General features: G+C 46.9%; 1 long non-coding RNA gene across 1 annotated transcript; it reads right to left on the bottom strand.

Moving 5' to 3' along the window:
- Positions 1-24,092: 24,092 nt before the first annotated feature.
- Positions 24,093-33,407, bottom strand: LOC139052394 (uncharacterized). The gene is made up of 3 exons (XR_011509888.1): positions 33,205-33,407; positions 31,848-31,968; positions 24,093-24,394 (listed from the first exon to the last, which is right to left on the bottom strand). It is a non-coding gene; the product is annotated as an uncharacterized lncRNA (long non-coding RNA).
- Between the last annotated feature and the right edge of the window lie 18,299 nt (positions 33,408-51,706).

Below are 51,706 nucleotides of genomic sequence, written 5' to 3' on the forward strand. Positions count from 1 at the left end.
CAATGATGAGCTTCCATTTCCGGCCATTCTGCCTTTTTACCCTTGTTCAGGACCTTTTTGCCCTTTGTGGAGCTTGTATTTATTGAAGTTATCTGCGAGTCACAAATCATTATTTTGCTGACAGTGAAGTGCCATCCTGGTACATGGTTATCATTCTTGACTGACAGGGCAATAGCCGACAATTTAAACGTGGCAGTATAATTTTTAAATTTTCTTATCATTCATTGTGTTCGGCAGCTGATAACAGCAACAGCGGTAGTGTGCCAGTAGCTGAGCCAATGATGAAGGGTGAAGAAAATGAAAAATGAAATGTAGCTCCTGTAGAAACCTTTCATATTTAAAAGCAGTTTCCTCCACTCTTATTAAATACATTTTGATTTGAACACCTCTACTTCAGTTGTGTCGGTGGGCCTGCACCGCTACCAATGCCAGTTGATTAGCTCGAAATAAGAACAGCGTGAGGAACTGGGACACACTCAGTGCTGACTTCCAACCTGTTTGTGCTTGTCTCTCGTGCAGTTCTCTTTTTTAAACATGAACTACCAACATCTACCCTTCATAGCCAGGATTGGCTTCCTAGTGGAGCAGGAACATGCTCACACTTTTCTTTTCAGCTATGTGAATGTTTCATCTTCAACTTTTAGAACATTGAAATGATGTTATCTTTCGTAACTGCATATACTCTATTCCATACATAGCAGTCAACATTGTGGAGGCTAGAAAGACTTCTTGCAGTGGCTTCGTTTGTACTTCGAGCTAGTTTGATGCTTTTTCACCACAATTGTGCACAACTGTTTTATATTTAGGCTCAGTATTGAATGAAACAAATTTTAATCCTTACAAACAAACGCACTGTGGTATACGGTGGCTAATCGTTGTTTTAGATCATTTTTGTTTTTGTTGTTCTTTTCAACTTTTTTTATTTTGAACCCGTCGAGCAGCCTCGCGTACATGCTAGTGCGAGCGAAGGATAGATGGAACGCACGGAGTGATAACCTTTCTTGACCGAACATCTTACGTAGCTGCTACGTATGGAATGGAATATTGAATTGAATTGAATTGATTTTCATATTGAATGGGGAAACTCCGAACTAAAAAGTGAAAGTGAATTCCCTTGACAGAGGTTCGGACCCCCTTTACAAGGCATACAGTAGGATAAACCAGTGACTAACATTTCAAACATAATATGAAAACAAGAAGCGTTAAAAACAAAACAGCATACATTTCAATATCGAAATTTCAGGCACGGACTACTATTTCACATATTCTCTGTAGGAAAAAAGACATCAAATACAGAAAATACAGAAAATTACAGAGTTGTATGCATGAAATGAAATGTCCATAATGAAATGCATATTTGTTTTCAGACAAACATCCACGCAGAACAGATGATATGATGAAGGCGTAATAAAAACGAAGCGCAGTGCGTTTTTGCTAACAGTTGTGGCATCAATCTCTCGTTCATGAAGAAAATTTAGAAGTACAGGTATGCTCTGTTGGAGCATTTGTTCTCCATATTTAGTTCGACAAAACGGGACTTTCCAATACTCTTAAGTGCGTGTGTTGTATGTAGGTTTCCTAGTCTTCAAGTGCGATAACGACGTAATGATGTCTTCCCTAGTATTCATGCTCTTTTTGCATCGTACGGCCATATTATATGAATATAGATTACGAACAGGCACTACATTAAACCGATTGAAAAAATGTTCTGTATGTGCATTGAAGGGCACTCCAGCTATGTGTCTAAGGGCTTTTTTCTTAAGTACACACAATTGCTGTAAATTTGATGACGTAGTTTTGCCCCATACAAGAAAGCAGTAGTTTAAGGTGGGCAAAAATAACGCGTTGTAAATCAGTAATTTAATATTGGGTGGTAGAAAAAAACGTAATCTAGCCAAAATGCCCACAGTCCTCGAAAGTTTGGTAATAATGTGTTTAATATGCGTGTCCCAGGCCATATGCTTGAGGAAGTGTACAGCAAGTGTTCTGAAAGAGTCAACAACTTCTAAAGGCCTATTGTCAAGCATAAGATTTTCTGTGAGAACTACCGGCGACTGTTTAGGAGCAAAAATGATTGCTTTAGTTTTGTTCGCAATAATTTTTAACGAATTTATATTACTCCATGTTAGCAGGCCTTGGAGAAAATAATTGATGTTTAACTGAATTTTTTAAATTTTGGACCCGCGATATAGAAGAGACATGTCATCCCCGTAAATTCTGTAAGATAGTGTTTTGCTAATGTTAGTGTCATCACTAACATATAAATTAAATAAGAGCGGTCCAAGGATGCTTCCTTGTTGAACACCAGCATTAATCGATTTCAGAGGGGACATGCTGCCATTGATAGAAACGCACTGTTTCCGGTATTTAAAATATGATGTTAAAAGTTTTAAAGGAATTCCTCTTATTCCGCAAAGTTCAAGTTTTACTAATAATGTGTCATGGTTGAAGCTGTCGAATGCTTTTGAAAGATCTACACATATTCCAATAACAAACTGCTTTTCCTGCAATGCTTTTAGAATAATTTCTTTTTGTGTTAACAGAGCATGCTCGGTTGACCAACCTTTGCGAAAACCAAACTGACATTCACTCATCAAATTGAATTTATCTACTTAAGAAGAAATCCTATAATGTAACAGTTTCTCCAGCCCTTCAGTGAATAGCTGTAGAAGAGAAATCGGTCGGTAATTCGCGAGGTTCTTTTTATCTTCGCTTTTAAAAATTACAGTTACTTTTGGTATTTGCATTTCTTTGTGGAAAAGTTCTGGTTGAGAGGGCTAGATTGTAGATGTGGGCGAGTACCAGTGCAAATTAATCGGCTACGTATTTTACAGGTTTTATTTGCAAATTATCTATGTCCAGAGCTGCGCTGTTTCTAAGTGAACAAAGAGTTGCGAAAATTTCAGATTCGCTCGTCGGGTTTAGAAAAAGGCTCTATGGGTTTCCTTCAACCATATAGGTCGCATCAAAATTTTTGGAGCTTCTCCCTAGCTTCAGAAAAAAGTCATTAAAAGCTTGCGCCAGTTTAGTACCCTGTAATGATTGATCGTTTAATTTTCATTCGCTGATATTTTGATTTTCATTGGAACGATTCAACAGGTCATTAATTTTTTTCCACATGGCTTCAGCCTTATAACTGTTCTCTAGCGAAAAAATACTGTGCAGGTATGCGCGATTCGCATTACGCAGGAATGTATTGGTAGTGTTTCTTTGTTTTCTAAATAGTTCCCAGTCTTCAGGGCGGCGTGTGGTTAATAATTTGTTGAAAAGCTTATTCTTCTTCTTTATTAGTTAGAGGCAGTAATTAGTTATCCAAGGTTTACGTGATCGTGCTGACTTCCTAATAAGGATAAGCGGAAATAATTCGAAGTACGCTTTCTTAAACAGACACAGAAACAGAAGAAACAGAAGAAACGGAAAAATAGTGAACGTATGTGCCATTTGTGCCATCAATTTAGTGGCAAGCGCATAAAAAGCATAAACATAAGTGGTAAGGCAATCAGAGGTTGCACAACGCGGTGCGATGTTTCGCTACTGCTCCAAATCTGTCACATGCACTTCTTCTACATTATGTTGCAAAAAGAGCACATTTTGCAAAGGTGTACTTATTTCTATAACTCAAACTTCAAATCTGTTCTTCAAATAGCTCGCTGCACCATTGCTGATACTTTCTTAGCATGCTTAGGATCCCTATTCTTTTACCAGTCATGCATAACATGCATGTGCCGAATTGTGGAATGTGTTGGCACAACAGCAAAGCCGTGGGTTTCTTTGTGTGGTAGCAATGCAGATCAGTATGGATTTCTTTCTTTTGCAGGCGCATGTAATGTGGGGCTCCTGCGTCAAGTTTTGCCAGCAAATGACTTTCTGCAAGTGTCGCCGACAGAATTTTTTCCCTGTAGTTTTATCTATATTGCAATAAACAGCTCCTGAGCAAGATCTTTATTTTGCTTATGGTGCTATTTATTTTTCTCCAAGGACAGACTTCATCTGCTTTGTTGCAACGGAATTAAAATCCTGACAGATACAGTTATTGTGCAGCGAAGACTTTCACTGCCACGTTGTGCTACGCTGGAATGACTTGACATGAGCTGAGCTGCATTGGCTGAGTAGGAGATTCATGTCTAAGTAATAATTTGAAATCTCTATGAACTACAAAAACACAGATGTGTGCATTGTTGTCTGCCTCTACAAACTCTTGTCGTGATTCACAGAAAAATTGGTACTAATTGAAGCAATCCTTATAGTAAAATAACTCAGGAACTTCTTTTTGAATGGAACAACACACAGGTAGGACTGTGGAGCAAACAAAATTAAGTGTCAACTTCAAAAAAATTTATTGAAATAAGGTGAGAATAGGTTTTCATTTGCTATGTGTTCTGAGATGGTTGAACTGGACAGATACACAAGCTGGAATAGTTTGTATATATATTCACAGCTTGTTTCAATTTTCTTGGAAATTTGGAATTTTGAAATTTTGAATTTTGGAAGAAGCCGAGTAGGACAGTCTTGCGAACATCGGCTCCCACATTCTAAAATGTTTTCGGTCAGATGTTTGAAAGTTTCCGAGTGGATTTTGTTATCAACGGAAGCCTAAAGACGAGGGGACAACGCTGATACCAAGTTTTGGTCGGTGGGTGGGCTTTTCGCCTTATTACCAGTGTTTTTCGCCCGAACGCGCGTTCACTTCTTGCTCTCCTCATCGAGAAGCCTATCGGCGCCGGCGTGGTCGGGACTCCACGCCGACACCACTGCATTACCCTAGTGATCCAAAAATTCTGCAGCATGGAAATCGTCGTGGATGGGGAAACCATCACCGACGAAGAACTGAACGACGGCAGTTGGACCACTCTCGACACGCAGCGGCTATATGCCCGACGCAAGACTGACGCCGAGACGCAGCCAGCCGCCGAAGGAAACAAAGGGACGCCGAATGAAAAGCCAGCAGCGCACCGAGATATCGCGCTCGCCCGCCGTCGTTACCGATGAGAAGACCCCTACCGAAGCTCCCGGCCGAAGATTACAAGATCAAGTAAAACTCTTGCTTGGGCTAGTTGGTTCATGCTTGAAGTAGTAAAGGCAAGGCGCAGAAGACCAGGACTTGGGGAGAAGAACACAAACGACAGGACCGGTCCTGTCGTTTGTGTTCTTCTCCCCAAGTCCTGGTCTTCTGCGCCTTGCCTTTACTACTTCAAGCGATTACAAGATCATCATTCGCCCACAGTGCGCGATCAACCTGCTATCTTACGGCCCAGCCAAGATTCTGCGTACAGTGTGTTGCCGCCCAAGCTAACCTGGATGAAGCTGTGCAAGAAGATCAAGTCAGAGTACACCCTACCAGCAACACCGCGCTGATCAGCACCCCATCCAGGGTAAGAGCTGAAGCTTATTTTAACATCAACTGCCTTAATATTGAGCAACAGGAATGTGCCGTTTTGGCGTACGAGCCGACCCCAGAAAATTCAGTTAAAGGCGTTATCTATTACGCTTACTAGGATGAGACTGACGCCCACATATTCAAGGAAATATGCACGAGAAATCCAGGATTGGAAATCGCTGGAGCAAGAAGGATAGGATCCTCTCGTCATATTGGGGTGACATTTGCCGGACAAACATTGCCCAAGCACATACCTTTTTGGGCCTCAATCTTTAATGTGCATCCATTCCGCGAACGGATTGAAGCCTGCTTTAACTGTCGCCGGATTGGCCATCGCTCCGATGTCTGTCCGGACCCAAGACGACAACGACGTCACCATTGCGGCGACGAAGAACATGAGACGCCGCCACGGGCAATTGTGGCAGCGTGCAAACGCGTTCCATCATCTGCCGCGGCGGTCACCCTACCGGCGCTCCCAGCTGCGGCTATCGCTTCTATCCACCTGGGCAGCGCGGACAACCAGCCGGGGAAGGAAAAAGAGGAAGCGCGACCACGTCGACGACAGCAGGGCCACCGGCGAGTGCCGCACAAAACGCATCTGGCGTCGGCACAGAGAGCGGAACGAGCTACCGAGACGCCGTGCGGCACGGCCGCCCTTCCGTGCGCTTCGGTCAGCGCGAAGCTTCAACTAGTAGAAGTGGCAGCAGGCAGCGCAGCCGGAGCAACAGCCAGTCTCGCAGCCACTCCAACTCCAAACAACGCAGTGACCAGGCGGCATCGTGGAAAGTCGCCTGGTCAGCCAATCCCGAGCCCAACCCCACGCCCGCACGACCTCAACAGGATGCAAGCCAGGTGAGGGAGCTCGCTGAAAAGATTAGAGCACTGAGACAACAGCTAGAGGCAGCCAATGCCAAAATCAGGGCCCTATAGAAAGTAGGCAGCCAATTGGAGGCGCCTCTATGACGCCGGCTGCACGCGAAATAGTGGCCTGTGTTCGGAAAGGTGAACTTCAATCGATGGAGGCAGAACCGTCAAACAAACGGAAAGTGTTAGTGCGGGACACACCCAAGGAGTCCGAAGCCTCAAACCCCATGGAGAGAGTAGATAAGTTAGAAGGAGTAATTGCTCAGCTAGCTGAGACAGTCTCCAATCACATAAAGTCTACCGCATAATTTCAGCAGATGGTAGCCCACGAGCTTACCAGGATAGGCGCTGTGTATAGAGCCGAATGTACACAGGGCCTTACACAAAGCCCGGAACACGAACAACTTGCCACCACAGCGACCAAAGTGCTCAACACTAAGGGCTTCAAAATGACGTCAGGATTGCCGGTAAGGGCAGAACCGTACACCAAAAAAGATGGCTGAAACTATTAAGATTATACAGTGGAATTGCAGATCCTTTAAGCAAAAGCGTGCAGCACTGCAGTTCCAACTCGCTAGCTTTGATCCCAAGGTAGATGTTGCAGCCTTACAGGAAACAGGCACGCAAGTCAAAATTACTGGGTATACCACGTTCAATGGATTAACTGAAGCCGACAAGAAACCTTCTAGGGCAGTTGCGATACAACGCAACCTTACGGCAATGCAAATTGATCTGGAAGAAGACAAAATTTCTTACACGTTTCCACAACTACTGCCTAGGAAAAAGGAACACAGATGTGTATTCATCCTTAACTTGAACAGCTCCCCGAAAGATAAAAGCAACAGAGTTATTGCCCTTCTGAAGAAAGCATGTAATGCCGCAGAGAAGGAACAACTGGCTGTTGTAGGAGATTTTAACACTCCGCACACAGTCTGGGGATACCAAACTTGTACTAGGAAAGGCAATGCGCTATATTCAGTGACAAGTGACTTAGAACTTACACTCATCACTCACCCAGATAGGCCCACGCGTATCGGCAACAGGGTAAGCAGGAATACCACACCCGACTTATGTTTCGTCAAAAATGCCAATGGGGCTCTTTGGGATAACACCGAAACTAGTCTTGGGAGCGATCACTATCTCGTTGTTATCACTATCCCTTCCAAAGGGCATAAAAGGAAAATGAAGCTGATTCCACATACCAAATGGGAGGTATTCCTATACATAAGAAACCGCAAACAGCTCACCGATATAGCAGACCTCAGTGCGTGGACGAATGAGCTTATCCAGGATGTGGACAATGCCACAACCATGGCACCGATAGAATAGGAAGGCCCCGTGCCAGACTCAAAAATCCTAGGTCTATGGGAAAAGCATTAGTACCTTCAGCAGAGATGGCTGAAGAATAAGATCAACCGCATGCTGCGCCACGAACTCGCCGCCCTAGAGAAAGAGATTCAGGACTACTCTAGCGAGCTCAGCACTATGCAATGGAACCAATTATGCGACTACATGAATGGCCAGTTGAGCAAAAAGAACCCCTGGACCCTACTTAAACACATGCTAGATCCACAACACTCTAAAAGTGCTGCTCATAAGAGGATTCAGAAAATCGTACACAGTTTCCCGGGAACAGACTCTGAACTCGTAAACCTCTTGATCGGGCAATGTCTTAATACAGAACGGGAGCCGGGTGCATATATAGAGTACAGAGGAGACGAAAACACAACATTAGACGAAGACATCACCAAGGCCGAAGTACGCGCCGCTCTCAGCTGCCTACGCACGTCATCATCAGCCGGTAAAGATAAGATCACCAACAAAATGCTCAGGAATCTAAATGACCCTACCATAACAATGATCACCAAGCTTTTTAATCAGCACTGGCAAAACGGTACACTCCCGCAAGAGTGGAAGCACGCTAGCGTGGTCTTCATTCCTTAACCGGGAGATCACTCAGTCTAGAGAACCTCTGACCCATATCCCTTACCTTTTGTCTTGGTAAGGCTATGGAGCATGTGGTTCTCAATAGGTTGGTTGACTATGCCGAAACCAGCAACCTCTTCCCAGAGACAATGATCGGCTTTCGACCAAAACTGTGCACCCAGGACATACTGTGGCAAGTACAAAATGATATTCTTAACCCAGCGCATATACGCGCAACTCGAACAGTGTTAGTTAGCATTAGACATACACAAAGCGTTTGACAATGTCTCACATCGAGCCATTCTAGAAAATGTATCCAACACGCACGTAGGTAAGAGAACATATACCTATATTACCACATTCCTCAAGGGACGTATTGCCACCGTAAACATAGGCAATATTGAAAGCAAAACCATAGAGCTCGGCACTAGAGGTACCCCACAGGGAGCAGTACTTTCTCCTTTCCTCTTTAATACCACCATGAGTGGCTCATCCCGACAGCTCAAAGAGATTCCTCATATCAGGTACGCCATCTACGCCGATGACGTAACGATCTGGACGTGCACTGGGTTGGATGGAGAAATTTCAGAATCACTGCAGGCAGCGGCTGACGCAGTGCAGAAACACGCTCGCAAGAAACTACAAACACCCACACATACCCCCTTTTTTATGTATAGATACAATTCCTTGCCATGACGGATCATAGCCTCCTTCATTTTTGAAAAATAGAGGAGGCCGTGGACGGATTGACCAGTTCAAGTTGTCAACTTGTCAGTAACTGTTATAGGAATCACTGTAATAAACACAATTCCACGATCGGATTGTTTACTTTCATTTTTTATTGTAACACTGAGGACTACATAGAACATTATTTTGTATATGTGAGAGAAGTGTGTGGATATCACGAGCTTAAGCCAATGTGCGATACACAGACAAAGCAGCGGCTACAACATGAACTGCATTCAGGGCCACACAACACATACGTAATTAAAGGTCAAAATGTAGGGGGAAGCTTCAAAATACGCTCTGTAGCACTGCAAAGTATAACGTATACTGTATGTGTACAATAAGTGTTCAAAAAATGCATCAATGTCCCATTTGCCTTCAAGTTTATTATCAAGTTCAAGTTTATTGAAGTTTATTATGAGCATATCTACAACAGGAATCTACTGACACACCCGCAGTCAAGGTGGCTGTTCGAGGTGTGCTGGCTGCCTCACTTTAAGAAAAAGAAATTGGATGAATGTCGAAACCAGTGCCACTGCTTCTTGCCTCTGACCCGCACGTGCCTCCGCGGCATCTTTGTGAACAAGTGTGCTGGCGTGGCGAGGCGTAGGAGTCATCCGAGAGAAAGAGTATCGTTTACGTGGAGAAGTAGCTGTTCACGTTGCCTGTCGCTTTCCCTCAAATGTTTCCTTGGCGACTAGAGTGACACACCCGCAGTCAAGGTGGCTGTTCGAGGTGTGCTGGCTGCCTAAACGAAAGAAAAAGAAAGAAATTAGATGAATGTCGATACCTGTGCTATTGCTTCTTGCCTCTTACCTGCATTTGCCGCCACGGCCTCTTGGCTTGCGGAGTCTGTATGAGGCAGCTGCTGTGGCTAGGCGTAGGCACTGTCTAAGCAAAAAGAAAGGGCCGTTTCAATGGGAAATTATGGAAATAAATGCAGTTGTGTCTTCTTCTTGCACTGTTCTTGCCTAAAAGCTTTCAAAGATAGTGTCCAGAATACACCAGCACTTTGACTGCTCTTGCTTTTCACCTACAGGTGTTGCTGTGAGATCCTTAGTATGGCTGCATGCATCATTGTAACACTTGGTGAAAGTATTTGAAGAGGTAGCCAAAAATATAAGGAATCATCCTTATCTGCATGAATGCTTGCAATTTCTGAATGCAATGGTAACTATCACTATTAGTACAAGCCCCCCCCTCCCCCCACATCTATGCGGCAAGTGCCATAGCTCGAAATTCAATTTTTCCTTTAGTGTTTCACAAAGTGTCTGATATGTCCATTAGATGTGATCCGCTTCTTTTTGTTTATCCCAGTGTGGAGAGAGCATCATTTAATTGTTTTTTTGTTTTTGCGTGTCTTGTTTTTTGGTTTATTTCTGAATTGATCAAGCAGCAGTCTCATGATGCTAAAGTGACTTATGTAATGGCAATCAGCTTTTGTTTTGCAGAAAAACACGCATTTCCTGACCCTTTGTTTGACATCTCCTCGCTCGCATAATTTTGCAGAGTATTCTACCTATATTGACTAGCTTGACCTCCACTAAAGAGTCTTGCATTTTCAAATACGACTCTTTCCTTAAAATCATTCGAAACTTCTCATAATTCCTGTACATTGAGATTCTGATACTCTGCATTCACCATTTTCGCTTGTTTCTGGCTAGAAATATCTTCTTTAATTTAGAGCTTAAATTTTACCTTTGGAACACATGGAAGGGCTTGCCATTGCATATCTGCATGAAACATGTTTCATTAAACATTGACAAAATCCAATTGAAGATTGATGAATGCAGCTTGCAGTGTGATATGAATGAATGAGCCATAAAAGTAACCCATCTCACTTGGTAAATTAAACCACATATTAGTGTGATGTACAAGATACGTTACACTAACGGGGTGGGTTCTCTTGCTTATAGAGCAAAATGAGCGGTGCGTAAGAAAAAAAAAAAATTGCATACCCCTTGTACACACTGATTTAAGGAAAATGAGCTGGAGCTGTCTACATGATCTACTTATTTCACCTGCGAGTAAGGTCAACAAAAATGTGTCCCAGCTGCTTAGTGGTATTTGAGATTATGTCAGTATTGCATATGTGCTTGTTGTCTAAAGTAATTGAATTTCGAAAATGCTCGCAGGGATCTGATGTGCATGTTTGCAGTTTATGGATACAAGTTAAAGACTCAACATCAAGTGCAAGTGGACGGTCCCACAGGCCCGGAGTCGATCATGCAAATAGATTCGCTGCACAAATTTGTGACCAGGAAAGATATTCCACATAAAATGGCATGCAAGGAAGTGTTGAAAATATTGAAAGTTAATAAAACGCCTACGCTATTAATATGTGGGTTGATGCACTCGTTATGCAAAACGGAGGTGAGGCATGCAGACAGGACACAAGAGTAGAGTAATTACAAGCAAACAACACGAGCGCCGCCCACTTCTCTGCTCTTGTGTCCTGTCTGCACGCCTCACCTCTGTTCATTTTGCATAATAAATCCTTACCAACTAGCTCAGCTTTCTGTCGTTCTAAGTCTCGATGCATTTTGATTTCGTCCGCATTAGGCACTCACCTCTTGATTACTTCGTGGTACAGAAATACTCGGCATCAGGCTGTTTTTCTCCTGTGGCTTTTGTAGAAGCATGATTGTTCAAAGTACAAGAATTAAACAGATTCTTTGAGTTGCTTGTGGCTTCGCCAGTACGCTTCCCATGCGCTGATCCGCCTGTCCAGCAATTTCCTACTGAAGGGAAACCTGCAAATAAAAACACCGCTCCGCATGTAGAAAAATGCTCTACTGTGACGCTTCTCAAACGATTGTGATGCACCACAAGAGCTGCCTACTCGCGTGATGTAGTCAACGAGGAGATACATTCGTTTGCTTACATGCGAAGGTATATGCCAGAGCACTTCGAGGCTTCGGCGGCACATAAGGCACGAGTGTGCCACAGCGTCCGATGTCGACGCGCGATCGCATGTCAAAGCTAAACTGTACGAAACTACTACGCATCCAAAAAACAGATTCGAAACCGAAATTAGTGTCATCCTTTATTGCATGAATGCGTACACCATGATTTACGTAAGTCACGGATTTAGCGATCGCTTTCTGTAAACTTAATACTAACGCGCCACCTTCATAAAGCCATCAGGTATGCGTTTTTAGATGACAAAGCATAAGGTGGTCTGTACTTGTTTATAGCTCTTTCAACAGTAATTGCGCTGGCCCCATTTACCAGTAGCAACAGGGCGGCGCCCTAGAGGTTCCCACTTTTCCGGCCCAGCTTTTCCTCTAGAGTTGTTCTACTAACTCTATGCCCAAGTTAAGTTGCGCGCGTGATAAAACGCGCGCAAGCCGGGGGAGGGAGGCACTAGTTTAGCGCGCTTCCTCTCCTCTGGCCGTTGCTCAAGCCCGGTCTTGCGCCACCCTCGCTCTGTTTTGGAGATAATTTCCGATGGGTGCAAAGCTCAGATAGCGCAATTTCAAGTTTCGGAGACGCTTTAAAGGATGAGGCAGCAAAAGCGTTGGGTTCGCTCTGTTCGCGCCCTTCATCACGCCAACGCTGCGACAGCGAGTGTTCGCGTTCATTGAGTGAGATCTGTTCATGTGTGCACGTGTGCGCGTGACCCAGTGCTTGCTAATTTAAGGAGTAAACGAATGTTTACTGCAGTTTATTCAGCCGATGAAACTACGAACCTTGTTTCGTGCAATAGTTCGTGCAGTGGTTCATGCAGTATTGGGGTGAGACTGCTATATTTTTGTTCTTATAATTCTAGGGGGTTCCAAAGCAGTGTTGCGTGCGCTAGTATTTGTTTCTGGTCGCGGAACGCAACGCACTGCGGTAACGCAGTGGCTTTGGTGTTGCGCTGCTGAGCTCGAGGTGACGGGTCCAATCACAACCGCGGCAGACGCATTCCAACGGGGTCAGAATGCGAAAACGCGTGTATACCGTGCATTCCATACACAATTAATAACCCGAGCTGCTGAAAATAAATCTGCAGCTTTCCGTTACCGTGCGCCTCATAAGAAGATCTTGATTTTGGAACCGAAATCTGAAAAATTTAATTTCACGTCGCGGAATTATAGTTACAATCGACACTGTTGAGTGCGCCTACTGAACTTGTTATCTCGTTGCTGTGCTCTCTTTAGTAGCCACTGCTTTTTTTTTAGATTTACTTATGGTCCGAATCCAGTGTGACAAGTCCAGGTCTTCTTTAGCAAAGGAAACCAGATATCGCTTAAGCGTGTGAGGTATCAACAAACATGGTCAAGGAAAATCAATATATAGAGTTCTAATTGCAGAACAGGACAAGGATGAAAGAATGATACACCGCATTACAACCAGGACAGGAACCCGAAGGCCTGCCTAGAACAGAACACGGTATCTGGTATTTCTTCTCCTGCATTATAATCTTTCTCTCGCCAAACTCATCTCGAATATCACAGGAGTCGCGATCTTCCACGATGACTCTTCGCGTGCTATTGGGAGTCAAACGACCCATGCGCAAATGTTGACTCTTGTTTTGTGACTCTACTCGCGCAAAAGTGGTTCTACGGAAGAAAAAAGAGAGTCAAGTTGCCGTGACTCACTTTTTACTCTCTTTTTTCTTAGAGTGTGGGATCCAGCCACAGGGATGCTTTTCTTGCAGTTGACAGTTTTCTTAGAGATGCAAAAAGAATACCTTGCTGAATTTCTGAAATTATCAGTAATTTCTTTTATTTCATTTCCTTACGTTAACTTATTTTATCATAATCCTTAATGATATTTTTATTACATTTCTAAATTACAGTTCTATAGTCCCACGCTCCACTATTCCAGTCTAGTTTCGGCTTACTGCTAAGCGTATACGGAAAACCATCGGATTCTTGGCCAATCCCCCATAGTGGTTAGGCGCCACTCTTTAGGATACAGGACAAGACAAGGACCCCCGGGTGCTGAATACGCCGTCTCGGCGCATGGTAGGCAAAGAACGGCGAGCGAAGTATGACTTCAGCCACGAAACATGCACGATGGCGGACTTGAAGGTGGATGAAACTGTAAAGGAGCGATCTTGTAATTGACGTCGTTAACTTGAAGTAGGACTTCATAAGGCCCTGTGTAACGAGAAAAGCTTCTGAGCGAGGCCAACCCGACGACATGGGGACTAAAGGAGCACCCAAGCACCTGGGGCGAAGTGAACATCGCCATGACTTGTTCGTAAGGCACTTTTTGCATATGCTGGGAGGCTTAATAAATTTTCATTATGGCATTTTAGATGCCAAAACCACTTCCTGGAGGACTCCGTAGTGGAGGACTCCGGAAATTTGGACCACCTGGGGTTTTTTAACGTGCACCTAAATCTAAGTACACGAGAGTTTTCGCATTTCGCCTCCATCGAAATGAGGCCGCCGTGGCCGGAATTCGGTCCCGCGACCTCGTGCTCAGGAGCCTGACGCTATAGCCACTGAGCAACCACGGCGGGTGAATGCTGCGAGGCTAATAATCGATATCGGGTGACTTGACGTACCATATGAGCGCGATCGATGACTTCGCAAGCGTACTCAGCGGCAACGCGTGGCACAGAAGGTAGGATGGTGTCAAACGACAATGTGGGGTGGCGACCGTACAAAAGATTAAAGGGTGGATATCCTGCGGTGTCATGTGAGGACGAGTTATACGCGAATCTCACGTAGGCAAGCGTGGCGTTCCAGTCGCGCTGATCGTTGGAAACGTACATCGACAGCATATCTGTGAGTGTTCGATTGAGACGTTCCGTAAGACTGTTCGTTTGTTCGTTTGTGGGTGGTAGGCGGTAGACAGCTTGTGCTCAGTGGGGCAAGAGCGCAGGAGATCGTCCACAACTCGAGACAAGAATGAGCGGCCGCGGTTTCTAACTGTCGAGGTCCACCATGCTGGAGAATGACGTTGTAAAGGAGAAAATCGGCGACGTCAATTGCGCAACTATTCGGCAACGCGTTTGTTATTGAGTAGCGCGACGAGTAATTAGTAGCGACGGCGATCCGCCTATTCGCTCTAGTCGTCGTCGGAAAAGGGCCAAGCAGGTAAATGCCTACGCAAAAGAAAGGTTCGTAGGGAACTTCAATTGGATGGAGTCGTCCGACAGGTGGCAGGCGAGGTTCCTTCCGGCGCTGACGCCATTCGCAAGTTGCGACATAACGACGGACAGAGCAGTAGAGACCCGGTCAGAAGAACCGGCGTCATACGTGGTCGTATGCACGCAGAACTCGAAGCTGTTTCGCTGTCGCTTCATCGTGAAGTTGTTTCAGAACGACGGATAGCCGATGACGAAGAAGGACAAGGAGCAACTCAGGGCCGTCAGGGTTGATATTGCGGCGGTAGAGGATGCCGTCGTGCAGCAGGAACTAGCGGTATGTGCCGTCAGTGCTGCCAGATTTCACTTCGGCGATGATGGACTGTAAGGATTCGTCGCGTTGTTGTTGAGTGTGCATGTCGGTCATATAAGTCAAAGCCATCACAGTCAAAATCAAAGCAGATCACCGGATCATGCTCAGCAGGATCGGCGGGATCCACGGGGTGACGGGAGTCAATCAGCGTCCTTGTGCAGACGTCCACATTTATAGTTGACAATGAATTAAAACTCCTGGAGCCGCAAAGCACAACGACCAAGTCGTCCTGTGGGGTGCCGGAGGGAATACAGCCACCAGAGGGCGTGGTTGTCTGTAACGACCTAGGGTGCCTCGATGCCTGCCCGCCGCGCCGCCGTTCAGGGTGGTGACAGCCTTTGTACCGCTCCGCGCCGCCGTTCGGCAGACGCGCCGCCATATTGGTTCGACGTTGCTGCCCGCTGCTCGTGTCTCCCGTGCGGTCGACGAGTTGGTGAGGCGGCATTTTCGTGCTCTCGTGAGCAACCGACATTGAAAACATTTTCGCACACGCTCTTGCAGTGTAACAGTATTCTTATCGTCCAAAAACAAGAAAGGGGCTGGCAGATGGAATGGCACACTGTGGTATAAATTTTTTTAAACAGGGTTGAAGTACCTCAGACAGGCTGGCCAACGTTTCGATAGGTGGACCTATCTTCGTCAAAGGCGGCCTCGTCATCCTCGGCGTGTTAGTTTTAAAGGGTTAGTGCAGTGACGTCACGTGCGGGTGTTGTCGCTGGCGGCTGGTTTTAAAGAGAGAGATTACAAGAGGGAACAGGCGCTGTCGTCCGACGTCTGTGAGCCTCATTCTCAAGACGAAGGGACAAGAGCGTGAGAGTGGGCACGCGGAGAGGAAACAAAAGAAATAGAAGCAGAAAAAAGGGGAAAAAGGAAAAAAAAAGGAGCGGGGAGCCAGGGCCGTACCAAGACACAACAAAGGGGGGGGGGTGAAAGAAAAAGAAAGAGAAAAATGAAATCTTTAAGCAATACGGGGGCTTGGGAGCGTGTTGGGGATGCGAAAGGTTAGGAGTAATTCAGGGGGAGTCGTTGGCGGCATGTTTTTGAGGCATTAGAACGGCCGGTCAAGCAATAGGTCGAGTAATTTTGAAATAGTTAAGGTGGCGACGAGGAGTCTGCGGTGCAATGTGTGGGGAGACTGAAAGGCAGCGGCATGGTCTTTCAAGGGGCACTGCCCCACGCGCTTAACGTAGGTGTCGTTACGGCGGCATCCAGAAGGCGATACTCTGGGTTGAGGCGCCGAAAAAGGCATATTGACTTCGGAATGTGTTGTCGAGGGGGTTTCAAAAAAAAAGGACTAAAAAAGGGGGGCAGGGGGAAGGGGGGGGGCGAAATCGGTATAGCAAACAGGAGGGTGACGCGTGCAGAGGCGGGCACGGGCACGTGTACATGGAAGGAGGGGATCGTACACTTGGTATAGACGTAAAATCCTGAAAGAGTACATTAAATTGAGTAGTAGGCAGGAAATTTTTTTTCTTTTTTTTCTTTTCCCTCCTCCCTCCCCTTTTTTCCTCCGAAATGAAAGAGTAGGTGAGGTTAAGAATTAAAGTTGGCTGGTGGCCTAATGTGTTTTGTGTATTGGTTGATGATATGAGAGTTTCAGATTTAAGTTACAGCTTTTAAAGATTCTAAGTTGCCGCGTGCCAAATTAATTCCTGTCGGGTGTAGGCGATTAAACTTGTGTATGAGGTATGATTCCGTGTACTTCCTTTCGCGAGGGGAACGGAAATTTGTTTGTAGTATATAGAGCCTTGCTTTGTCAAACATATGTCCATGTTCATTAAAGTGGCTGGCTACTGCTTTGGGTAAATTGTGTTTTGTGTCCGCGCGGTGACCATTGAGTCTTGTATTGATTTGTTGTCCGGTCTCACCTATGTATTGTTTGCTACAAGCGGCGCATTCTAGACAGTAGACTACATTGCTTGATGTGCAGGTGAAAGCCGAAGTTACCTTGTGTGTGTAATTCGACGCTGTACTTTTTACTGTAGTAGTGGATTGAATGTGTTTGCATGTGGAGCACCTGGGGCGACCACAGGGATTGGTTCCCAACTTCTTCTTTTTCTGTAGTTTGGCGTGCACAAGAACATCTTTAAAATTAGTGTTGCGTCTATGTTACGGCTGGGACTCTGTGATATAAGGCCGTGAACTGCTGTTAAACGCAGCAAACGAAACATGTGCTTCAAAGTTTCGAGGGAGCCTACCAACACGTGAACAGATAAGCGTTGTGTAATTTCTCAAACGGTTTTGTCAAAAAATTTTCCACCGTCCAAACGAAATAATATTGCGACAGTGAAAACTCAATTAACATTCCGACTCGCCAATCGCCTCTCCTTGTAACACCGCAGCGCTCTGCCAACATGACTACTGTGCTTTTTTACAACAGAATATGAGCTCTGTATTTCAGCCCGAAAGCATAATTCCACACATGCCAGAAATTTTCAGCTTCCGATGCGATTGGTGAGAATCCTGCCCTCTGCAACGATAGCTCGGCGGGCGCGCGAGGCGCTTCTTCAAACCAATATGGCGGCGCCGCGGGGCTGTCACCACCCTGAACGGCGGCGCGGCGGGCAGGCATCGAGGCACCCTATAACGACCGAAAACGTGCGGCCGTACAAATATGGCCGGAACTTGGCGACAGCCCAAACTAAAGCCAAACGCTTCCGCTCAGTGGTGGAGTAATTCTTCTCAGGAGGTGAAAGCAGGCGGCTGGCGTAAGCTATCACGTGCTCGGTACCATTCTGCTGTTGGACGAGAACAGCGCCGATGCCGTGGCCGCTTGCGTGTGTGAAATTCGGTCGGTGTTGATAGATCAAAGTGGACAAGTTTTGGAGGGGCGGTCAGAAACCCGATGAGAGCGGCGAACGCGTGAGCTTCTTCGCGACCCCATGAGAACGGCGTGTTCTTCCTTAGAAGATCTGCCAAAAGGCCGAGCAACGTCCGCAAAAGTTTTGACGAAACGGCGAAAGTAAGAACATAGGCCGACGAAGCAGCGCGCGTCAGAAAGTGGCGCAGGGAAACTGCGAACGGCGCAAGCTTTTTCCGGATCTGGTTCTACACCGGATGCGTCGACAAGGTGTCCCAACACGATAATTTGACAGTGCTCAAATTCACATTTCGTGTAGTTAAGTTCAAGGCCGGGTTCTCGGAAGGCCGCAAGAATTGCAGTGAGTCGGGTAAGGGGGCTGCCGAAGGTGGGAGAAAAAACAATAACGTCGTCAAGATAACAGAGACGGTTTGTACATTTGTAGCCTCGCAGAACAGAGTCCATCATACGTTCAAATGTCACAGGAGCATTGCATAGGCGAAAGGGCATGACTTTGAACTGATATAAACCATCAGGTGCGATGAAGGCCGTCTTCTCGCGGTCCATTTTATCAACTGATATCTGCCAGTAGCCGGATCGAAGATTAATGGACGAGAAGTATTTAGCTCTGTGCAAGCAGTCCAAGGCGTCATCGATGTGTGGAATTGGGTAGACGTCTTTTAGGGTGATCTTGCTTAAATGGCGATAATCGACACAAGAACGCCAGGCACCACCTTTTTTTTCACAAGGACGACAGGCGAAACGCAAGGGCTGGCTGATGGTTCGATGATCCCTTTGCGGAGCATTTTGTCACTTCTGATTGGATGACTCTACGTTCAGCATGCGATACACGATAGGGACACCGACGAATAGGATTCTTGTCCCCAGCGTTGATACAGTGGTGAACAACAGATGTTTGGCCTAAAGGCCTGTCGCCGAAATCAAAGATGTCACGCTGCGATTCGAGGAGGAGACGTATGTCCGTGGCCTGTGCAGAGGTGAGGTAACGTGCAATCGTCTTCGCGAAGTCATCCCTTAGTGAACGAGAGCTGTGAGCTGCAATTGGCGCTAATCCGCGGCATTCAGACTTTCAATGTCAAATTCGGAAGTATTGGAAACGCTGGCCAAGAACATGCCGGCTGGAAGCACGTTATTTATTTATTTATTTATTTATGATAGCCTCATGGTTAACAGACATTACAGAGGGTAGTGGGACAAAATACAGAAAAACAATAAAATTTTAAGTGTAACAAGCGGCACAATGTTTCTAATTATGTGATAGCAGTTATGAACAGGCAAAATACATGCTACAAAAATACTACATATACACAAAGAAGCAGTCCAGTTTTTCTAATTATACAATAACAGCTTTAAAGAGGCAGTTACAGAGCATTGGTTAATGAAGTCGTAAATTTTTCATGGTCTGAAATTGTTACGGCCAATTGGGGAAGGCAATGGCAATCATTTGATGCGCGTGATATATATTGATGTGCGATATATATATATATATATATATATATATATATATATATATATATATGTATGGGACTGTAGGAATGAATGATTCTGTATTACACAACGGAATACCAACTTTGTGAGCATGATCCAGACGGTGCGACACGTAACGGGGAGGACGTATTAGTCAATCGCGCAGGTAGGGATGCTGATACAGTTTGTGAAAGAGGCTTTAGCGAAGCATCGCACCTCGAGAAGCAAGCGTAGGTAGTTTAAGGTTAGCTTTCATTACCGTGATGCTCGCAGTTCGATTGTAATTAGAGAGTATAAAACGGACCGAATCATTTTGCACCATTTCAAGCGAATGTACCAAATTATTATAGTCCGTATCCCAAACCGAAGCAGCATATTCTAACTTAGGGCGAATTAGTGTTTTATATAGCATTAGTTTGAGAGACGAAGGTGATTTTGCAAAATTACGACGAAGATATCCGAGCATGCAATTAGAGTTGCAGACAACATGAGAGCTGTTAGTATCCCATCTTAGATTGCTACTGATGTGAACTCCGAGGTACTTATATGAAGATACGCTGTCGAATAGTGGATTATTTAAGTAATAAATGGGTAAACTAGTAATCTTTCTAGACATTTGCATGAACTTGCATTTTTAATGTTTATTTCCATAAGCCATGTGTTACACCACTCAAAGACTACGTTAATGTCATCTTGAAGAGCGGCGTCATTTGGACTTGTCATTTCTCGGTAAATTATGCAATCATCGGCAAACAAATGAACGGCACAAGCTGAAATTTAGAAGCGGCAAAAGGATATATATATATATATATATATATATATATATATATATATATATATATATATATATATATATATATATATATATATATATATATATATATCTGTGTGTGTGTGTGTGTGTGTGTGTGTTCATGCGTGCTTGCGTGCGCGCGTGTGTGTGTGCGTGTGTGTGCTCCAGGAATCATATCTCAAAAATGACAAAATGGAGCAGACAAGGAAGAACTTACCTATGAGAGCTCTTTGCACCTTTGTGCCAATTTGTGTGAGACCTCTCGTGGAGTAGCCCCGTTCGGTGTCGCATTTCTCCGCCGCCAGGCCTGGCGCTTGCGGCGCGCGTTTGTCGCGAAATTTTTTGTTCGGTTCTTGTCGATATGCGCCTAAGTGTACTCTTGTTCAATGGGTAATAAAATACTTCAACGACATTTGCTCGCGAACCTATTTGTGAATAATTTCGCTGTTCCTATGGCATTGAGCAACCGCAGCTTTCTTTCCCCAGTGCCGCATACAAGGTGACGACGATGATCAGCTCGCCGAATATTGCTTCATGGCTTCTCAAAGAACCTTAATTACAGTGCACAAAAGTCTCAAACAAGTAATTTATTACTATACTTTGTTTATGCTTTGTTTACATCTGTATTCTGTGGCCACAGTGACCGAGCTAATATTTCTTTCTGCAACGAAACAGAATGAATGAAACCACGTTTATTCCACATTAGAATGCGCCGAGGGCGTTGCGGTGGAAAGGGAGGGGTATTATTGCAAAAGTGGAAGAGTGAGGCTGCCTCCGTTTCATTAATGAACGCCCTGAAAACAACTAAGTGGGCGCCGCATGACGCTTGTGACTGTCGTGGAGCCGATCGCCGGCCGCTGGTGCCGCAGTTTCCTGGAGGAACAAAAGCAGCGCTCTCCAGAGCTCGATGGCATGGTCCTGAGGCGTGGTATCTGGGCAGGCCCAAGTCCGAAGAGAAGGCCAGGGTCCCCGCTGTATGGTGCTCAGGGCACGAAGCCTAGGTGGGATGTAGAGGGGGCACTCCCAACACAGGTAGTTAAGATCAGCGTGACATTAACGTGGAACAGAACCCACTTACGGGTGGCGTTGGGCTACCCCTGCGGAAACGGTTCAACAAGTGAGCAGTAAGGAGGATGCCTGTCGGAATTTTCCGAAGCAAGACTGACTCTCGCCATGTGAATACCTTCGAGGGAAGCGACGATATAGAGAGTGGATTGCCCACTGCTGTGAGGTAGGCGGCACGTCGTTGTTTGATCGCATGCTTTTCTGCCATCGGATCTGCTACCTCAGGCGTGGTAACTAGGAGAGGATAAGCAGTATCGGAGGCTCTAGCTAACGCGGTGGAGAGATGAGCACATGCCAGTCTATGAGCCTTCTCGTTTCGGGAATACCACAGTGTGCTGGGACCCAGTGGATGGTAACGCCATGACCGCATTCGCGGAGCAGGCGTGCCTGGTGCAGGATCTTCTGCACTATGGGATCTCCGTAAAAAACATTAGCGCATGCCCGGTGGGCAGCGTCGCAGTGTGAGTACACATGATGGTGAACAGGGTCAGTTTGAGACGAAGTTGCGAGGGCCCACTCCAAATAATCTAGGATTGCCATTATCTCTGCGCGGGTGCTGTACATTGCTTTTGCCGATGTATGATAGCGTCAGTTCTGATTTTCATTTGTCTGGTCGTACCACGCAGTGGCATAACAGGTTTTGCTATCGCCATCTGCAGGAAATACAGCGTCCGTGTATACGAAGCGTTCAGTCAAGGGGAGGGAACTCGTAGCTTTAGCATGCCTCTTGGCATATGCAATATACACACACAATTCGCTGATTAGGGTCTATATTGAGAGGAAGTGGCCTGCCATTGGTGAGAGCCGTCATGTCCCATGGCGGCGTTTTGTTGGGCAAAATGGGCATTGTGTGGACATCATACCGAGGAGCATGAGTGTGTGTCGCCCGGCATTTGTGGCGCAAAGTCTCGTCTCTTTTCTATAGATGTGCATGTCGACGAGCTCGGACAGGTGGTTGAGTTTGCTACAACTTTTGAGCGCTTCGAGGCTTGCGCAGCTTGCAAGTCCAGTAACAATGCGTTTGGCTTCGTTAAGTAACCGGTCGAGGGCGTGCCTCTGTGTGCGGTTGACTGGATGATACGGCAGCCCGTACATAATACGGGAGACAAGAAAAGCTTGAGCGAACTGCCGCATTTCACGTTCGTGTACTCCACTGGTGCGGTTAGAGATTCTGCGTAAAGCGTGCAAGATTTGCTTGCTAGTCTTCGTAACGCGTTGGAAGCAAGTGTTCGCTGTGCAGTTCTCGTCTACGTGCATACCGAGTATTCGGATAGTAGATTTCCGTGTGATGGGTTGGTCACCGATGTACAGTTTAAAAGATTGCTTTTCCTCCTGTTTGCCAAAGGTAGATCGGCCACCATGAATGACGACAAACTCTGTTTTGTCTTGGGCAGTATGTAAATGCGTTTCCGTCACACAGGCGGGAATAATGCCGGGAGCTCTTTGTAAGACGCCCTGCTCCCCCATGGACCTTTGATGCGTCCACACGGTGACGTCGTCGGCGTCCACTGCGTGTTTCAGGCCCGCTACGTCGCCAAGGTGCTTTGGCAACAGGTGCATAGATATATTAAACAGGATCGGTGAAATAACCGAGCCCTGGGGGACGCCTACTTGGTTGGTTCATATGGCACTGGCGTCATGACCAATTTCGACTTGGTAGCTTCGCACTTCAAGGAAACCCGCTGCGATGTTGTACGCAAGCAAAGAGGTCACGTGTTTCGGTTTGGCCGTCAGGACCCTCTGGTCTCGTCGACGTAGGTCGAGGTCACGGTAATGGCACATGGTCTACGCAGACTACCGATTTTGCCTGCCCCTGAATGTGCCACTCCCCACGGACTCGAATCCTACATTGCAACAACTATGACACACTCTACCGTCCGGCAGTTTCCCTCGCAAGTCACCGGTGTTAGTTGAAGCCCCCAAAAATAATGGCTTCGCGCTGATGTTTCAGTGAACTCCCTCCTGCATTCAGATTTCAGGTCACGTAAGGAACGATATGCTCTTCAATACGCAGCACCTGCGCAGTCAACGTCCTAAAAGGTGATCTAATTAGGAAATCAAAAATCTCTGCCTACTTTAGGTGACTGTGTTCCGCCACATGCGACCTGCGTAGTCTTGCGGTTTTATTCAGTACAAGCATCACTAATGCAGCGGATCAGAACAGGATCTGCCTATGCGCCCGAATAGCAATTTAAAATGCGGCGTGCCGATTATTCACTCTGTAGTGTTTTGCGATTAATGCGATTTTCCCGTAATAGGAGCGTTATATTCCCTTAGTTGACGTCCAAGAGCTCTTTTTATCTTTTATTTTTCAGAATAAAGTAATTTTTTGCAACATCCGCTTAGGTAAATGTCCGCCAGCAGCTTTAAAACGTGATTCCGACGCGAAATTCTGATGCAGCGTGTGCAATGCTACTATCACCAGCTGCTTTGTACAGAAGGATCTGGGGGACGCACTCTCAATCTACTTTTCAAGCAGCCTTTACTGTTGTCCTTCTTCATCTTTCTGGCGGAAATAATATGCTGTTGTATTGCATCGTAATGTACTGTATTGTATTGCATTATTGGGCATGTAGTGTAGGGTATCTTATTTTACAGTATTGTAGTGTATTAGCATTATATTGAATTGTACTGTATTGCATAGCATACATTTGTATTCTAGTGTATTGTAGTCTATTTTTTATTGAAAACGCGCAATAATTCTTCACATATTTTTTATCGAAATTACACTCAAGTTCCAATACGTATCCACAAGAGAAGTTGGCAATGTGATTGGAAACTTGCAAACGAAGAGGACTCCTCGCAAAGCCGCAGCTTGTTCCACCTGTGTCTTGAGTCCATCTTGAGGCCAGCCACGATGCACTCAATTGCACACCACTTTTTTGCAGCAGTGAGGATAGACGCCAGTGCCTTGGACTATATCGCATCCGGAACCTACGCCCACGGCGCCACAGCTGCAGAGGAGGGAAAGATGTATTATTTAAGCCCATTGCAAGCCTGCTTCAGCTTCATGAAGGTGGCGCAAATGAGTACAAGTTATCATCTGCGGAACAACAAGAATGAATGCGTACACGTATTAGCGGGAAAGAGAGATGCAAATGAGAGAAAGGCAGGGAGGTTAACCAGACTTAAAACCTCCGGTTTGCTACCCTGAACTAGGGGAAGGGAAAGGGGAAGTAAACACGAAAAGAAGAGCGTGACAAAAATAAAAGCGTGAGAAAAAATATGAAAAGGGATGAAATGGGGTCATTATAGTCTTTCTAATAGGCCACTGTCACGTAGAAAAGTCAACAAAGCCTTGACCGACTTTTGCTGCGACGACAGTTCACGTCGGCATTCCATTAGCGGGAAAAGGAATTAACGAAAGCAAGGAAAGCATAGGATCACATATAGTTACAATATTTAAAACTGCTCTCAACAGAAAAGTCAGCTCTGCATCATGACACTGAACCCTTGGACAGACGAGCTATTAAAAATTATGAAAAAAAAATTCATCGAAGAATACGATATTCCCTAATGCAAAATTTGAGCGCAGCTCTATACATGTTTTCGTTGCGGGATATATTGAGGTAAAGGGTTTGAGAGAGTCATGGCGCAGAGTCGGCGATCGCCGAAAATCTTACCTGCGGGTCAAGTGCTTTTTTTATACATGACTCGTTGAAGGTTCCAGTGCAATCGGTGGCGCCGCGAGGCTTCCAGAAAGTACTACACAATTGGCGTCGCGCATGCAATCAGATTACAAAACAATCACAAACCATGAGAATCGAAACATGCGCGAACGAGACTCAACCAAACAAGCGCCAGTGAGAGCTGATGCGAACAGACGATAGTACGGTAGGAGCGGTCCGGCTGAGAAGAGTTACGAGTACGATACGACTGACTGGGCGGGTCCGCATGACACCAGTTCCCCGCGCACACGTCACTGAAGGGGCCGCTCTCATCGGTTTGTGTCGTTCGCGGCTCGTGCCTTTCATATTCCGCTCAGTGTTCGCTCCTTCATCTTTCGCTGTGATCGTTCGCCCGGTTACGCCAATGACGCCGACGCACGCCGCAGGAGCGGGCGCCTAAGAGCTACGCTTTAAATCTAGAGGTGTCGTTCTTTGCAGTATTTCAAAGGACAACTACACACCATCACTTTTCTAGGAACAACCAGAAGAATGACATACGGTCCTTACAAACTTGTCTATAGTATGAGCATTTACAATACCACTTTGGAGCCTATAGCAAAACCTTACAGCCGATGGGGAAAATGAACATTTGTAAGTGACATTTTGAAATGAATGGCCTAAGGGATCTCTCGTCATTAGCACGGTTCAAATTTTGGGATGGGTGCTTTGCATATTATTATTGTATTTATGTTAATATAACCGTGATACGAGCCGTAGGGAAACTTTGACTTCGCCGTGTAGCCAACGTGGTGATGCCTGTGTGAGTACGCATTGCCGTTACATTTTTACTTTGTGAGTATGAAAAATGAAGAAATATTATTGCGCTCTTCTGTTCCGCTTTCCAATTGATTAAAGAAATATTTTTGAACAATTTTGGATATAACTGGAACAAACTCAAGAGCGCGGTTTACAAGAGTTGTCTTTGTAGGCAATTAATATGTGACGGGGTCTGCTTCACTTTCTGCGTGAAAACCAAACTGTTTGAGAGCTGTTGAACATATTGCACTTATATGTATGTCCCACTTTCATTTGTTTGATAAAGCTGCCCTTATGTATTTAACAGTGTTCGCCTTTTTTTTCATATCCGTGCCCATTGAAGTGTATTCAAACTACAGAGAATACAAATAGGAAATACATATGATAACTTTGATTCATTGCTGTCGCCTTGATGTCGCCTATATGTTAGGCGTTTTCTTTATCCTTTTATTTATTCGCGCAAGCTCCCCGTCATGTAAAGCCCAAGACACAGGGTGCAATTTTAAGTGCAACCGTTCGTATCGGCAGCCCCACTGAACAGGTTCTCAACAGAATCCGCCGCATGCGGCGCCGAATCGCACGCCGCGCATGCGACCAACTTGCGGAATATTGTGCGACTGCCGCGTGTCTCGGACGACCGCAGCCAATGACATTCGCAGCGGTAGCGTGAACTTCATGGCCACGTGGTGTACACGGGGGGGCGGGGCCGTCCAAAGAGCGTCTCGCCTCGCCGCTCTGGGCATGCCTGTGTTCCCCCCCCCCCCTTTTTTTTTCTCCCTGGTCGAAACGCTGGCCTCTTCCGCCGCTGACGGCGGCACATAAATCGGCTACGATTTGTTTATGACACCAGATACCATATAGAATAAAGTGACCTTTAAAGAGTGCGTGCTATAAAACGTTGTGCGAAATAGCAAATCGCTGACATGATTTCTACTCGGAAGCGGTCAGCGCAGTCGCGCAGCAATCGTCAATACGAAGCGGCTCATGTGACTGGCGTGTTTACTTATCGCTAATAACAGCATCGGGAAAAATAATCGTATTTTTACTTAAGAGCAACATAAATGTTCATAAATTGATTGTGCGGACCAATTTAGGCGCTTTATTACGAGCTGCGGACGCATCGCAAGGGCTATCGGCCCCGGATAGGCGGCCGGTGAGCTAGGCCTACACCGTCTCCCAGCGATCGCAAGCTCGCCTGGCAGGATCGTTTGCTTCCGTCGGCGCCGATGAAATCAAACGTACTGCAATTTAAGCGTGACATAACTGTGTACACGTTGCGCCGACTAACATAGGCGCTTGGTTATACGAGCTGCAAGCGATCGTGTCACAAGCGCCACCGGTGTCGGATTCGATGGCCTAGCGAGCTATGCCTGCCGGCTCCATCGGCGGCTGTCAACGGAGCCGAAACTGCGAATGCGGCCTTGCGGAAACACGTCTACGGTGTTCGCATTGACGTGTTTATATTGTCAATGTTTGTTTCAAACAAGAGAGCTGTGGAAACACGTTTGCTTTTGCTTTATGCTGTACGTTACGCAGCATTCTGAGCTTCCTCGCAGGGGTGCCGGTTCTGGGTGGAGCTACGACCCGCTCGCTCATTCGTACCATGTGTCCCGAATCGTCGTATGCGGCAAGTCGCACACGACGCGCCGTACGACAGATTGCACGGAAAATCGCACCATGTGTCTTGCGCTCAAGTACGGAATGACATACAAGGACATCGACCACGTGTCCCTGGACTTTCCCATGTATGCCCATCAAAGGCAACTGCTGTGCCGCAAGCTTATGTCACTACGCATTCACACACTGTCGATTTGAGCGATACTTGTACCACGGCCAGTTAATGGCCTTGAAGGAACGGCTTTCATTACAATGAAATACTTTTTTTTATTAGTACTGGTCATGTGCTCGAAATTCAAGCAATGATTTCATGCGACCCATTTGTTGTTGATGCTTCGTCTTTTCTTCCTTTTTTCCGTTGTATATTTCAATGTTTCAGTCTCAGTTAAATATTACTTAAATACAATGAAGGGGTAAAAGACAATATAGAGACGAGGGTCCCAAACTCAAAGACTGTAACGGGACCCTCCGTGTGTCTAACGGGACCGTTATTGTGTCCTATGATATGATAATTGTGCTCCAAGCTATAGATAGCATAGATGCAACGATGAGAAAATAAAATTGGCAGTTTCGCTTGAAAGCGACGTATCGATAACGAGAGCAAGCTTGCACTCCAGGACGTTCCTCTCAGAGTGTTAAAAGAGTGCACGGAGGCAACACGTCGCGAAGCGCCATGCTAGACAACTACAGCTGTGCGCCAGGAACGTCGCCTGTATATAGCGGATGCCACGCGTGTCACGACGCTGGCGCGATAAGCGCCGGCGGCACTGTTACCGGCGTCAAACCTCGGTGGTGCACCCGGTGAGACCCACGGAAAACTCTCGGCGTGTTTTTGGCGCCCAGTAAAAGGAGAGGGAGATTTGGCTTCACGTTTCCTGTCCGTTCTGCTCAGACCAGGGGGGGTATTCTGTAAGCGTCCGCCTAGTGAACGTGTACATTTCGTTTGCTGCTGAAGTACTGATTGGATGTGTTGGGGTATGCGCCCGAAGGGAGGGGAGGGAGGGAGGGAAAACTTTTGAGTCTTTCGAGAGTTTCGCGGTTACGAGGTCTCCGTCGTCTTCATCTTCTTGGTGCTGGCGACTTGAGACTTCTCGTCAGCAAGGGTGGGCCCCTATTCCAAGGCTCCACTGAGTCGCGCTGCACCGCTCGCGTGCTGCACTAGGGCCCTTTGGGCCGTGAGCTCGCTGCTGGTGAGCCGACTCTTCCATTGCTCCGCACTCGGGTGTTCGTGTTTGTGGAATGCTTTGTTGCGTTCGCACTCCCAGGTGATGTGGTAGAGTGTAGGTTTGGCACCGCACCAAGGGCAGGTGGTCCTGTATTGTGTCGGAAACATCTTATTGAGCACGTGTAAGTTGGGGAAGGAGTTTGTCTGTAGTCTGCGCCAGCTGGTCGCTTCCTCCTTTGAGAGGTCTTTGTGTGGTGGCGGATATCTAATTCTAGTTCCTCTATGTAAATTCAGGGTCTCTGCGTATCCCCCCTCGCAAGCCTGTAGGTGGGTCTCCGGGGCATTCGACCACCCAGCTCGGAACGCTTCACCTCGAGCTAGGCTGTCTGCCCTTTCGTTGCCCACTATGCCTACGTGACCCGGGATCCAGATTAGTTTGTGCCGGGGCTTTTCCTTCTCGGTGGAGGTGGCTCCGCTGAGTATTCTGAGGGCAGTTTTGCTGATTCTGCCTCTTGTGTAGTTCCTGCACACCTCTTTTGAGTCCGTCAGTATGTTGAGAGATCGGCCTGTTCTATAACCTTCCGCTGCCGCCAGCGCTACGGCAATCTCCTCGGCCTCCGCTGTGCCAGCGACCTTTGCTGTGGCATACGTGATCGGGTTTCCTTCCCTATTAACCACTACCGTCGCGGCCACGCGTTCTCTTCCGTGTGGATATACGGCGGCCTCCGTGTATAGTGTATTCTCTAGCTGGGCTAGCGTTCTCTCAACATATTCGGCCCCAGCTTTTCGCCTGTTTTCGTGTAAGTTGGGATCCATATTTTTTGGCAGTGGTCCCACATTAATGGTTTTTCTGAGGTGGTCCGGTAGGTCCGCGTATCTGTCTGTCAGTCCGCTCGTATCCCGACCCAACCTCCTCAGGAGCGCTCGTCCCGTAGGGTTGCCTCTGAGTCTTGCGGTTTGCGTACCCAGCAGAGCCTCGGCGAGCTTGCTGAAGGTGTTGCTGATGCCCAGCTGGAGCAACTTCTCGTTCGACGTGTTTCTCGGTAGACACAGAGCCGTCTTGTACGCCTTCCTGAGGATGGTGTCTGCTTGCTCTCTTTCTGCCTTGGTCGTCACGTGGTACGGCAGGGAGTACGTGACTCGGCTGACAATTAGGCTGTTGACGAGCTTCAGAGTGTCTTCTTCTTTCATTCCGTATCTCTTTTGGGATACCCTATTGATCATGCGGCCCACCTGTTCCGCCGCCTTGCTCATCAGGCTAATGATGTGGCTGCACTTCCGGCTGCCTTGTAGCCACATGCCCAGGATCCTAATCATGTTCTTCTCCGGGATGTTGTGTCCCTCGAGGGTCACCTCCAGTGTCGCTTGCGTTGGGTGCTTGCCGACCCTGAGGAGCTCCGACTCCTCCGTGGAGCATCGCAGTCCCCTTTCTCTGGTGTAGTTTTCCACGCAGGTCGCCGCTTCCTGCAGTTTTTCTTGCTTCTCTCCGAGGGATCCTTGGGTGACCCAGATTGTGACGTCATCGGCGTATATCGCGTGCTGGATGCCTCGTATCTCCTTAAGTTTTCTTGCCAGGCCAATCATTGCCACGTTGAAGAGGACGGGCGATATGACGGATCTTTGGGGTGTGCCCTTGCATGGCGTGGGGAAGACGTTGCTTCTCCGCTCGGCAGGCGCGTCAAGCCAACCAACAGTTCAGTAGCAGATGAATGGACAAGTCCGCTAGGTGGACGCTTACAGAATTCCCCTCCCATTATAGGCACCAAGGTGTGTTATGCACGCAGCTGCTCTGAAAGAACACCCATGTGTTTGCGCACAACTCTCATGCCGGCAGCGCAAGTCAGGAAGCTGCACCCGCTATCGGTGCTCAGTGGCTATGGTGTTCGGTTGCTGAGCACGAGGTCGCGGCATCTAATCTCGCCACGGCGGCCGCATTTTGATGGGGGCGAAATGCGAAAACACCCATGCACTTAGATTTACGTGCACGTTAAGGAACCCCAGGTGGTTGAAATTTCCGGAGTCCTCCATCTACGGCGTGCCTCGTAATCAGAAAGTGCTTTTGGCACGTAAAACCCCACAATTTAGACAGAGAGCTGCACTATCTCCGGCGGAGTATGTCGACGTGCGTCGTTGCCTTCGTCGCTTTTGCAGCCGAATGCACGGCGCGTCTATAAAGACATTGTAACCTTTGACGTGCATCCATACCGGGATAGCACGATGGCGCTCATTGCGGCGCCGATGGCAACGGCGAGAACGGGCCTTGAGTTCCCGTATAACTGCTATTTCAGTAAATGCCTGTGCAGTACTGTGTTGCTATTTGTCTGACGACCAAGGACGCAAGATTTTTCCTAGTGATATTTGTCACATATCCGTAGCTTGTAGCTTTGCTAAGACCTTCTTATGGTGAACCCAATATTTTTTTTCAGTGTAAAGAAGGTGATCTATGTATTCATCAGCTTCTACACTGTGGCATGAACCGCTGTCACTCTTTTCTTTCTTATACATGAAACAGTTAGTATAGGTTGGGTCAGTCACGAGCTTACGAACTGCGTCGCTGGAGAGGCAGTTTTTCACCGGAATCCTGAATTCCATGTTAGGGTCTATCGCATGCAATCTCGAGCTTTCCACACTAATTAAAAACCAAGTTCCTCTGGAAAATAGGCAGCAAAGTTCAAGAAACGATGCGCATCACTCAGTGCAATGTGTTGTATAGCGGCGATATACATATGCTTTTGGTGAGCCGTAATGTCGCAATGACCCGCGATCCACTCGACAATTATATCATGATGAAAACCCCTCGGTACGTCGGAAGCCTTCCATTTCATTCACTAATGCACGGCTTACTTTCCCCAAATTGACTTCATAATATGAACAACGATGAAGCCCGCAAATCACTTAGAATTGCCATTCAAATACGTCTTGATAGAGCTCTATATGCGATACTCTCTGCTCTACGCTTCATATGGGTACAGTCAAGACAATATTAGGGCAGTTTCACGAAGACAAAGGCATTCGTAACGTAAGAGTCAAGCCACTGTCAAAAACCACAGAAGCACCTTCGGTATACGGTGTGTAGGACCAGCGGTGAAGTCGTTGTTAAGTGTGCTCTCAAAAACGAAAAATATGTTTGAAAATGCTTGCGGACAAATGTGAATGCAAAATGGAGAGAGATGGAGAGAAATAAATAAATGTGGCACAAACCCTGCTATGGAAAGATGGCCGGTCCTGCCATCTCCTGTACTACAAGTCCACTCTTCACAAGGCAACTCCAAGTTCACTGGCTCTCCTGGAGTGATTTCCGTTCCGTTGTATTGGCATTTACCTGAATAAAGGAACGCATTGACGCACATCAACGTTTTGCCGAGAAAAGCTTTCACTGGCGTGATAATTAAATGATGATCAATGACTTTAAACGCTTGATACTGGAAGGTATACTTCTCTACAAAGCGCATGCAAACTTTTAAAAGAGAGTGCTTGCATAACTCGGCTCGCATGACTCTAACCAATCAGCCGGTTGACGTCAGTCACGATTGCCTTCCCGACTGAATGCTAAAAAAGGTGAATCAAATGCTGTAGGTATAGAGGGTTGAGTCCCGTGAACGCTTGATGACAGTTTGTGCTTCACTGCTATGTGTCGTGTCCGGGTACAGGTGCAATTTATGCTCGTGTTTCACCACAGCGCGTCAGTGCGTGACGAGATTTTATCACCTTAGAGTTAAACGGGTTAGCACGTTATATTCGATCCGCTTGTATGAATAACATGACTGAGAAAAAAATATGATGATCCTAGGAACTGTGGGAATCGGCGGAGTCGAAGGTTCTCGACGGCTCCGGTCGAGCTCTGAATACTGACACTCTTCGTCTAGCGGTGCCTAAAAAAGTGCAAGTATTTACGGGCGTACGTGCGAGGAGCTACGAAGCACAACGATTGACGTTTACCGCATCTACATGCACTACTGAAAAAGAGATTATCGACAGTCGCCACCCATTTGAGAGACGTTGACACCTGTGCTTTTGCTTCGCTTCCATTCACCTGTACTAAATTGCAAACACCATTTGTGACATAAACCAGAGCGACTACGGAAGGTCTTCCTCTTCGAACTCTTCCCCTCTGACGTCACCACTGTTCTTTGTGCGGTCCCTCTGCGCGGCTCACCTGCCTAAGGCAACTCCCACTACGTCTACTTAGCGAGACACCGATGCCAAACCCCAAGGAAGAGGCAAATGAGCTTGGCCAACATGCTACACCAACGTGATTCAATAATGCTATAGCAGTATCGGGACGGACTCACCGACGTCAATGACTGCGCTGCCTACACATGATCAGCCAGCTTTGCAAAGCACAGTAAAATCCTCGCAAAGATGCACGTATCTTATGTCAATATCGGCCCACCAGGACAGCGCCTTTCGTACACTGTTAGGAATCGACCCACTTTACTCGGCGACCGCGACACGCTGAACCCCGAGGAAGTATAGGCAAAGAGAGGTTTGCATTGCAAACTGCCAGTTTCTGAGATGGTCGCCTGCAAATGAAACAAGAGAAAAAAACGGGGCTTACCATTTTCTACGGGCACTTCGGCTATCGCAACATAACATTCGACTTCGCGCCATTCTGAAAAAATGACCGCTGCGGAAACGAGAATAAAAGTTTGAAGCTGCATGGTGAGGACCGCTCCTTCTTCTGGGACTGCGATCAGCTTCAAAAAGACCCTTTCACGTCTTCTAGATGTCTCCTTTCGATTCGCAGGGAAAGGAGTAAAAATAGGCTGCCTCCCCCCCCCCCCCCGCTTCTTCTGCATTAGGTACCTACTTTCGGACTCCCGAAGATATCACCTCGTCGGCCGCTATAAGATGTCGCTACGCTCGGCAGTATGCTATCTCTTCCAACACTTAGCCTTGACCTAAGTAACCGCGAACGTTGAAAATAAGCTGCTACTTGAGAAGACAATGGAGTTACTTGATCGGTCGAGCTGGCCGCACTTGGTCTAGATAAATGATAACAACGGCTAGGGATTGAGTGAGCCATAGAGATGAGCTGGCTTTAGCAAGAAACCGGAGATGTTGGTTAACGGCTGGCACTCTACTGCAAGCGTTGGGCGAATGTTGCTTGACCTAAAGATTCGGCACAAACAACTTGCATACACGCGTGCACTCGTTTAAACTGCGGACAACTGTTGAGACTCGCAGGTGACTGATGACCAGGAACGACTTTATTCTCTCAAACAAAAAGAAAATATTTAGACAGTGTACAGAAGGACAATGAGGGTTTATCTATGGCGTCTGCATTTTTTCAATAGACTGCCTGAGAACTTAAGGTCTTACAGTTTTTAATGCGTTAGCATCATAGGTGAACTTCACCCACTTTGAAGGCAGCAACGAAAAATATGGACCGATCCCGAAATCGATGTGGTATACCAAAGGCAGTGCGATCCAACACAACGACTCACAGCGCTCACTGTCACGAAGGAAGAATACCAGAAAATGGCACGATACGCCCGCGCCAGGCGTTTTAGAGAGTGTACTTGGCACGATAGATGCATGGGTGCGATCGTGGCCTAATGATTACAGTGCCGGGCAGCTGTGCTGGCAGACATCCGTCCAATCTCATCATGGTTCTCGCATTTTTTTATAGCATTACGGGTGGACTTGACCCAATTGGATGTATCTAACAGACAACGCGAGTTATATTGAGCGGCGTCACCACGTGAACAAAAGATCACGTGTGTGAAAGATACGAGCTATTGAAACGTCACTTAGATAAATGAGAGTGTGCAAGACCGTCCCATAACGCATGCATGAAAGACACGTCTATTTGTTAAGTACTGATAAGGTCAAGCTTTCTTTATCGAACGTGCTTGTACTTTGCCGACCGTAGCTGCTGGGCGCTGCTGTGCTTCCGAATATCCCACACGGAGAAAATAATGTTATCACATGCGGAATAATGGGATAGGATTTCGGTCTGTGAACACGAAAGCCCATATGCTTTACTCAATGAAGAAGAAAACATTACCCTACAATCACACGCATACTGCAATCGCAAGCTTACTAAACAAAATAAAATCTTTCGAAAACCTGTCAACTGATCGCGACCCTGATATAGTCGCCGTCGCGGAAACGTGGCTTTCACCGGATGTTTCCAGCAAGGAAATCCTTCCACCGAACTATTCAGTCATTCGCAAAGATCGGGGTTCCCATGGTGGTGGCGTGGCTCTTCTGATAGAGAAAAACCTTCCATTTGTTTTACTGCCAGATGTTCAAGGGGCTGAAAGCCTGTTTTGCAGGATTGTTTGCAGCAATGCTACTATTTGTGTGGGTTGCTTCAGCCCCTCTTGGTGTGATGAGAGCATTACTGTCATTCATGAGTTTCTACACCGATATGCTAACAACTCTAGAATCATCATTATGGGAGACTTCAACCTTCCGGACGTAGAATGGGTAACTATGCATCACAAATAATCTTCTTCAGGAATTCTGTTTGACTTAAACTTATCATTTAACCTTCACCAAATAATCCTATAACCGACGCGTTAGGAAGGTTCAGCAAACAATATCCTTTATGTTATACTAATCAGCGATCATTTTTCAGGGCACCAAGCACGGGCAGAAATTATTGAAGGCATTTCCGATCACAACATATTGCTATGCTTGTTGCCTCTGGACTGCTCGATAAGAACGCGTTGTAGTACATATATAGTACCCAACTTCGAGAAGGCGGATGACGCCAGCATACTAAGCCACCTTGCGCATGAATTTCAAGCCTTTACTGAAATAATCTCCGACCCGTCAATCGATGTGAACACAGCCTGGCTTCGTTTTAAGAATATGGCTTGCTACTGCGTAACTATGTTCCGTTAAAAAACAAGCGACCACAAAGAACAAGCCCATGCATAACTCGTGCAGTCATCCACGCAAAGCGTCATGTAAAAAGGATACGTAAGTCTATTAAAAATCATGAATCCTGCTCATCCAAAACTAACAACCTAGCATGCGCAGTAGCACATTTTCGACAGACAGCCAAAGAAGCTTAAGAACATTATTTCTGGGAGTGTGCCGGCAACAACGGCAATCAGACCAGCTCCGTTAGCGATGCGTGCATAATCGCGGCCGTTGCCAGGGTGGGAGAAGGCTCGAGTTCGCTTCTTCCCGACGCCGCCCCGGATGCGGGAGCCGCCGGGTCCTTCTCCGTAGGCGTCGCCGCCGCTGGGAGGCGGCTATCAGAAGTTCAGAGCTGGCAGACCAGCTCTGGGCCGTCCGGCAAGCCGAAGATGCCGCTCGAGTCCAAGGACTTCGAGCCGTCACCTGAGGCCACCACAGCAAGCACTGCCGGACTATTCTTTATTAAAGTTTCTTCTTCTTCTTCATGTAACGCTGCCTAACTCTCTGACAAACAGCCCTCAGCGATTCTGGAACCACTTCCGCGCTACTAAAGACACGTTATCGTACTTGTCTCCTGAGGAAAAACTAACAACGCTAATGCGTACAATAACTATTTTCACTCGAACTGCACAAAAGATGACGGTAACCTTCGAGACTTTATCAGCAGTCGAACATCGCGCATTGATCATTTAATCATATCTGACGCGGGTATCGTTAACATGTTGCTCACTCTTGACCCTAAAAAATTATGCGCACCAGATGACATTGCAAACCATTTCCTCAAGAGATAGGCAGAATGGTGCAGCCGATACTTGCATGGACCTGTTATTTCGAAAATTGTTATTGCAATCATCCGTACCCCCCGGATGGAAAATGCGAAAATCATCCCAATACACAAAACGGGAGATACCTGGTTGCCCTCTAATTATCGACCAATATCTCTTGCTAGCACCGCTTGCAATATGCTCGAGCATATCATCCTTAAACACCTAACAAACTTTCTTGGCACTCACAACTTCTTAACGCCACGCCAGCACGGATTCGGCCATGGATTGTCAACTGCCACGCAGCTTACGGAAGTTCTGCATGACCTCGCATTTAATATGAACAACTGTAGCCAGACTGATATAATATGCTTAGACCTTTCGAAAGCATTTCATCGCGTATGCCACAGTAAATTGTTAACAAAATTGCGAGGTTTTATTGGGAATGGGGATATTTTAGAATGGGTAACAAATTTCTTAACAAACCGGACACAATTCATACTATTTCATCAAGTGGAATTTCCGGCAGTGCCTGTCACATCAGGCGTCCCCCAAAGATCCGTGTTGGGGCCACTGTTATTTTTAATTTTAATTAACATTATACCCAGAAATATTGACTGTAACATCAAACTGTTTGCTGATGACTCCATCATCTACCAAACAATAATTACCAACGAAGATCATGTTTCGCTTAGCAATTCACTAGACCAGCTAAATGAATGGTGCAAAAATGGGAGATGACGATAAACACAACTAAATCAGTTTGTATGACGGTAACAAGAAAAATACAGCCTTACGACTTTCCGTATTTTGTTAACGGCACAATAGTAACAAAAGTTCATCAGCATAAATACTTAGGCATCACTCTAACTTCTTCCCTGAGATGGAAGCGCACATTGCCAACGTGACCGCGAAGGCATTACGCAAGCTATTTTATCTCCGAAGATGCCTCCGCCTCGTACCAACGTCGACTAAGCTTCTCGCGTATACTACTTTTGTTAGACCGATCTTGGAGTACGCTAACGCAGTTTGGTTTCCCCACTCAGTAACTAACATAACGAAACTGGAAAAAGTACAGCGAAAAGCGCTGCGGTTTATTTAGAACAAGTATAAGCGCACAGATTCACCCGCTTACCTTGCGACTATATCGGGTTTAGCGACGCTATCATCAAGAGCAAAGGAAGCACGGCTTAAATTTTTATATAACTTTATTCACAACTATTATAATACAGACCTAACAAAATACATATGTTTTTCGCAGTCATGATCATCGAGACATAAACATGCACGCGCTTTAAGAGAATATTCATGCCATATTGACACATTCATGTACTCTTATTTCCGCCTCGTGATAAGGAAATGGAATAGCCTCAATCCTTCAGTCATTTCTGCAGACTCATTATCTCAGTTCACAACACGGTAATCAGTAACGCAGTCTTATTCACATAATATGCTTTGCAGCTCCTGTAAGCTATGCTGATTATCGTGAAGGTGTTTACTGTTATTTTTATTCCAGTTTGCTGTCCTTTTCATGATGCATTATCTTTGTTGCTGTGCATGTCCCTTAGATATGTGATATCTACATTTGTTTTTCAGGTATTCTTACCTTGTTTGTTTGCGTTCCTTGTTTGGTTATTGACACGCAATTTGTACGTGCACGTTTATTACATTGCACTTCATTTTTGTATGTCCGTCTACTATGGTGCCTGATGGGACTGGCAGTATTGAACATAATAAGTAATGAATATTTATTTATTTATTTACTGTCATACTCTCAAGGCCCGAGGGCATTACAGAGAGGAGTGGTGATTATTACAAACAAATTTGTTAACAATATTCTTGAAGTTTGTGGCGTCAGAAATGGCAGTGATGCAGGCAGGGAGGCGGTTCCAGTGATTCGTGGTTCTTGGTAAAAAGGAATCAAAATTAACGTTGGTGCGACAAGTTGGAACTCCAACCTTAAAACGATGATCCGTGCGTGACGATATGTATGATGGCGGGGAGATTAGTTCATCCTTATGTGTTTCGTTAGAGTAATAAATCTTGTGAAAAAGGCATAGGCGAAAGTATTTACGACGTAACTCTAGGTTAGGCAAGTCGAGGGTTAGTTTCATTGACGAGACACTTGCATGACGAGAATAATTCGAAAGAATAAAACGAACAGCTCTGTTTTGAACGGATTCAATGGTATTTTTTAGCTTTAGAGTAGAAGGGTCGAAAATGGAGCATGGATATTCAAGTTTAGGCCTCACTAAGGATTTGTACCGAAGTAACTTGACAGCTGTAGTTGCCGATGAAAAATTACGCAGTAAAAACCCAAGCATGCGATTAGCGTTACCGTAAATGTAATTTATGTAAATGTTCCATGTAAGATTGTGTTTAATGTAGATATCAAGATATTTGTATGATGAAATATTTTCTACAGATATGTTGTTAATATTGTACATGGGAAGGGTGGTATTTCTGACAGCACGGGACACACGCATCGCCTTACATTTATTAGAATTGAGCTTCATTTGGGATCTAGAACACCACGATGTTACTATGTCAATGTCCGATTGAAGAGTATCGCAGTCGCCAGAGTTAGAAATGACACGATAGAGAACACAGTCATCGGCGAATAACTTAATTGATGATTTAATTTGGTCTGGGAGGTCATTAAGATAAATTAAAAATAATAATGGTCCTAGAACCGACCCTTGCGGTACACCGGAGGTTACTCGACCAGTGGAAGAGAAGCATTCGCTAGCATAAACAAACTGGGAACGGTTATACAAAAAACACTTGACCAAGCAAGCACGTTAGGATCAATGTAGAGGTTACTTATTTTGGTTAAAAGTAATGCGTGTGAAACAGTATCGAAGGCTTTGGCGAATTCTAAAAAATTGCAGTCAATAATAACGCTGGCATCCATCGCCTGGAATAAATCATTAGTGAATGACAAAAGCTGTGTTTTGCAGGAATAGTGTTTTCTAAATCGGTGTTGGTACGGGGTGAAAAATAAGTATGACTCGAGAAATGAAACCAGGTGTGAGTTAATATTGTGCTCCATTAATTCGCAGGGAACGCTGGTTAGGGATATAGGTCTGTAATTAAAGGGACACTAAAGGTTACCATTAAGTCAACGTGGATTGTTGAAATACCATCTCAGAAACCTCGAAACGCTTGTTTCGTGCCAAGGAGAGACTTATTTTAAGAGAAAATGCGTTCTGAAGCGTCCGCGTACCTCTAGCGCAGTTCAAATCGCCCGCCCTCCGATCGAGGAGTACTGACATCATGGTCTCATAGTGACGTTGCGCCATCCGTGAGTAGAACGGCGTCCGCAGAAGGCGCTACGGCTTTTCTGCGCAAAACGCAAACGCGCGGCCAGAAACAGAGCCAAGACAGAGCCGACAGCAGAGCGAAAGCGGGAGTATGGTGGCTAGCGGAAGGAGAAACGAATTACGTCCCACGGCACACGGAGATTCCGTTTTCGTTAAACTATAGGCTGCGGCGAGCTCGCGGCATGGTCGGCATGGTCTGTGAGCCTTTTCGCACTCCCAACAGGGCATAAAAAAGTGCGAATCGACGCAAAACTCGGCCTAGAAATGTGCTTCGCCACAGCCAAGCTGGCATGACTCAGACGTCGTTTCCCGCACCGCCACCAGGCGCCGCTGCTATACCTCAAACTCCAGCGCATTACGCCCATAAGCTGGTACTTCGTTCTATGACGCAAACTTCGACGCTCGTCGCAATGGACCCTGACACCGACAGATTGGCTCGCGATGGTGGGCTCAACTTCAGCGATTGGAGCACCGACGAGCGCGACCTGCTGCTGAGGGCTCGCACTGCCGGCGTCGTTGCGTCTACGACGGCGGCCTCGACACCGGCTCTCCGTAGCGGTGTCGAGGTGCCGTAGCGGTGTCGTAGCGGTGTAGCGGTGAATGAAAGTTTCGCGAGCCAGCAGAACCCTCACAGCACGACGCGATAACAAAACTACTGAAACTCGAGCGAAAACGAAACCTTTCGAACACCCATATTACTGAAGGGCAACTTCAATATGTTATTTTTTCTTATAATCGAATAGACGTAGACAAGTAGCATTTTTTTCCGTCTTATAATCGAATGAAATGATATTTTTAATACGAGTAGTTGAGTATTAGTAACACAAATTATGAGGAGTCCTTTCGTCATCGGGCTAGTACCGGAATGTCGCTGGGGCGTCTCAAATCGTGTCATGCATTTACCTCAATTTCTCGGTTACTAAAGCGCTGTTCGCGATTAAATTGACGTCTTAGACGTTCTAGAACATTGCTCTACCCCTTTAACTTGAGTTTCTGGTAACCATTAGTGTCCCTTTAAGTGGGGAGTACCGACTGCCAGACTTATGTACGGGAATCATCATCCGTGCCTTCCAATCGTTCGGGAGGATGGTGGTTTGAAGTGACTGAGCAAAGATTTCGCTGAGAATTATAGATGAATAAGTAATAGTTCCCTTGTGAAATTTCGTGTTGATACCATCTACTCCACAGCATGCAGAAACTTTTGATTTCTGTATCAACTTTACAACACCATCAAGGTCAATGGTAATAGGAAGCATTGGAAAATAATGCACATCAGAAAAAACAGCACTTGCGCACAGCACAGAATCCGAAAATACAGAGCTGAACGCGTCATTCAACACTTCAGAACAGACACTGCGATCGACAGGTTCTTTGTTAAGATCACAAAGTTCAATGGCACTAGATTTTTTACCGTTGACCGCACTCCAAAATTTCTGTTGGTTGCCTTTCAAGAAAGAAGGCAACGTGTGCTCATAAAATGCTGTTTTAGACTCTGCTACAGCATTCTTGTAGTCGTTCAGTGCTATTGTGTATGCATTCCAACGCTCTTGATTGCCAGTGAATTTTGCTCGTCGGAAAAGCCATTTTGTTCAGTAAACGTTTAAGACTCGAGTTGAACCAAGGTGCGCGAGAATTAGAATGCAGCCGCCATAGTGTTGACCTCTGACGTAACATGGTGACAAAGGCACGACGGTAGCTTCCCAAAAGGAATCTAAGGGCTGCCACATGCCGAGGAACGCCATAATCTGCACAACAAGCAAGAACGTATTTTGAAGTGGCTGCATGGCTGCCGCTCCGTCCAGCCCACTCTCACAATATATCTAACGTAGTCTCAGAGGACACTGTGATTCTAGTACACGATTCTATAACATTTATGCAACGATTCGACAAGATTATATTTAATAAGTCATGCTTTGTAGCACTACATGCACTCATGGCAATGTTATAATCGCCACCATAAGGATCACTTTTTGCTTGTTTTCGCATGCATACGCCAACAGATGATCTACAAAAGTGAGGAACTCCTGTACGATATCGTCTGGTGGACAACAGCACACACCAAATCTAACACGATCAGCCTGAATGCACAATGACTCGACATTATGCGTTAGTGTTGTAACGTCTTCCAATACGTCACAGGGTATGGAATTTTTCACCAGCAGAGAGACACCACCGCCACGTCGAGTTGTTCGGTTTAAGCAAAGTGTTTTCTTTTGCGGTAGTCGAAGAATATTAACATCATTCGAGTATCTGGTTTCACATAACATAATGACATTACAAAGGTAATTTATGTCATTGAAAAAGATTTCTAGTTCACCAGGTTTGTTACAAGCACATTGTACATTCATATGTAAACAGCTCACGCCTTTAACTGCAGCAAAAGAAGAAAACCAATTTTTTGTTTATCATTAAGACCGAGCTGCTTCATCGTAATGAGATCAGTAACACAAGAAACGATGACTCAGGTGCTGATGGCCCGGAGTTCATTCACGTCTTTCACTACCGTCGCTGGTTCACAACTCGATTTGCGCATCAGTGCCTTCTCATTTGCAGGCCAAACAAACTGATAGTTTGCATTTTTTGCCCATTCTTTAGTGTCAGCAAGAAGCTTTCTGGTTCGTGAGGTTAGGTTTTCATTAACAAAAATCCTGTTTCTCTTTCTAAGCCTTTCGCTTGGTAATCCAAGCGTCGCCAGCCTCCTAGTGCGCGAAGCGCAAGATGATCCCGCGCGCTTTCCCGGTCTTAGCCGGCAATCTGTGAACAGCGACTATATCTTGGACTGTGATGGGTTCCATTTCTAGGTGTGCACCTAGGTTATTAATCTTCTCAAGTTGATTCTCCGCCTCGGTTTCCGCAATCCCATGTATTTATATGTTTAGTCTTCTACAGCGCCAATCAACTGCTTCAAGGTCAGACTCAAGTCAACAGACTTGTTCTGAAGCGCCACTACGCTCAATCTTTTCTACATTACGTTTCCTTTCCTTAATTTCCTTCTCTTGGATATCTTGACGATATCCAAGAGAATTGTCAAATTGATCAGGTATCATTTGCATCGATTCTCGATTTCGGTCATTTCGTTTGGAATCACAAGGAGTGAACAGAGCTTACGGTCCATTTTTGTAAGTTTTGTGAGAATCTCCGAGTCTGTCCTTGGCGCCGGCGTACTCGCGCCATATTTACCTGCGCCAGCTCTGCACGCCTCACATTTCCAACTCTTCCTACTGCTCCCGTTTATCCTTCAGCGTGTTTTCGCTTACTCCTGAGCAGCGGCTGCACCTAAACAGGACGCAGTATAACCATCCGCTATTTCTACTGCGGCTCATGTTTCCTACTGGCATCTACTGCAGACCATATCTCCGTGCCTCCCCTCTGGTGCAGCAGACGGCCAATTCCTGCCAGCTGTCTAGCAGAGTATACTGCGCACACTCAGCAGGCTGACTCTGCGGCTTTCCTGGACTCGGACCTTTGGCAATTGCTCTTGCTCGGCTGGAGAGGCATATATAGGGGACCATCCCGGCACCGTCTTCACTTTTGAGCAGCGGCAGCAACTAAACAAGCACTAAACACTATAACCATCCATTATTTCTACTAATGCTCGTGTTTCCTGTTGGCATCTACTGCACACCATATCTCCGGGCCTCCCCTCTGACGTAGCAGACGGCCTCATCCTGCCAGCTGCCTAGCAGAGTATACTGCGCACACACAGCAGGCTGACTCTGCGGCTTTCCTGGACTTGGACCTACGGTAGGTGCGCTTGTTCCGCTGGAGAGGCATATACAGGGGACCATCCTGGTACCGGCTGCACTTCTGAGCAGCGACAGGACGCAGTATAACCATCCGCTATTTCTATTGCAGCTCGTGTTTCCTGCTGGCATCTGCAGCACACCATATCTCCGGGCCTCCCCTCTGACGCAGCAGACGGCCTCATCCTGCCAGCTGCCTAGCAGAGTATAGTGCGCACACTCAGCAGACTGACTCTGCGGCTTTCCTGGACTCGGACCTACGGCGCCTGTGCTTGCTGGGCTGGTGAGGTATATATAGGGGACAATCCAGGCACCGGCTGCACATCTGAGCAGCGACTGCAACTAAATAGACGCAGCATAACCATCCACTATTTCTACTGCAGATTAGTTTTTGTACTTTTCACTGCGTCCTATGCTATTGTTGCGACAGCTGCTCGCAAGTGTGTTTCTTGTTTTTTGTCTGTTTTCTGCGATGCTCACCAACGCTGAACTCCCTAAAATATTTACTATGTCCAATCAATGCTTTACGATAAGCTTGATGCACTTGTCGACCGTCTGGCGGACAAGGTTGGGAAGAGGTTTGATGATCAGAGAATCGGCAACCTTGCTTCTCTAGCTGAAAGCGTGCGTTTCATGAGCGAAGAGTGTGACACATTCAAAGTGACATTCAATGAACTGGCAACTGCTAACAAAGCGTTAACTTCTCAGAATAAAGCATTAACAAAGGGAATCGCAGACATGGAAAAGTACAGCAGAACAAATAACATTGAAATTAAAGGCATGCCCTCATTACAGGAGAGGAATGCTCTGCGATCTTGAAGAAGGTTGCCCATGCAATTGAGTGCCCAATTTCTTCTGGAGACATTCATATAATTCATCATGTGGCCAGCAAGATGTCACACAGGAACATCATTGTTCGTTTTTGTTCAGGTAACAAGAATAATTTCTTCGTAAGGGTCACAAAGCTCATCTGCGTTGCTCCCAGATTGGCTCCCAGATAGTCCCATTTACATTACTGAACACCTCACAGTCGACAACAAACGCTTATTCAGCAAGGCCCTCGCTCTTAAAAAAGTAAACAGTTGGCAGTTTGTATGGACTGAAAATTGACAGATTAAAGCCCGTAAATCAATCGATAGCAGAGTCTTCCGAATAAACTCAGAGGCTGATTTTCGCATCTTTGCGCAGGCGTAGCTTATTACTACATTTCCTGTCCTGCGGACTGATTGCGCACTCGTCCCGGAATATTTTGCATCATGACTTTCCTATCACCAGAAGAAGTCAAGGCATTGTTCACATCTTCTAATATCTCTATTCTTATTACTGACACGTGTAAGTGTTTATCTTTTCCGGGTGACTACTTCGAACCGCCTAACAAATGTTATCGCATACCGCAGGACGCGCCTGCGTGTATCGGAAGTTTCTGGAATGTTATCGATGGTTCCATCCGCTATCTGTGAGCGAACCTTCTCTAATCTGATTGGATGTATGCGCGACGCGAATAGTGTTGAACTTTGTGGAAGACACGTGGATCCCAACGATTAATCTGAAACATTCGAAATTTTATGTACAAAAGCCGACGCGCTTGACCCGCTGATCAGATTTTCGATGATCGCCGATTGTGGCCGCCGCTCTCGTTGTTCTTTGAGTGTAGCCTGCTTTTGAGGGCTCAAGTTCGCTCAATAAATTCGTTAATCACATTTTTGCTGCCTTCCTCACCATCATTACTATGTGACATATGATGGAGGTGCTAGTATGCTCATTTACCGAATGCCCCCGCAAAGCCGCGATCCAATCCCGAAACCTCCACAAGGCGCCACCATTGCCAAGGACCAGTGAGCAAGCAGTAGACAGGAAGGATTGCGACCGGAATACAGACATCTTCCCGAGAAGACAAGAGGGATCAAGTCCAACTCAGAAACCACAATCGCTGCCTCGGCGTCCCCCATTCTGCTGCAACAACCTCGGGACCAACCAACCTTTCATGGATCATCGCCTGAAGATCCAAAAACCTGGCTCGCGACATATGAAAGAATCGCGGCTTTCAACAACTGGGACTCCAAGAACAAGCTGCGGCATGTGTACTTCTCCTCAGAAGACGCCGCCAGGACGTGCATTGAGAACCGTGAGTCGAACCTGACAACGTGGGACCTGTTTTGTAGCGCCTTCCAGCGGACCTTTACGAGCGTCGTGCGTAAGAAAAGGGCCGAAGCTATGCTATAAGCCTGAGTACAACTACTCAACAAAAACACAGTGATCTTCACCGAGGAGATGACGCGCCTATTCCGCCACGCAAACCCGGAAATATCCGAGGAGAAAGAAACTTATACTAGTCAGGCAATAACGTTTCGCCGGAATGATATGAAGTCCCCCGAAAACCATCGAAGAGTTTCTTCACGAGGCCACGAGCATAGAGAAAACACTGGAAATGCGGAACCGGCAATTCAACCACCCCGCAAGCCCAGGAAACTACGCCGACGTTCAATCATTGGCCACGGACGACCTACGCGATACCATTAGAGCGGTCGTGCGATAGGAACATTAGAGGAGTTCCCAAGATCCCAGCCTCAGGTTGCGTCGATCATGGATGCCGTGAGAGAAGAAATCCAGTGGTAACTGGAACTTTCTAAAGGCCAGCCGAAATCGCCTCAGGCCTAGCCTGAAGCGCTGACCTATGCTGCCGTCGCCCGCCGTCAAAGTAGCACTCCGCGCACGCGCCAGAGCCCTGTAACGACGGAGTTCCGCCGTGCACCGCCGCCACCTCACCCACCCGCCGTCCAGCAAAGCTACCCAAGGAAGACAGATGTCTGGTGCGCCCCTGACCACCGCCCGCTCTGTTACCACTGCGGAGAAGCGGGTCACGTCTACTGCCGATGCCCATACCTGGGGATGGGACTGCAAGAGTTCGCCGTTAACGCACCACGACCACAGCTTGGCGAACAACCTCGTGATATCACCGCCTACCTCGCCACCACTCAGTGGAGTTCTCAACGGCCATCCCGTTCGCTGTCACCAGGCCGTTACCTGTCACCGCAGCGTCGACCATACACTGGCCCAGCCCGGGGCCGGTCTGCGACTCCATATCCGGAAAACTAAAAGCAGCAACCGATGGAGGTGCGGTTGATGTTCGTCGAACTGCCGAAGATCCTCCGCCGCCGTCAAAGACGCCGAAGAGACCATTTTGATAACATAACAACGACACGCCGCCATTCCGACGAAGTATGGAAGCGAAGAATACGCCGACTAAAGATGACCTGACGACGCCACATACCAGCCACAGGTCAACGCGACGCAGCCGTGATCCGGTGCCAAGGCCTAACTGCAACTCAAGACAAAGAACCACCGACCTCGACGTGCTTCTCGGTGGTCACGCACTTACCGCCTTAGTGGACACAGGGTCCGATTACTCCGTAATGAGTGGATGCATCGCCGTGGAGTTGAAAAAAGTTAAAACTGCATGGGAAGGCCCTCAAATTCGGACCGCTGCAGCACACCTCATTACGCCGACTGAAATCTCCACGGCAAGAATTACCGTTCATGACCGGACTTAACCTGCCACCTTCGTCATCCTCCAGCAGTGTTCATTAGACGTCATTCTCGGCATGGACTTCCTGAACCAACATGGCGCAATCATCAACCTGAAGTCGAAATCGATAACGCTGTCAGAAAATCAAGCGATACCGCCGGAGAGCTCTCGCAGTCACCACGCTTCGAGTGTGCTCGAAGAGCAAGTGAGCATCCCCCTGCGCCCCAGCATTATTATTTCCGTCGGCACCGAAACACCCCCTGACGATAGAAGGGGTCATCAAGGGCGACCAAGATATACTGCTCGACCGTGAAATTTGCGTCGCTAGAGGGATCACTTGACTACACGGAGGGAAGGCGAAAGTGATGCTAACCAACTTCAGCCAAGAGTTCAAGACATCAGCAAGGGCACGACAATCGCGTACATCGAGGAAATTCTCTAAACCAGTAATGGGTTTGTCCTCTCGGATTCTGCCACACCTACCCCGATGACCATAGTTCCCGAACCAGACGTCGACGTAAATCCAACTCTCCCCATGAGTAAGTAGCAACAGCTCAAAAGTGTTCTCCGACGATACAAAGACTGCTTTTCGACGTCATCGAGGAGTCGACAAACACCAGTTGCAAAGCATCGCATAATAACCGAAGAGGCGTTCGACCACACCGCCAGAGCCCTTACCGAGTTTCGATGCGAGAACGTGAAGCTATTAGGCAATACGTCGACGAAATGCTAAGCGACGACATCATCCAGCTGTCGAAAAGCCCGTGGGCATCTCCTGTAGTCCTGATGAAGAAAAAGGACGGAACCCTACGTTTCTGCGTCAATTATCGTCGACTGAAGAAGATCGTGAAGAAGGACGTATACCCTCTTCCCCGGATAGACGACGCATTGGATCGGCCCTACAGCAGACGGCAGCCTCCCTTCTCCAAGAGAGCCTTGGGGACCTCCTTCACATCTTCGTTGATGGACCCATAATACCGAGACGGGCTCATCCACAGCAGCCTGCCTTGCACCAGCCCTACAAAAGAGCAAACTGTGCCATCTCCCGGGACATGCAAGCTCTATCACTGCAGAGCTAGCAGGAGTCCACCTTGCTGTGGACCGACTGGCAGAGGAGCTACCAGCGACCCCGGCAGCCATCTTCTGCGACTCCAAGGCGGCGCTGCTCTTCCTGCAGACCCCTGACAGGGCTGGCCTTGGGGTTGCGCTGCTCTCTTCAAGACTGACGGCCCTTCAGGACGCAGGATGCTCACTATCTCTGCATTGGCTACCCGCACACGTGGGGTTCCCGGGCAATGAAGAGGCGGATACTCTTGCAAAGAGTGTTCACCACTCAAGCGTCCCCCTCAGCACTGCTGTAACGGCCGCAGACTTCTCGAGACACAGGATGCGCCGGCAGATCATCGCCTGCCACCCGGACAAACGGGTATCCCTGGGCCGGCCTCTTCCACAGCATGGCCTCCCACGAAGGGATGCCTCGTTGCTGCTCCGACTGCGAGTTCGCTGCTACTGGACTGCAGCCCGCCGGCACCGCCTTGGGAAAGCCACCTCGCCAGCTTGTGCCTCCTACGGTGGACCAGAGACTCTGGAGCACCTCCTGCTGGCCTGCCCTGCTCACCTGCAGCACCGCGGCCGACTATTGCCGGAGTTGCACCGCCTGGGGCTCCCATGTTCACGACAGAAAGATATCCTCTTCCCCTGTCGTAATGAGCTATCAGCCTTCCTAAGTGTCGTCGAGTACCTCGACTCGTCGGGGCTCTCGGCGAGACTATAGGAAATTTATACAAAGACGGATTGCCTAACCGCCATTCCCCCACCTCGGGCTTCCTGATCCGCCACTACTTCGCTTCTGTTGGGCCACCTCCTATAAGTTCTATCACCAGCCTACTCCTCCGGTCGACCCCACTGGGCCCTCCCGGCCGGGCTGCTCTGATGCTACTAGGACGACCGTCTACCTTTCTCCCTCCTACCCTCTCTCTCCTTTACTCCCATCTCCCCCACCCTGCTGGCGCTGAGCCGTGCTCCCGCATGGGTTGCAGAAGATTGCGCTAGCCTTCCTTTCCTCACAAGAACCACTTCTTCTTATCTTCTGCAACGCTAAATACTTCTCTTCGATGGACCTCAAGTCTGGCTACTGGCAAATAGAAGTCGACGAGAGAGATCGCGAAAATACCGCCTTCATCACGCCAGACGGCCTCTACGTTTTCGAGGTCATACCATTCGGAGTGTGCTCGGCGCCGGCAACGTTTCAGCGCGTCATGGACACTGTGTTAGCAGGATTGAAGTGGCAGACGTGTCTTCTTTACTTGGATGACGCCGTTGTCTTCACCGGAAATTTCGACGATCACCTTAGGCGTTTTGCGACGGTATTGAAGCCATCAAGTCGATTAGGCAGGATACCAGCAAACTATCGCAGGAGACGAAAGATCTGATCAAGAAACGCCAATGTATGAAAGCCTCTAACCCTACAGCTAGAATAGAACTGGCGGAACTTTCGAAGTTAATCAACAAGCGTAAGACTGCTGACATAAGGAAGTATAATATGGATAGAATTGAACATGCTCTCAGGAACGGAGGAAGCCTAATAACAGTGAAGAAGAAACTAGGAATAGGCAAGAATCAGATGTAAGCGTTAAGAGACAAAGCCGGCAATATCATTACTAATATGGATGAAATAGTTCAAGTGGCTGAGGAGTTCTATAGAGATTTATGCAGTACCAATGGCACCCGCGACGATAATGGAAGAGAAAATAGTCTAGAGGAATTCGAAGTCCCAAAGGTAACGCCGGAAGAAGTAAAGAAAGCCTTGGGAGATATGCAAAGGGGGAATGCAGTTGGGGAGAATCAGGTAACAGCAGATTTGTTGAAGGATGGTGGACAGATTGTTCTAGAGAAACTGGCCACCCTGTATACGCAATGCCTCATGACCTCCAGCATACCGGAATCTTGGAAGAACGCTAACATAATACCAATTCATAAGAAAGGAGACGCCAAAGACTTGAAAAATTATAGACCGATCAGTTTACTGTCCGTTGCGTACAAACTATTTACTAAGGTAATCACAAATATAATCAGGAATACCTTAGACTTCTGTCAAGCAAAGGACCAGGCAGGATTCCGTAAAGGCTACTCAACAATAGATCACATTCACACTATCAATCAGGTAATAGAGAAATGTGCGGAATATAACCAACCCTTATATGTAGCTTTCATTGATTACGAGAAAGCGTTTGACTCTGTCGAAACCTCAGCAGTCATGGAGGCATTACGGAATCAGGGTGTAGACGAGCCGTATGTAAAGATACTGAAAGATATCTATAGCGGCTCCACAGCCACCGTAGTCCTCCATAAAGTAAGCAACAAAATCCCAATAAAGAAAGGCGTCAGGCAGGGAGATACGATCTCTCCAATGCTATTCACAGCGTGTTTACAGGAGGTATTCAGAGACCTGGATTGGGAAGAATGGGGGATAAAAGTTAATGGGGAATACCTTATTAACTTGCGATTGGCTGATGATATTGCCTTGCTTAGTAACTCAGGGGACCAATTGCAATGCATGCTCACTGACCTGGAGAGGCAAAGTAGAAGAGTGGGTCTAAAAATTAATCTGCAGAAAACTAAAGTAATGTTTAACAGTCTCGAAAGGGAACAGCAATTTACAATAGGCAGCGAGGCACTTGACGTCGTAAGGGAATACACCTACTTGGGGCAGGTAGTGACGGCGGATCCGGATCATGAGACGGAAATAATCAGAATAATAAGAATGGGCTGGGGTGCGTTTGGCAGGCATTCTCAGATCATGAACAGCAGGTTGGCATTATCCCTCAAGAGAAAAGTATATAATAGCTGTGCCTTACCAGTACTCACCTACGGGGCAGAAACCTGGAGGCTTACGAAAAGAGTTCTACTCAAATTGAGGACGACGCAACGAGCTATAGAAAGAAGAATGATAGGTGTAACGTTAAGAAATAAGAAAAGAGCAGATTGGGTGAGGAAACAAGCGCGAGTTAATGACATCTTAGTTGAAATCAAGAAAAATAAATGGGCATGGGCAGGACATGTAATGAGGAGGGAAGATAACCGATGGTCATTAAGGGTTACGGACTGGATCCCAAGGTAAGGGAAGCGTAGCACGGGGTGGCAGAAAGTTAGGTGGGCGGATGAGATTAAGAAGTTTGCAGGGACGGCATGGCCACAATTATTACATGACCGGGGTTGTTGGAGGAGTATGGGAAAGGCCTTTGCCCTGCAGTGGGCGTAACCAGGCTGATGATGATGATGAAGTCACCAGGGCTCACTCTGAAGCCGGAAAAGTGGCGCTTCGCTTACGATGAGCTTCTCTTCCTAGGCCACGTCATCAGCAGATCTGGAGTACGCCCCGACCCACAGAAGACAGCTGCCATCGCAAAGTTCCCGCAGCTCATCGACAAGAAGGCAGTGCGTAGATTTCTTGGCATGCGTGCCTACTACAGGCGCTTTGTCAAAGACTTTTCCCGCATCGCTGAGCTGCTTACACATCCAACCACATGTGATGCCGAGTTGAAGTGGGAAATGCCGCAGGCTGACGCATTTCAAGAACTCAAACTACGCATGCCGGTACTTGTCGCTTCGCTGCCGTTACTTGCACACTTCGACGAAGATGCCGATACCGAAATGCACACTGAAGCCAGTGGCTTAGGCCTCGCTGCCGTCCTAGTCCACAGGAAAGACGGACATGAACGGGTAATATCTTATGCTATCTAGTCGCTGGCAAAAGCGAAAGGCAATTACTTTACGATTGAAAAGGAATGCCTCGCCATCATTCGTGCAACAGCAAAGCTACACCCTT

Source organism: Dermacentor albipictus, unplaced genomic scaffold (genome assembly GCF_038994185.2).
Source record: "Dermacentor albipictus isolate Rhodes 1998 colony unplaced genomic scaffold, USDA_Dalb.pri_finalv2 scaffold_22, whole genome shotgun sequence".
Lineage (NCBI taxonomy): Eukaryota > Metazoa > Arthropoda > Arachnida > Ixodida > Ixodidae > Dermacentor > Dermacentor albipictus.